Source organism: Phragmites australis, chromosome 2 (genome assembly GCF_958298935.1).
Source record: "Phragmites australis chromosome 2, lpPhrAust1.1, whole genome shotgun sequence".
In the NCBI taxonomy this organism is placed as follows: Eukaryota; Viridiplantae; Streptophyta; class Magnoliopsida; order Poales; family Poaceae; genus Phragmites; species Phragmites australis.
This window is the reverse complement of record NC_084922.1, coordinates 16,634,494-16,706,273: the sequence shown is the minus strand read 5'-3', so window position 1 is coordinate 16,706,273 and position 71,780 is coordinate 16,634,494. Positions and strand designations below refer to the sequence as shown.

General features: G+C 40.9%; 4 protein-coding genes across 6 annotated transcripts; all 4 read left to right on the top strand.

Moving 5' to 3' along the window:
• The first annotated feature begins 3,027 nt into the window (after positions 1-3,027).
• On the top strand, positions 3,028-5,682 carry LOC133901287 (dephospho-CoA kinase-like). 2 transcript variants are annotated; one of them, XM_062342597.1, is made up of 4 exons: positions 3,028-3,107; positions 3,226-3,353; positions 4,327-4,472; positions 5,044-5,682. In XM_062342597.1, exons 2-4 carry the CDS (start codon positions 3,246-3,248, stop codon positions 5,480-5,482), a joined length of 693 nt encoding a protein of 230 aa, XP_062198581.1. In that variant the 5' UTR covers positions 3,028-3,107; positions 3,226-3,245; the 3' UTR covers positions 5,483-5,682. The 2 variants fall into 2 exon arrangements, with proteins under 2 accessions (XP_062198581.1, XP_062198589.1); XM_062342605.1 differs by having other exon boundaries at positions 3,219-3,353.
• Positions 5,683-20,452: 14,770 nt separating this feature from the next.
• On the top strand, positions 20,453-27,047 carry LOC133901271 (respiratory burst oxidase homolog protein B-like). 2 transcript variants are annotated; one of them, XM_062342587.1, is made up of 14 exons: positions 20,453-20,710; positions 20,800-20,860; positions 22,530-23,108; positions 23,195-23,354; positions 23,586-23,634; positions 23,723-23,836; positions 23,911-24,342; positions 24,561-24,947; positions 25,028-25,120; positions 25,394-25,509; positions 25,604-25,706; positions 25,881-25,960; positions 26,037-26,548; positions 26,633-27,047. In XM_062342587.1, the coding sequence occupies exons 3-14, from the start codon at positions 22,568-22,570 to the stop codon at positions 26,740-26,742; spliced, it is 2,697 nt and encodes an 898-aa protein (XP_062198571.1). In that variant the 5' UTR covers positions 20,453-20,710; positions 20,800-20,860; positions 22,530-22,567; the 3' UTR covers positions 26,743-27,047. The 2 variants fall into 2 exon arrangements, with proteins under 2 accessions (XP_062198571.1, XP_062198564.1); XM_062342580.1 differs by having other exon boundaries at positions 20,454-20,710; positions 22,515-23,108.
• Positions 27,048-42,646: 15,599 nt separating this feature from the next.
• Positions 42,647-46,944, top strand: LOC133901264 (protein LOW PSII ACCUMULATION 1, chloroplastic). The gene is made up of 9 exons (XM_062342567.1): positions 42,647-42,998; positions 43,086-43,189; positions 43,499-43,634; positions 43,778-44,009; positions 45,147-45,304; positions 45,434-45,613; positions 45,728-45,828; positions 46,579-46,675; positions 46,865-46,944. The coding sequence occupies exons 1-9, from the start codon at positions 42,738-42,740 to the stop codon at positions 46,937-46,939; spliced, it is 1,344 nt and encodes a 447-aa protein (XP_062198551.1). The 5' UTR covers positions 42,647-42,737; the 3' UTR covers positions 46,940-46,944.
• Positions 46,945-56,987: 10,043 nt separating this feature from the next.
• On the top strand, positions 56,988-57,782 carry LOC133901256 (rapid alkalinization factor-like). Its single transcript, XM_062342556.1, has one exon. The coding sequence runs from the start codon at positions 57,179-57,181 to the stop codon at positions 57,506-57,508; it is 330 nt and encodes a 109-aa protein (XP_062198540.1). The 5' UTR covers positions 56,988-57,178; the 3' UTR covers positions 57,509-57,782.
• Positions 57,783-71,780: the final 13,998 nt, after the last annotated feature.

The window sequence follows — 71,780 nt, the reverse complement described above, 5'->3', positions numbered from 1 at the left end:
GTTTTTCGGAGGTCAGCTGTGCTGTGGCCGGAGACTCCGATGTAGGCCGGATTCTCCGGTACCTGGAAAGGCCGGAGACTCCGGTACCTGGAGTGGCCGGAGACTCCGGGAAGTCTCCGGGACTGTTTTCTGGGTTAAGTGCCGACCGGAGACTCCGGTGTAGGCCGGATACTCCGGTAAAAGTCCAGAAAAGAGCATAACGGCTAGTTCTGACACATTCTGTGACCGTTCTGACGCCGTATTTGGATTTAGGGCCGGATACTCCGGTGTTCACCGGATACTCCGGTCAGTTCTGACAAAATCAGTAACAGCTAGTTGTTTGGAGTGGGCTATTTATACCCCACTCACCCCATCCTTTGGGGCTGCTGCAAGGGCACGAAAAGAACATCCTCTAGAGCCAAAAGAACTCCTTCCTACTCCAATCTAGTGTGTGATTTGAGAAGAAAAGAGAGTTGGGTTGAGAGATTGGAAGATTGAGTGCAAGTGAGCTAAATCCATTCTTGAGCACTTGAGTTCTCGACAAGAAGTTCGATTGCGTTTGTTACTCTTAGAGGTGAAGCCTCCTAGCCGGCTAGGTGTCGCTGGTGAGCTCCCGTGCTTGTGGTGAGCCGCGGGAAAGTTTGTGAAGGGCTCGATTTTGCCTCCGCAAGGGAAGAAATCAAGAGTGGATCGAGGAAAGCGGTTGAAAGAGACCCGGCTCGTTGGAGTTTCCTCAGCGGAGACGTAGGATTCACGGTGGTGAATCCGAACTTCGGGAAACAAATCTTTGTGCCTCCTCTCTTGTTTCCTTACTTTTAAGTTCTTGCTCAAATCTTTGTGCATATTGCTCGATCTACTTGTTTGTGTGTATTTGAGTGTAGGTTCTCCGTGGATCTACTTTGAATCATCTCCAGGAACACACAGCATCACTTGGTTTGAGCTAGAACTCTCTACCCATCCTTTTTATTCAGTTTTGGGCTCACCGGAGAATCCGGAGTACAGAAACCGAAGAATCCGGAGTTCACCAGAGTTTCCGGACCTGTACAACCCGGAGACTCCTGTCTTCACCGGAGAACAGTAATTCCAGGCATATGAACAGTGTTTTCAGCCTTTTCAATTTAAGTTTTATTGCATCTCTCTTGCTAGATTAGAGTAATTTTTGTCTCTTTAGGATTGTAATTTTCACACTTATTTAGGGTGATTGTGCACTAGTTGAGCCTAGCATATTTAGGTTTTTCACTTGTGAAAAATCCGTTAATTTATATTCCGTTGCAAGTTTAGGCCAACGGTAGAAATGGTTGAATTTTTGTAAAAACGCCTATTCACCCCCCTCTAGGCGACATCATTGTCCTTTCAGACAGACCTAGAAAAAGTATTTCTTACAAAGCTACTTATACACGAAGTGACCACTCGAAACCTCTGTCGGTAGTCTAGCTTTAGACACGAAGTGACCACACGACTCAACTTTTACCATTAAATGATAACACCTCTGTCCTGGCGTAATCTGCAGACACAAAGTGACCGCACGACTAAACTTTAACCATGAAATGACAACACCTATGTTCTTGCGCAGGCTGTAGACAAGAAGTAACCACACAGGAGAGATTTAACCATAAATTAAATGACAACACATGTATCTTGACACATAGAATCTCTGCCCAACATCAATGCCACAACTTTTCCATTCTTCAAGAGAGAATCCAGTGCTCCAACCCCCCGCCAAGCCCATACACCCACTCCATGCACCTGCCCTCCGCCATCATAAATAACCCCACCTTCATGCATGGATACACCACTCATTTGTCAGTTCTCTCAACTGTAATGTCTTCTTCAGCTCCACCAAGCCCACCTAAGAAACATTAGGGGTTTTCAGCCCCTAGGGGGTCGGACCACCGGTATGCTTCTATGGCGACCGTTGTAGGCTTCGCGAGTCCCAAGACATTTCCTATACCTATGGCCTATGCTTCTTCATGTGTGTCAACTACCAATACGATAAGCCTCAACATGTAACGTATGAATACCCACCGGTATAGCGATAAAGATCAGCCACACCTTTCTCGATTTCACGCACTATTTTACTAATCTCTCATCTTGTTTTATTTGTTCAGTCTCCTCCACTTATTTGTGACTTCATTGAATAGCTCAACATTGAGCAAAATAAAGACCAGAAGCGGTAGGTCAACATGACCATACGGTGGAGGAGGGAAGCTTATGCATGCCGGGAGTACGAGCAACAGTAAGAGGAACTACGGCTGAAGCGGCAGAAAGAAGAGCGCATAAGGAAGGGAACGCAGGACAATACCGCAGTTCAGGCCCGCGAAGCTGAGCGGGCACGGAAGCGGGAGAGGGCCTGTCGTGCTAAGGCGGCAGGTCCCAAAACCCTGAGAAAGGCCAAATATTTTAGGTGCACTCAATAGAGAGCATTTAATGTAACCCGGCATGTTTTCACTCCCTAAGGCATTTATGATTAGGAGCGACGCACTGTTAGATAGGGCTTTATGCGTACCGTACATGCCACCATTTTTTATCATCGTGTCTTCGTGGTTAGGGTCCCATATAATGTTTTCTACCGTATGTCCCATGTAATATTTGTCGCCGTTTGTAACCTCATTGCCGTGTAATATGCTGCGAGTGCTTCACATTTATAATTTGTTTACAAAATTTGATTTTGCATCCTCCCAACAATACGTAAACTAGTCCAAAATATCGACAAAATTACAACGATCCATATTTTTCAAAATATCACTACTCTATTATGCCGTATTAGCTATTTTTTTATCATTTTAATCCAAAATTTACAACATATCAATTTTAAATATTTTTCACCGAACAAATATACATTATTTTTAATATTAACCAAAACAACCGTAAAATAAAAAAGGGCAATTGCAAATTTGCTACTGTTTTGAACCGTTATTGCAAACTTGTCATTAAAAAATTATAAAAATACCACCAAAACTATCATTCAAATGACATTCTTATAAAAAATAAAAAACCAGTGACAAATTTACAAATACCCCAAATAAAAAACAAACCATACCTGACCTACCCGCCTCCTCCCGTCCTCCTCCCAGCCGTCGCTGCCCGATCCAACGCCGCCGGGGCGCCTTCGACTCCGACACCTCCTGGTACTCGCGAGCTACCTCTTGCGCCCCCAATTTGCATCTTTTCCCCTCTCCTCCTAGTGTTTAGTTCTTGTGAAACTAAGAGATCGGCTCTGAGGGTGTACCCGATCTTAGTTTACAGCGACAAAGGGGGCCGGGGAGATGAGGCTGGTCGGCCTGACGGGTGGGATCGCGTCCGGGAAGAGCACCGTCTCCAACCTCTTCAAGGACGCCGGCGTCCCCGTCGTCGACGCCGACATCGTTGCTCGGGTAAGCGAAGCAGGCGGCCGTGACCTAGAGTTACCTGATGCTTCCTGTGCAAAGGCTACTTATACTACATCTACGTCTCAAATTTGGTACTGTTCTGTTTCTGGCCTGGGTCCAATGCTGTTAAATTTAGTACACTATGGCATCATGTAGTTGAAAAGCCTGGCCTTGTGTGGAGTACCAAGTGATTAGTTTTCGTATTCAATCCTGCGCCTTACTTGCTACTAATATCCCTCTCATAGTCTCATAACAAGCTTTAGGCTAGTCGTGGTTAATTATCAGTTTATCACTATTGGCTGCGCAGATAGCGCTTTAGGCCAAAATCATAGAGGGTACAGCCCAGACCTTTGCGGGGCTAAACATCTAGTTCGTGTAATTCCATCATTTAGCTCTTAGCTTTGTCCTTCTCTCTGCAATAGCGGCATTTCACACCTGTAACTGAACCTAAAATTTTGGCTCCTCAGTTATTAATACAATAAGCAGATCTCTTGCATGTTTGCATTTCTTGACGCTCATATGATTCTTTACACAAGTGCAGTCTTCACCTTAAACAAAGAAATTTTAGATTGCTACTGAACTGGTCTCCATGTAGGTGTTTATCATTTTCTTTTCTTCCCTTGGGAACCGGTTGCAACTGGATCTTGTGCAGAACATAACACTGCAACAGGCATTGGCAACATCTGCAACTCAGTTTTGTGAAAATGGTAGATTGTATAATCATATAGTTGTTCCTTCTGTTTTTGAATATTAGATAGTAGCTTCGATACAGACTTGAACAGAAAATCAGGGCCACCACAATACTAGTTGCTAACATACATGGCATAGAATCCTTAGATACATGACTTGCACTGCAAAGCATGAATATTAATAGTATAATCGGATTCTGAAATTTACCTGGATGCTGCAAGCCTGTGAGAAGTCACAACAATGTTTATTTTATAGGATTTGTCCTGATTATGGAGCCATGCATTTATAGGATGTAGTGCGGAAAGGCACCGGAGGTTGGAAGAAGATTGTGAAAGCTTTTGGGAATGACATTTTGCTGGAAAATGGAGAAATTGACAGAGCTCGCTTAGGACAAATTGTATTTTCTGACCCGTCAAAGCGCCAACTTCTAAATCGGTACAGCTTTCACTAAATTCAAGTATTTCATCATCTTCCAGTCTCCGTTTTCTTTATGAATGCAGTTTTACTTGTCAATTTTCTTATGTAATGATTACTACACACTAATCGCTAAAACGAAGCACAATGTCACCTATTTCTTGCATCATATATTCAACTATCGGGTTTTTTTTGTATAGTTAAAAAATGTCTTTTTTGGTTTAACGTTTCTATTCATACCAACAGTATGTGCTGAATTATTTTGAGCTTTGTTTGATATACTAATCATTAAATATGACACGACTTACATTAGCAATGGCAGAATGCTTGAGAAAATGAAAGTAACTTTAATTGACTGTCATACTGGTCTGCCCTCTTCCTTTTTCACATATATAGTTTCTCATGACTAGCGCTTGAGATCATAATGATTCCTTCTTACTGGCATTTGTTGGACGCTTATTCCGTTATAGTAGGCATAATTGTTGAGTTAGCTGAATCATTATTCTTCTTTTATCAGTAGTTGCCATTTAGTGGCAGCATTGCTAATACTAATAGTATACTGTATCCATTATAACTTATTGGTTACTTTCAGTCTTCTGGCGCCCCATATTTCTTCTGGCATATTATGGGAGATAGCAAAACTGTGGATGAAAGGATGCAAGGTTATCATCCTCGACATCCCGCTGTTGTTTGAGACAAAGATGGATAGATGGACAAGTCCAGTCATTGTCATATGGGTTAATCCAGAAACCCAGATTGAGAGGCTCATGTCAAGAGATGGGTGCTCTGGGGAACAAGCTCAGAATAGGATCAATGCGCAACTTGCACTGGAATGGAAGAAGTCAGAAGCGGACATAGTGATTGACAATTCTGGCTCACTGGATGAGACCAAAGAACAGTTCCAACAAGTGTTGAGGAAAGTCTTTGAGCCCTTGACATGGAAGGAACGCTTGAGATCTAGAGATGGCCTATTCTCTGTTGTCCTTTGTACAGCAGTGGGGGTATTACTTGCCCAGAAGAATCTGCTATGATCATTACAACGTTTAGGAAGTGAGAGATGGCAATGTCATTTTAGGAGAATAGAAGACCAGTATGGTGACGCTTGTCTGATGAGTGTGGAAATTGAAGGGCAGCTTTTGAAACTTTTGGTGATGAATGAATTTCGTAATATCTATGTATTGTCGGTACATACTACCACAATAATACAATGCACAAAGCATGTCTGAGTGTAGATAGCTATCCATCCATTTTAATTGCTTTGATTTGATAGTGCTTCAAGGTATGGAACTGCATTTAGATGCCACTCTGAGCATATTCCTTTTCTTTATTGTCGCTAGAGTATACCAAGTGACATTGTTGTGGAGAGTGAAATTTAGCATAGAGCGGGGAGAGTGAAATTTAGCATAGAGCGGCCTTTGTTGTGCGTTTTTGCAGCACTTTCTAGTTGCAGCTGTTCGTGCCACCTGGGCTGCTTCAGGATTGGATTAAATCCCATCTGAACCTTTAAGCAGAGAAGGTTAAAACTAGATTTATCAACTGATGTAACACGTAGATAAGTTTCTTAATGTTCTGTAGTAGTCCAATTTTTTTAGAGATATGACGGTCAGATCCATGGCATACTTTCCTGAACAAGAAAAGGTGGTTTTATGATGCCTGCGAGAAGCTACTGCCAGTCATCGTCGCAATCAGCGTTAGGGCGCGCAAGGCATGCTCTGGACAGGTTCAGACTTGTCCGGTGATCAACCGGTTACCGGCCGGCATTGCAGGCATGCATGTGACTGCTGTCGCGATGTCACCGTCACCGGCCGGACGCGAAAACCCTCCCCCCGTCGTGGCGGTCGGTGGCACGGCAGGCGGCCACAACCGCCGCCATACGGTGGTTCCTGAAAATCTAATCGTAAATCCCGGCGACATTCCGGCAAGATCTAGAAACATCCGGTGACATTTCCCGACCTCAGTCAGACTCGTCACATAATCTTGGTCCCCTACCCAAGCTGCTGGCATTATTGGAGCTCCGCCGCATATGCTGTGCACTATTGCATTGCTGTACTCTCCAGTTCCGTGTTTCGTTGGAAGCCCATGGATGTAAACAATGGCCGGCGTTCTTGACGACCAAAGGAGGCGGTGGCTAGCAGACAAGCAGTTCCGGTCGGTAATGGCGAATCATCCTGAGGATTTAAGCAGTTGCTGGCATCGGATGATTCCTCGAGCAGCGTCCTGCCCGTTCTTTACTTGTGTTTGATTGCATTGCATGTGTTCAGTGTTTCAGTCAAATTGGGGATACAACAGGACAGACGAATACTAGTACTGTAGTTGGCTACCAACAAACAAACATGTGCTGTGCCAACGCAAGATGAGATATCCAAACCAAAGACTTGTGCAGTCTGCCACGTACGTTACATGAGCAGTGATACGTCTACTGTCGTCGCAACAAACAAACGAACCAAACTCCACTAAATTTCGTCCGGCTGCGAAGTTTAGCAGGACTAAATTGTACTTATGCTAATTTAGGTGTAGGTTCCCAAAACAACCTTGCACATCTTTGTTTTTTTATATAATCTATCTATCATTTATATGCACTTTTTTTTTCTGGTAAGAAACTTAGGTACTTCCAGTTTGGCCAATATACCAGAGGTAAGTCTGCACTGCACAGCTGTTATCTCACTAGAATTGCTCACTCGTGACGATCCGTATGATGTCAGTGTAGCCCATCTAGGCGTACACCACATTCACAAGCTAGCGTGATTGCATAGAGTTGCCCTAAAAAAGCATGATTGCATAAAGGTCCAAAATTTACTTGCTTGACAAGTACACACAAACCAAACACTGAGACATAATATCCAAGCCTCCTTTTAATACTGAAAACGTGTTCAAGACTCTTTTTTAACCCGTTAAGTTTTAGCTAAATTGGCTGGTTGACGCGTGAAACATAATACGGTAGTATCCCAAATACTCCAATATATGCTGCGTAGTCTAAGACTTGGCTAATGCTTAACCTTTTATCTACAGCTTAACCATTTTTTCTGTGAATTGGCTGGTTTTTTTAGATAAATTAAGCTTTATTCAAGGTATAAGGTTCCGGCTCAGTGTTTCACAGTACAGATTTAAAGCGTAGAACTAATTTTATTGGGGGCGCTTCGACCCTTAATTCTACAAATGCACAAACACCATATACTGGAACTTCATGTGCGGACTCTTCTTACTGACGATGGTTTATCCGTGCTACTTCTACCTACGGGAAAACCTCTCTTTTTAATAAAAGCATACAGCCGATGTCTTGCAAAGGCTTGATGTCTGTTCAGGGCTACAATCATGTAAACTTTCTTTCTTCTAATTGAAAGGCAGCGCTCTGCCAATTTGTCAAAAAAAAAAAAAAAAAAAAAAAAAAAAACAGTCGAGGATGGGTGAAGCAGAGCATCCATGCTTTCAGTTTCAGGTCAGATAGGCCATGTGATTTTGCTGCTGAATTTTGTTTATATTTATATGCACGGATTGAGACGTACGAACGGTAACGCAAGTGCGTCCAAGAGTAGATCAAATCAAAGCTGATTCCTGTGCATTGGCAAGGTCTTTTTCACCACCTCGTGGATAGACCCCGCACCGACGTCACCTCCAGGCAGAAAATATGATATGTGAGGAAAAGAGTTGCTGACGGCAATTTTATTTGCTCTGGTCAGCATCATAAGGTGCATTTGAGCAGGCTGTGAGACGAAAATGCTAGTTCACTTGATGTCATTCTTATCATGAAGTTTTCTCTTACAAGCATCCTTCACTTGCAAGTTTATCCTAAGGATCTTCTGTGTATGACTTAATTTTTGCAAAATTTGGATTAAGATTTAGAATTGAAACTAAAATATGTCGTTGAAAGTTTCTCAGTCTGAATCAGCTGTTCTTGGTTGATATAATTTTTAAACCTGAATTTGAATGCTCTTTTTAGATGGAGGAAAGTCTGAATTTGAATGTTCTGTGAGGGTCATAATTAATTGCACATTCTTAGTCCAAAGTTGCCAAATTTGATTTGAAGTTTTCGATCAACCAATGTTTCTGGTCGAAACTTTTAATCAGATTTTATTGTTTTTGGCTGTGCAGTATGAAAAAATTTCTACACTACAAATCTATTTTTTATTTTTACAGTTGAGTGGATTGACGCGTGGATGGTTTAGTCAAAGATGATATCTTAAACTTCCCCTTAAATAGTAGTGGCTCCCTTTTTTAGTCCTTACAAGAAGACGGAATGGTTAGAGATTGAAGTTTAACAGGCTTGTCATAGACCTTCAACTCATTGGTCCACGGATCAGTTCTCCCTTTTTTTTTCCTTTTAGCAGGTGGTCCATGATTAACTTGTTAATCTATGATTAAGTTTTTTGCAAAGGACCCATGATTAAGTTAATCGAACAAAAAAATGTGCAATAAGCTTTTCCACAATTTTTTATTTGCTAACCTCCCTAATATTGTCAAGCAATAATTAGGCTAACTAGGTGGGTTGCTAGCCACAAAATCTAGGTTAAGCTAACCCAACTAGTTTAACGTACGTTGGCTAGTCTTTAGCCAAATGTGGGAAACCAGAACCTCGGCAAAAATAGAAAAAACTGGTATGCTAGGCTGGACACAAATCATATATACAAGCTCATTCTCTGCTTGAAACATAGGGATTCACATTATATGAGTTTTGCGTGGCCTACATTTCATAGGATTTGTTGTGGAAGACATTTGGCCTGAACTACGCCATACAATAGATTTTAAATGACTTCTCTTGTATAATGTTTTGTCTGCACCACTCTTTGAAGTGCCAAGCTGGAATTTCGTGTTGTGCATTAAAACTGTAGCGAGTAGCACTTGTCTAGTTGTCAGCCATACAAGATCGTTGTTTCACAAATCCAACCAAAATTGCTCGTCCAGTCGTCGTTGTCTCTCCGCCCCGGCCCTAAGGGATGCACTTGGCGTGTGTGTATGTGCAAATCGTGGTCGTACAGTAAAATGAATGATATGTAAATTAGCGAGCTGGAAATGAAATTTACTGGGAACAAAGGAGGTAATACATTAAAATGGATCGGATGGTACATACATTACACCATCTCTAACTATATTTCTTTTATTTTCTGATTTCTCTTTACGTTCTCGTTTCTTTTATTTTCTTTTGTCTTTAACAGCTTCTTTTCGAAAGGGATTCGTGAAGTAAAAAAAGAGAGAATATCATCCTGAAGGAAAAGGCCTTAAGAATCTTTTTTAACAAAAACCGTAAATAGAAACGGTTATAACGTTGAAGGAAAAAAAAACCTTCGCGAAGAGATTCTGGTTCGTGAAGGATGAGCATAGACCACCGCATCAAAAAAAGATTCTCTTTGGCTTTTGGATGCCGTCCACGTAACATTAACCGAAAGAAAAAGTTTCAGAGGATAGTCACAAGGTAGATTTGTTATTATCAAGAGGACGCATAACAACCAAGATATGGTAAAAAAACATTTACCACACCATACATATCCTCTTCTTATGTATGAAGCCTGCGACTAGTAATTGGGTGTTCCTTAATAGCGAGAATTTTTGGGTGTTCCTAGCTCCACCATCGTGGTGTGTTGAGCAATACTAATTTTTGAGGATTTCCACAAATCTGTTGGAGTTCAGGGCCTTCACACTTGTACTAGATTCCACATCCGTTTCAAGCCTGATACATTTGGACCAAACTTTAGTCATCTGTCTTTATCTCTACCAACCAATCTTAAATTGTATAAACATAGTGAATGGAGCAGCTCCATTGGTTAGCATCTTTGTGGTGAAACTTGCCCACTCTAGTTTAAGTCTTAGACTTGATATAGGTGTTTGTATTTTATTAGAATTAAATTATAAAAAAAATAGGACATGCACATGGGGTGCATATCACGTTATGAGAAGTTATGTTTGTATTTTATTAAAATTAAATTCTAAAAAAAATAGGACATGCACATGGGGTGCATTCAGTTGTCAAAATATGTATCACGTTATGAGAAATTATGCATTAAATAGACGTATACTATGACACACTCACATAGATATATATGTGAGTGAATGTGGTGCTTGCGCATGCGTCCGACTTGTACTTAAAAAGAACACTATAAACATATAGCTGCAGATTTCATCAACATTGTTTTGGCTCAATCATGTCAAGATATGAATAACGCAAATAAAGCAGCAATCATCCTTAGCATAGAGGTTTCCAAGCATCGCATGTGGTGTATCATCACGAACCAATTACTCTAGAAACTTTAAACCTTCTGTGAGACCAGCTACATACTAAACTATGACTAGTGGTGCGATTACAAGCCTACAGCACCAACCAAAAGGATACAAGAAGGTTGTTGTTATTTTAACACGCACGCAACTGCATGCACATGGAGGCGGCTTTCAAAGCTTAGAGTTGTACTTTTCTCAGTCTGTAGCTCCACTAATTGTCTAGTGGAAAATAAGGAAGATATAATATGCAAGTGTCCACAAAGAAATTATTATATGAATGTGAAGAGCTGTTCATGCAATGGCTCTGTGTATTTGTATTTTTTCGATAAAAGAAATTTTTATTGAACTCAAACAATTACATCAAATTGATACAATCGCACTGAGAATACTTCCGGCCTCTGCATAAACAAGATGCACACTGCCAAAAAAGAAAGAGAAAACATTGAAAAGAGTACCAAAGGTGAAAAACGGAAGATGCTAAGGTGCTTTAATCTTCCGACTAGGTCGTCACCCATAAACCTAGGTGAAACACTCTCTGACCACCCTCTTCAAATGCTGACACGTCATTGTAACCGTATCCCGAGAATCTGATTTCTGTAAAATAGCCCTGGTACGAAGCGAGTGAGTACAAAAGTAGATAACCTACAAAAGACATGAAATATTTCTTTTATCAAACACCAAATCATTTCTGCATAACTAAAGCGGCCAACAAGTAGCAGCTACCCCTAATAGGACTTTCGGTTTCAAGTCCCTCCTAATGCCCCGTAACCAAGTACCAAATATATGTGTTACACTACGAGGCCGCAAGAGTCCTAAAGCCACTTGTATGATAGACCACACGACGTGGCATTCAAAGAAAAGATGTTTAATTGTCTCTTCTTGTTGATAAAAACAACCGTTCGTACTCCCTACCAATTGTGTTTAACTAGATTATCTTTTGTTAGAACTACACCTTGGCGTAAGTACCGAAGGAAGATTCTGATTTTGATAGGAACCTTTAGTTTCCAAAGTCGCTTATTAAGATTGGGAACATCACTATACACTAAAGCAAGATAGTGAAATTTCACCGAGAACTGCCCATTCAGGATTAAGTTCTAGCAGAACTCATCTTGCTCCTGAATAAGCACAATATTAGTGATTCGAGGAAGTAAAGCATTCCATGCTATTAATTTTGGCCAAAATAAGGTCCCTTCTAAAATAAACATTTGGAGGGAATATTTGGATGACTTCTGCTACAGTATTATATTTGTTCCTTACTATATTGTAAAGGCATGGATATTATTCTTGTACAGGTGAAATTCCCAACCATTGGTCTCCGAAGCGTAGAAAATCTCGCTTCACCTTCATAAGGTTGGCCCAGAAATATGAATCCCCAGTTTTTCACTGGATCTGTGATAAGGGTTTAGAATCCAGGTACTTATTGAGAATTAGCTATTGCCACATTCCATCGGACATAAGCAACTTAAAAAGCCATTTGCTGAGTAAGGCAATATTCTTAGTATCTAGATCCTAAATCCCTAGGCCCCCTTGATCTCTGGGTTGGCATAAAATATTCCATTTAGTAAGGTGGTATTTTTTTTCTTTTGAAGTCACTTTGCCAGTAGAACCTAGAGCAAAAATAATCAAGTTTTTTAAGCACTCTTATTGGAATAGCAAAGAAAGACATCATGTACATGGGCAGACTGGTAAGCACTGAATTTATCAGTGTCAGTCGCCCACCAGTTAAAATGTGTTTTTCTTTTCAACTACTGAGTCTCTTCTCCAACCATTCTATGATCCCTTTTCAATCAGCATTCCTCAGTTTCCTATAATCAATAGGAATGCCTAAATATCACAAATGGAATTCACCAGTACCACAGCAGAAAAGTTTGGTGTACTGCTCGATTATGGATTGGGTGTCACCAAAGCAAAACAATTCACTCTTATAAAAATTGATCTTAACACCCGATAGTTTCTCAAAAGCACAAAAAAATAGCTTCATATTTCAAGCATTTTCAAAGTCATGATCCATAAAGAGTATCGTGTCATCGGCATATTGAGAATAGAAATGCCATCATCTATAAGATGAGACACCACCCCATAAATTTGTCTATCTGCTTTGGCCCTTTTGATGAGAATGGCTAGCATGTCAGCTACAATATTGAACAAAATTAGGGAAAGTGGTTGCCTTGTCAGAGGCCTTTTTTTGTTTGAAAAAGAAGGTCTAACGTCATCATTCACTTTAATCGCTACACTACCTCCCGAAACAAAAGTCTTAATCAAGAAATCCACTTGGTTGAGAAACCTTTCATTCGTAAAGTCTACAGAAGGAAAGGCCATTTGACCTTGTCATACGCCTTCTCAAAATCCACTTTAAAAATTACTCCACTCATTTTCTTTCTGTGTAATTCATGTATTGTTTCATGTAAGATGACGACTTCCTTTATGATATTTCATTCTCACATGAACACAGTTTTAGTTGGACTGACCCCTTGATCCGCAACGAAATTAATCCGGTTTGTGGCTACCTTAGTGAAACTCTTGAAGCTGACATTCAGCAAATAAATAGGTTTATATTGTTGAATCCGATTTGCTTATTTTATTTTTGGCAGAACTGTTATCACTCTAAAATTTACTGAACAATGATAGATCACCCACATATAATTCGTGGAATAAATTCGTCAAGTCAAACTTGATGATATCCCAGAATCTCTGGTAAAATTATGTCAGAAATCCATCCAAGCCGGGAGTTAATTGTGTTCCATATTGAACATAGCATCCCGAACTTCCTTCCCCAAGAAAGGTACCTTAAGGAATTCATTCTCTGCCTCTGGGACCTGACTGATGTCATCATTTCTTGACTCATCCAGTGAGAAGAATTGTCCTCTGGCAGCAACAAGGTCTTATAATAATTGGTAATAAAGGCCTTTAAAGCGCTATCGCCTTCAATTTTGCCTTCTTCTTGCTCTTGGTAAAATATCTGTTTCTTTCCATGTTTGCCATTGGCAACCATCTGGAAGTACTTGGTATTATTATCACTTAGCAAGACGTCTGTCACCTTCACACATTGGTACATCTTGAGTTCTTCTTCACGAAGAAGTTAGGCCAGCTAATCTCTAGATTAAGCCAACTGCTCCCTCTCAATGTCGGTCAGGTCACGTACCTCAGCTACAATTCCAAATCATCTACAATGGACTGAAGGTTAGATTTTTCTTATTTGTAAGTACCACTAGTATGGACCACCCAACCCTGTAGATGTCTGCGCAAGACACTCATCATGTTATTCCATCGTTGGGCATGATTACACCCTTCTACCAGCTTATTCCAGATTTTCATCACACAGTCATGAATATCATCCCTAGTGAACCAGCCAAGTTCTAATTTGAACTGTCTCTGGTTCCCTGGGAAAGTCGTTGTTCCAATGTTAAGCAACAAGCGCGTGTGGTCCTAAACACCTCTATCCAAAGCGTGTACAAAGACCAATGGATATTTAGACTCTCATTCCGTAGTCATAAGAACTCTATCTAACTTTCATAAGTTGGATTCGGAAGAGAGTTTGCCCAAGTATATTGTCGAATCGTTAAAACAATTTCTTTAATATCAAAGCTATCAATGACAGCATTGAACAAAAAAGGCCAACGATTATTATATCTATTGTTATTCTTCTCACTACTATTCCTCAAGAAAACAAAATCCCCGCCAATCAAGGTTGGGAGTTGCTTCTACTGGCAAGTACGCACTAACTCCGCTAGGAAGCTAAATTTGAAGTCGTCCTGCGCCGATCTGTAGATTACCATAAGGATCCATTTAAATTTATCTATCTTGTTGCTTAGATGGAATTTGACAAAAAAAAAATCCCCTTCCGCAATCAGAGACAAATCTAGAGCGGATGCATTAATCCCGAGGAGTATGCTTCCAGACCTGCCGCGAGGGGGGGGGGGGATAATGCCAAACAAAATCAGCGTCTCCTAAAAGGCAAGCCTAATTCGATCTTGACATATTGCTCTTCCCAATCTCTAATAAAGCCAAAAATCAAGATTATGCTCCCTAATACCATCAGCGACATACCAAAATTTAGCCAAGTCGGATAGGCCTCTACTATTCCAGAATATGCCTTTCATTGGGAAATATTTTTATTGTATTTCTTGGTGCTCTTTGGAGCCTTTCACCTTTTTGTCTTAGAGGATGATTTAGATTTTCTAGCAGTAGCCATAAGGTCACAAATTTTTATACCTAGCTCTACATCATCCCAATCAACGTCTAACACTTCCTTAACCAAGTGATCGAGCAGGACACCGTCAGGTTCGGTGTCCTCATCATCACTTCCATCAAAGGGATTTAACACTTTTGTGGAGTCATTATTTGGCAATTTGCTCGTTGATTTGGAATTAGGGACCACCTTCATCCTGTCAATTTCTACATATTTCAGAGCATTGATAGAAAGAATTATCTCGTTGCTACAACTACCCAAAGAAATACCTAATTTGCTCAAATTTGAAGTAAATCTATCATTATGTAAAGAAGCAGTAGAAAAGGCAAAAGAAGAATGTGGCAAACCTAAATTAGCATCATGAGAGCGGGTAGCCAAGTATGCTGACTTGGAGAGATTAGTCACCCTCCTATCCTTCACTGGAGAATCTAGATTACGGGTAGCAGCTCGCTTCATGGCCTTGGCCATGGAATCTTTGTCCGCCACAACAATGTCGTCCGGTGAGAAGACTGCATTGCAGTGGCCACTTTGGCGTAGACCAGCACACACTACCTTGGTCATCTGAACTGGAGTAGGTACCAAGCGAGCGACCTCATTAGACGGTGCATTAGCCCTAGGCACGAGTTGTGTCGAAGTAGCCTAGTGCCCTTGGAGGATGACAACCAACGCTAGGAGTGGTGACGTAGCCACTAGAGACATCGCGACCACCTTAGATGGCACATCTCCCTGAGCCTGCATTGCTAACCGAGCTAGTGCAGTCCGCTGGTGAGAGAAAAGTCAGAGAAGACTCGCGCCCAAGGCAGCTAGCGGTCACTGGCAGCTCTACCGAGGACACATTTGGAGTTTCCGCCATAGAAAGCAGCTGGATACCCTAGAAGAGCATAACGCAGGCCTGTCGACGGAACCGATGTAGTCACCAAGGGCGTCACATCGACCAGGGTAGAAGGAGCCACCAGGGACGACACAACCATGGTAGACGCTGCATCACCCTAAGTAAGCGTCGCCACCTAAGCCTTAGCCGCCATCTGGGATGTCACATCAGCCTCGGATGTGAGCAGAGTCGATGTAGCCTCGCACCCATGGCATATAACAATCGGCGCACACAAGGACAACTTAGGCACTCGAGATGAAGTGGCTGCAATTGGAGACTCCAAGAGAGCAAATGTAGCAAAAGCCTGCATGGCTGGTGCGCTGTTTGACAGAGTTGAACGATGCCAGTGTCTTGGATTGAACGTTGTGACAACTATGTGACTTGGTAGCTGCAGAAGTGATGAAAGGCACGGTACAGACCATCCCTCATGTTCCATCTGTCGAGAGCACATCTTTGTGGTTTTGTCCACCTGCATAGGTACTGAGTTATGTGTTGTTTCATCAGAGGTAGTAGATTTATTTTTCTTTAATTTTTTGGACTGCTCGCCCGACCCATTAGTGTGGTCCTCATTTTCATTGAGCAAGTCGTCATTATCATCATTAAAATCCCGACTCACAGATGGATCAATTGAACCATCGTCAACGACGAAACTCGAATCTTCCGAAGCAAAGGAGACTTTGAAACACTATGTCCGTTTTTACCGGCAGCAGTTTAGCATCCATCAAGACAACCTGCATACAAATAATACCTCGCCGCCGAAAGCATTTCATATCGATCTCCTGAGGACACTGTGGATTTGTATGCATATTGAATTATTCACACATTGGATACGAGATATCAAATTCTCCTTATCTTTTTTTCTCGATAAAGAAACATATGATGTTCAGGACTCAAGTAGCTAGGGTCCGAATAACAATATGAAACTTAATAGACATAAGGCGGTTAAAATAAAGGGAATATTAACCAACTTGGCCCTACTCAAGAAGGTGCAATAGAACCATTCACCATACTTTTCTTAATCCGCAGCGTAAGTTAGGGCTACTGTTAATTGGATCGTTGGAGGCATATAACAATGCTTTCATGTCTCTAATGTGGGACACGAGTATATCCTCGACTAAAAATATATATGCATTAAAAAAATTGTTCGTTTTTAATCCCCAAAGAATCCAGGTATTAATCAGGCTTAGATATTTTAAGAGTACCGCCAACTCAAGTGTTGTGTGTAACTCGCAAATTAAAATGTCACAAGTACAATTTTTTGGGTAAAAATTCAAAATTAGACAACATATATGAACGTATTTGTCGAAATAGACAATATGTAGTCGTATTTATTAATTTAGCATCCGTATTCGGCGCACGGTGTATCGAAAATAGATTTTCGGTACACCGTGTACCGAAAAAGCTATTTTCGGCACACGATGTGCCGAATACGGCACTGTTGCCCGTATTCGGCACACAGTGTGCTAAAGATGAACTGTATTCGGCACACGGTGTGTCGAATAGGGCAACAGTGCCGTTCGGCACATCGTGTACCGAAAAACACTTTTTCGGTACACGGTCATGTCGTGTCTGCTTTTCCGCTACACGGTCATGTTGGTACCGAAAAAGTATTCTTCGGCACACGGTGTGTCAAATACGGCACTGTTGCCAGTATTCTGCACACCGTATGCCGAATACAGTCCATTTTCTGTACATGATGTGTCGCAACGGGCAATAGTGCTGTATTCTGCATACCGTGTGCTGAAAATAGCTTTTTCGGTACACGGTGTACTGAAAATCCATTTTTGGTACACTGTACACCGATTATGGATGCTAAATTAATAAATACGACTATATGTTATCTATTTTAGCAAATACGTTCATATATATTGTCTAATTTTGAATTGTTGCCCAATTTTTTTGCACTACCTGGCCGTACTTGTGGCATTTTCACAACTCAACCCCATTAAAAAAGTTCTGTTGTTCTTTTCCTAAGAGAGAGACTTTTGCTGTGTGTTGACATGGTGGCCTTGTTGCTACATATATATTCATAATGTGGTCAATTCCAAATTCAATACGGATATCTCTCAGTTTGGTCCTATACACGGGATCTCGCTTTCAGCATGTACGGTGCAATGGTGGTTGTTACCGACAATTAGTAAGGTCATCCTAAGGTATACCTTCGCGGGACAAGAATTTCTTTATGAAATAATTTTTTTCTTCCTCAGCGTTTTAACGATTTTTATAATAGTTTTCATTACAAAGAAATTTTTAAAGCTATTTTTTAGGACAGGATTTTCTCTTTTTTTTCCTTCATAAATTCCTTCGAAAGGAAGTTGCTGAAAATGAGAGAAAATAAAGGAAACGAGAACGAGAAAGAAAATCAGAAAGAGAATGAAATAAAGAGAATATGGTTGATGATATTCTAAGCTCATGCTTCCCGAAATCATAAAAGAGTATGTGGTGACTTCAAATTTAGTAGCTGCAGACATTATATATATATGTGTGTTATATAATAGAAATGGGCCATGTTTTTGACATGTAAGGCAATAATGCTTTCACTTTCAATGTGAGCGCTCAGTATATACTCTCTATTTTCACACACAAAAATAGTGCATTTTGTCAAAACAAGAATTAACATTTATATGATCTATAACATGATAAACCTAACCCTAGGTAATCTCAATCACAGCATCAATCAATATACATGTATCTTAGCATATCTATGTAACCAAACCAAGCCCCCATAAAACCACCTTTACACTTCCCAAAAACATCAAGTCAACATGCTAGCCCATGTTCAATGGCGCAATCGCGGCCAACATTTTAGTGTGGCCATTGGGGAGTTGCAATCTGATTGAGGCTGGTCTAACTAAAAGGATTGTTGGCCCTGAACTGTGCTAACCTATAGCAGCTGTTCATATGTGCAGCCATTGCGAATATCTTCCACTAATATGTAGGACCATTAAAGTTCATGAAATCGATTGAGCAGAGTCTTGATGTTTCCTGCCTTTCCCCACCATGCTTGTTGCCCCGGAGCCACTTATCCTTTACAATTATACCATTTTTCAGCTTCACAAAACGAAAAAAATCATGCACGGTTACTTATAACTGGAAACCTCGTATAAAATATCGAGAGTGAATTGTACAAAACACCATGTTTTGAAACTATATTGTCACCTTGCACCAACTTTAAGCCTTTGTTGCACCTTACATCAGGTTTTACTCCACAAATTCTCACTTTACACAACCTTTTAGTACAGGGTGGAGTGGCCTTGGGCCCACATGTAAGCCACACAGACGATTTGAGTGTGGCACAGGGGTTGCCACCAGTGTAGCTGACATGGCAAGGAGATTTGGACCATTATCATGAAAAAAGGCAGCGACATAGACACACATTTTAATAAAAAAGATTGAGAGACCATAGCACATCAAATGAGGCATTTGATAAAAAATGTGAACCGACATAATCATATAGCATAACTTCATTTCACATTTTGTAATGGAACTTAAAACCATCATCATTATATCAAATTGTTCCGATATTCAAGTGCCTCATTTGATATTATGGTTTCTCAACTTTTTTATCTCAAAATGCCAAACTACCTGTGTGACTGAAATGTGGGCCCAAGGCCACTCTATTCTATTCAGTGCTAAAAGGTAATGCAAAGTGAGAATTCTTATGTCAAAACCTGGTGCAGGGTGCAATATGTGCTTAAACTTGGTGCAATATGACAATCTTACTCAAAACATGGTGTTTTATGCAATTTACTCAAATATCAAACATATTACTTTACAATCAAATAATTATTCAAGATATATTCATTTTTTGCCAAAAATATTTCTTAAAAAATCATCAACAAGTATATATGCTTGATTTTCTAAATGTCACCAATTTATAATATACTTCGTTAATTATGTGTCACGCGTTTTTAGTTATCTGTACTTCCTAGGAATCCCCTTTACATATGTGTGAGTGTGCAACAGTGGGAAAACGCTATTGGGCTTGACAATTATATTTTTGGAGCAAAAATGTGCTCCACAATTCTGGATATGTATGCTACATGATGCACATACATGTGCTGCATACAATTTGTTTGGAAAAGGAAGGACAACCAAAATAATAGGAAATTTGTTTTTTGGGATATATGATTGATCTACATATGAATTTAGAATAGAAGATTTGTGTTACTAATTTTCTATGAGAAATGCACGTCACTTGTTTTCTATAGCATGTAGATAAAATGTAAGTGAATATTCCTTGATTGGAGCTCTTGAGTAGAACATGTGACTTACAAATACTTTGTGTAGCATAAAAAATAAAATATTTACTCAAATGATGAGTTTGTTGGCTCTATAATGCCATGGCACTGGGCCCAGCCTTGTTTCATCTGAAATTATTACACAAAAGTTCGATCTTGGACATTTTTATTTTATTGTAGAAGCTAATTTATAATGCATTGAAAGAGAGGAGTTTAACCTTCTTAAACACATCCTATACTTCAATGCATGTGCATATCTAACAGCCCTAACATCACTCTGTTTTGAAGAGCCTCTTCAATTCTGAAAGCGCTGCAGAAAACAGCTAACTCATACTCTAATGTTTATTCAATTTTTTGCCCTAGTGCATTTATAAAGAATAAGAATATATATATATGCAAATCCTAGTTTTTCGTGAAATGATTTCCAATTGAAACGACAGACAACCCCAACCCCAAACTCCGAGCAGCAGCAATATCAACCACCGCCACCAATGCCACCAAAAGCACATGCGTTTAGCAGGTAACAGTCAGAGGGCCCGGAGACATACATCTTTGCTACAAACGGACGGAAACAGTGCCACTCTGCATCACCACTCGTTCCTTGTTGTTGTTTTCTGAGGGAATATTTAATTTTTCGTTGCATTGAGGAGGGAGGGGAGTGTTACTACTTACTAGAACCAGCCAGCCCACCTGCATTCGTTCGAGCTTGGTGCTGTGCACTTGCGTTTCATCGTACGCCCCGTGCTGTGCGGTAGTACCTTCACTTCTTGCCCATTTCTTTCCTGAAATCTTTAGCTGTTTGCTGAAGACTGAATTCTTGGGTTTTTCTTCGTTCTTCAGGTGAAATTCAAGAAATGCTCGGAGTTCTGATCGGCAGTCGAAATCTCTGAAAGCGTTTAAGGTAGAGTCCTTTTCCCCTCTTTTCCATGATCTCAGTTTCCCAAATTTCTTTTTTTTCCTTGTGTTCTTGATTTTCTTCTCTCTCTCCAGTTGGTCTCTGTTTTTTGTCGCTCTTCAGTAGCTGCTACTTCACTCCTAAACGTTTCCCCTTTTCTTTTTCCAACTAAGTTTTGCTATTTCTGGCACCAAGAAACGGATGAATATTCGGCTGAGAAGGTTGGTGTGTTCGTTTACGGATTCGCTTGAGAGCTGCGGCCTCTAGATCTGAGTGGGAGGAGGCATTTTGGTGTGAGTGGTGTGAAACTATATCACTCGAGGGCAGTTTCTTCCAGCTTGGGAGCATTTCCCTGATTTCTTGTTTACTTTTGGAAAAAGTTTTTAATTTCTCCCTATTTGTACCTTGCTGACGCCATTGAAGTTGTAAATCCGTTGGTGCTATCTCCATCACCCTCTAGTGAAGTAACATCATGTTCCCCTCTTTTTTCTCCGCGATTTTCCGTTGGATCTGATTGAAGGATATATCAGCCTTTCTTCTCTTTTGATTTCCCCTTCTGGTTGCCAATATTTTTGGAAATTTCCTGTACTCGGTCTGCAAATAGTTTTAATTTGGTTGAACAATTTGTTTGTAGCTAATGAACTTTACCATGAAATTTTACTCAGCAGGATGTGTAACCTCTCCTTTTGTTTATTTACTCAAAACTAATGATACTTTGATACAATTATTGTAAAAATAGAGATGTACGTAATAGTTTCACAAAACTACATATTTAGTGCTAATTTTATCGCAAAACTAAAGATACTTTGGTAAAATTATCGTAAAAGTACAGTTTTAAGCAACAATTTCATAAAACTACTGATTTAGTGCTGATTTTATGGCAAAACTACTTTGGTAAAATTATCGCAAAAGTACAGATTTAAGCAACAATTTCATAAAACTATTGATTTATTGCCGATTTTATCGTAAAACTACAGATTTTAGAGGAGCTATTTTTCAGCTCCATTACCATGACAATCGGGCTCTGCTTCAGTCTTACAGCAGCTATCAGCTCATGAAACGGTTCGTTCAAGAGTTCATATAACTACAAGCGGGACCTATTCGTCAGGTTAACAGGTCTGCAATAGAATATATAATTTTATGATAAAATCGGCGCTAAATTTATAGTTTTGTGAAACTGTTGCTGAAATCTGTAATTTTGCGATTTACGATAATTTTATCAAAGTATTTGTAGTTTCATGAGCTCATGTACAGTCTGTTTCATGAGCTGACAGCTGCTATGAGACTGCAAACGGGCCTGGTTGGCTGGAATACCTCTAGAATCTGTAGTTTTGCGATAAAATCGGCGCTAAATCTGTAGTTTTGTGAAATTATTGCTTAAATCTGTAGTTTTGCGATAATTTTACCAAAGTATTTGTAGTTTTGCGGTAAAATTAGCACTAAATCTGGAGATTTTTTAAACTATTGCTTAAATATGTAGTTTTGCGATAATTTTGTTAAAGTATCTGTAGTTTTGTGAAATTTACTCTTTTGCTTGACTGATTATGGATAGAACAGGGAATGGACATTATGTGCTTCCAAGAAATTTATTTTCATTGAGCTAGTTGTCGGAAGTACAAGCATTCTTTGCACTAACTACAAGTTTCCTCTTAAATCTAAGTTATCCTTTGACCAGAAAATAAGGAGAAATTGGCCTGAGAGGTGGAGAAGAATATGGCAGGCACTGAAGCCAACACAGACCTGAGCGGTTCAAGGATATCACAAAATGACACTGCAACATTAATCCCACACAGTGGCAATTTGGGAGATTCAAGCCAGAGGGGCGCAAAGATTACCAGGTTCAAAGATGATGATGAGGTTGTGGAGATCACCCTTGATGTACAGCGTGATTCAGTGGCTATCGAAGATGTCAGGACAGTGGATGACGGTGGCTCGGCGCAAAGTGGTGGGTTTGACAGCCTCTCACTAGTGTCGCCTTCCTCATCAAGGAGCAGCAAGCTCGCATCAAAACTAAGGCAGGTGACAAATGGGCTAAAGATGAAGAACTCACGCAATGAGGTGCCACAGACACAATTGCGGAAGAACATGAGGAAGAGATTGGACAGAAGCAAGAGTGGTGCTGCCGTGGCGCTCAAAGGCCTGCAGTTCGTGACTGCGAAAGTTGGTCATGATGGCTGGGCTGCAGTGGAGAAACGTTTCAATCATCTACAGGTTGATGGTGTGCTGCTCCGTTCAAGATTTGGGAAATGCATTGGTAATTTTAGCAGTTGGAGTGAAATTATATTATCCATACAGGTATTTGAAAGAATGATTATTCAAGCATTGCTTTGGATTGTGCAGGGATGGAAGGGTCTGATGAGTTTGCAGTACAAGTGTTCGATTCATTAGCAAGGAAGAGAGGGATAGTGAAGGAAGTACTGACTAAGGATGAGCTGAAAGATTTCTGGGAGCAACTGAGTGATCAGGGTTTTGACAACCGTCTCCGGACATTCTTTGACATGTTAGTAATTTTGATGAATATCTTACCAGTTTTGGCATGATTTCCTTCTTTATACATGTAATAATTTTTGTGATGAGTTTGCCAAATCCATTCCACATCAAAATACTTGACTGTACTAGTAAATAATCTTGAAAAACAATCAAGCAAAACTATTGTAACAATCTTACTTGTAGCCATTGTGTATTCAACTATTTCGTATGTCAGTTAGCATGTGTTATTTTCTCTGTTCAGGGTTGACAAGAATGCTGACGGAAGGATCACAGCAGAGGAGGTTAAGGAGGTCCGTGAGAGGACTCGAGAGTTGAAAATCTGATGTCTTCATTTTGTGCATTGTTAGGTATTAAGCAAATTCTGACATGCTTTTGCAGATTATTGCCCTTAGTGCATCAGCAAACAAACTTTCCAAGCTCAAGGAACGAGCTGATGAGTACACAGCACTTATTATGGAAGAACTTGACCCCAACAACCTGGGATACATCGAGGTTTGATCAATATTACCCTGAAAAATAACAATTGTAGCACAATCCATGTATTAACCATATTAAACAATTAACAGCTCGAGGATCTGGAGGCACTTTTGCTGCAGTCACCATCTCAAGCTGCTACAAGATCAACAACACATAGCTCAAAACTTAGCAAAGCTCTTAGCATGAAGCTAGCATCAACCAAGGACATGAGTCCACTTCACCACTACTGGCAAGAGTTCTTGTACTTCCTTGAGGAGAACTGGAAGCGCATTTGGGTTATGACTCTCTGGCTCTCAATCTGCATTGGCCTCTTCATTTGGAAGTTCATCCAATACCGGAATCGAGCTGTATTTCACATCATGGGTTATTGTGTGACCACTGCAAAAGGTGCTGCAGAGACCCTCAAATTCAATATGGCCCTGGTTCTTCTTCCTGTTTGCCGAAATACAATCACTTGGATTCGGTCAAAGACAAAGATCGGAGCTTTTGTACCCTTCAACGACAACATAAACTTTCATAAGGTAAAGCTATTTGGACTCGACTAGAATGTAACACAACGATGATTTTTTCCATGTTGTGAGATTATCCAGTTTGAATGTAGTCCTTCTATCAAAAAGGACCAACGAGAATGAACTGTTAACCTGCCCGTCTGATAGATAATTCTGCGATAAGCGTATACTATGAGTTACATGTAACAAAGATAGAAGTTACATTGTATAATATGTGTGCTATTATGCAGGTAATAGCAGCAGGTGTTGCAGTTGGCGTTGCTTTGCATGCAGGTTCTCACCTGACATGTGATTTTCCTCGCCTGCTCCATGCAAGTGATGCAGCCTATGAGCCAATGAAACCTTTCTTTGGGCACAAAAGGCCACCAAATTACTGGTGGTTTGTAAAGGGAACTGAAGGGTGGACCGGTGTGGTCATGGTAGTACTCATGGCAATAGCTTTTGTACTAGCCCAACCATGGTTTCGACGTAACAGGCTCAAGGATTCTAATCCCCTCAAGAAAATGACTGGCTTCAATGCCTTTTGGTTTACTCACCACTTATTTGTTATTGTGTATGCACTGCTCATTGTCCATGGAACCTGTTTATATCTAAGCAGGAAATGGTACAAGAAATCGGTAAACATCTGTATCCCAATGGCAACAGAACGCCTAATTTCTGAAAGCTAATACTTACTGAGTATTTCTATCATTGGCAGACTTGGATGTACCTGGCTGTTCCTGTGCTCTTGTATGTAAGTGAGCGCATTCTTCGGCTATTTAGGAGCCATGATGCAGTTAGGATTCAGAAGGTACCTACAATTAAACCATTTCTACCCTTTGGTTCTGCCTTGTTTGTCTTTTTACTTGCGTATGATGAGAACTAAGCATAGTTCAGTTGGGAGGTGTGAGTGTACACCACTACCACCCAAGTTAGCTCTTCAACTGGAATTTGGGTGTATTTTTTTTCATAATTCAAAGATACCTATTTCTTCTGTGGCATTTTCATTTTTCTGGGTGAGAAGTCATTTATTAAGTGTGGGGTTTTTTCCATTTTACCTTTTAACTTTATGCCCTCTTTACAGGTTGCGGTATATCCGGGGAATGTTTTGGCTCTCTATATGTCCAAGCCACCTGGTTTCAAATATCGGAGTGGGCAGTATATCTTCATAAACTGTCGTGCCGTGTCTCCATATGAATGGTACACACATTACACCCTTTCTCATGGAAAAATTTGTATTTCAGCTATATGATCAGTAGATGACTAAAAGTGGCATAATATGATTCTGTTGCAGGCACCCATTTTCTATTACATCAGCACCAGGAGACAATTATCTAAGTGTCCACATTCGCACAAGGGGTGATTGGACTTCACGGCTTAGGACTGTCTTCTCTGAGGTAAATTAGCCCTTAGCTTTCGACTTTTCTATTGGCTCAATAAGCTCGTACTGGAACAAGACTTCAGAACTCCTAGACGATTGTGAACAGTGACTTGTGAAGTTTGTTATTTGTGATATCTGATTGTCATTGCTTTAATTCATGGAATTGACAATTACCATAAATGTGAACCAGGCATGCCGGCCACCAACTGATGGAGAAAGTGGACTCCTTAGAGCTGACCTTTCCAAGGGTATTACTGAGAACAATGCAAGGTGTAATTTCTTTTTTCCAAAATGTAATACAATACAATTTACATTTCTTACATTCATGAATTTCAATATGCTCTAGGTTCCCAAAACTTTTGATTGATGGACCATATGGTGCTCCAGCGCAAGATTATCGGGAATATGATGTGCTACTGCTCATTGGACTAGGCATTGGAGCCACTCCGTTGATTAGCATTGTGAAGGATGTGCTTAATCACATTCAGCAGGGAGGATCTGTTGCAGGCACGGAGCCTGAGGGCAGTGGCTTGGCAAAGAAGAGACCATTCATGACAAAGAGGGTCTACTTCTACTGGGTCACGAGAGAAGAGGGATCCTTTGAATGGTTCCGAGGGGTCATGAACGAGGTGGCTGAGAAGGACAAGGATGGTGTGATTGAGCTCCACAACCACTGCTCGAGTGTCTATGAGGAAGGGGATGCACGTTCTGCCCTCATTGTCATGCTCCAAGAGCTACAACATGCAAAGAAGGGGGTTGATATCTTGTCTGGAACTAGCGTCAAGACACACTTTGCACGGCCTAACTGGCGAAGCGTCTTCAAACATGTTGCAGTAAACCATGAGAACCAGCGCGTCGGTACGTCATCTTCATGTCTTGTCAAATGAAATATCAGGAATGTCAATTGACTTCATCACCTACTAACACTTGATTTCTGTTCAGGAGTTTTCTACTGTGGCGAGCCTGTCCTGGTGCCGCAGCTACGGCAGTTGTCAGCAGATTTCTCCCACAAGACAAATACGAAGTTTGAGTTTCACAAGGAGAACTTCTAATGGCGTAACTCGAAGCATCTGAGTATGGTCTCCTAGTGATTCAGGATGTGATACATAAGGGCTGTAATATATATAGGGTAGAGAAATAAAATGATGGGAGTTATTTTGTTGTAGATGTCAAAAGTCTGCCATGTTCTTTTTTTGCAAGAGTGTTCTGTCCATCCCTGTTTACTGCTACTGGAAGGAGCTATGGAGTGAATACTTTCTGTTGTAGCCTAAGTAGTAAAGTATCTCTGTATTTTAAAGTTGCGAACAAGTATGCTTTGAACAACTTTGAGATGTGAGCCTTGAGGGTGTTCCTGAAATTTTTCTCTTGCACATAGAGTGCTCTTCTGTCTTCACGTTTGTCCAGAACTTGAAGTGCATCATTACTTTCCTTGAGAATTTTGTTTATGAAGGAGGTGGATTTGCTCCATTTCTTTAAGTTCCTTCTGAGCAACTTCATATTAGCCACTAGTCTGGTGGTGAGGTCAGTAGCTTTAATGTTGGCACTCCAAGTGCATTGCACCACCTCAAGGAACTTGGGCTCGTCCACCCACAATTTCTCAAATCTGAAAATTTTAGCCTTGGGTATGCTGGTTCCAATTTGCACATAGAAAGGGATATGATCATAGTCAGGATTTGGCATAAGCAATAGAAGGATGTTGGGGAAACTTGTAGTCCAATAAATCGAGGTGAGGCACCACAACTGTTCCATTAGAGAGTACTCTTGCATGTTATTCCAGGTGTAGCTTCTGCCTTTAAGAGGAATTTCCAGGAGACCAAGCTGGCTAATGAGATCGTTGAACAACATCATATCATTGAGGTTACCTCTAGGCTTGTTTCTGTCACAAGGGCTTTTGTACAGATTGAAATCCCCCAGCATCATCTAGTTCTCCTCATCCTGGATGTCAAGGTTATAAAACCAATTGATGAAAGGATCCTTGGGCTCATCATGACATGGCCCGTAAATGGAAGTTAGCTTCTAGATGGTGCATCAAGCTTAGAGGTGAACGTAATGGTGATTTCGAAGCTAGAGATGCTCCCAACCTGCCTAAAAAACTAGGCCCCAACCTAAGCAACAAGGATGCCACCCGGAAGCCCCATCGGAGGAGAAAGACAAATTTATTAAATCTTTTAGGAGCCAACTTTCTGATGAAGGAGTTGTCGAAGAAATTTCTTTTTTATTTCTTGAAGGCAAAGGATGGACCAGGCAAATTCCCCCACCTTAGCCCTAATTTCTCTCCTTTTATCCTCTTTGTTGACGTCTTTGATATTCTAGCTGAGCACATTCCAACTTCTGCTATGATTACTCATCGGCCATAGTGTGGTTGGAAGAAACCCTAATCCAGTCAAAGAAGGTGGAGATGTACGTGTTCATCTCTAGAAAGGCCATGACCATTATTCAGCCAATGTTTAGTAAACCAAACTTGGTGTAAGAAAGAAACATGGCGATGAATGAGGTTTCCTTTGGCGAAGCAGAAGCATAGCAAAAATTGATTCCACAGCGCATAGCTGATAGGTGCCAGTAGGAAGCCTCACCTCTTCATGTCGGATTTTGAATAGTGATGCAAATAACACTAATAGGGGTGGAAAAACTAGGAGAAAGAAAATGGCTAAACATCAGAGACACGAACCTAGTGGACCAGAACCCTAGTTTCTCTAGGAAACTGCAAATCTTGCGAGGAAAAGAGGAAGGCCAAAACAAACGAATGCATCACGTGGACTAGTATGAAGAAGAAGAAGCTAAACAACACATCTCCGGAAAACGGGAAATAGAAAGTAAGTAGTCAAGGAGACAAGTTACATCACCACAACTCAACACAGAGGTTGTCCAAAGGTTAACACAAACTATCATATTTGAGAATAGACCACTACAGAAGTCCACCCACCCCAAAAGATTATTATGGTAAAAGTTCATTTGGAACTATGTTAGAAGAGAAATTGTTGCTAACTTGGGGTTCAAGTTCCACCAAGCCACATGTTAGCAGCACGTCAATCGACACCTCCTCAGGAGCATTACCGCAGTCCTCCATCGCTCTCAACTGGATAGCGTCAACAGAAATTTCGGGGAAGGGGTTAGGAAAAAAAACTATCAAGATCAGCGAGGGAGGGGAATTTTGAAGGGGCAAGGAATGAGTTACGAGAGACTGGAATACCATCATGTAAGGTTGGTGCTGCCAGGGGGTTAGGAACCTTCTGACTATGCTTCTTCATGCAAGTAGAAGCCGAGGTGACGTCTCCCATAGAACCTTGGAGCTTGGCCTCCAGCCTACTGCTTCTGCGCATGTTATCCTGGAGTAGAGAAGGTGAATCATGACCACTCGTTGGCTTAGCAGGCAGTCTGCGAGACTTGAAGGACATGTTTTGGGTGGGGGCAATGTACTTGATCACCTTCTTCCTTATGTAGGTTTTTTTGATTGGCATGCTAGCCTTGGACTCATACTTATCTTTAGGCTGGGCCTCATGGTCTAGAACTTGAATGTCTAGGGGCATACCAGAAGAGGACTGAACCATTGTGATATTCATGGAAGTGAGCACCACCTGACTAGGATCATGCATTCTGATAGCAACTTCCCTTTTGCCATCCCGAAGGGAGAGGTCTATCGTAAATTGCAAAGAGCAATTTTTAGGTTGGTGCCACCAGGCAAAAAGCAAAGCTTGTGGAAAGGTGGAGGCGAGAACATGCACCAACTCTTCTGACAAGAATGGCTCGATCTAGCTAGGTTGCACATCCAACTGATTAGCATTGACAAGTTGGAGATCTTCCTGGTGCTAGGTAAGCACCAGCATGTTCTGTGTGAAGCGAAGGTGCCAGTCTTGGTCATTGCCAGAAGAGGAACTAGTAGCAGCAGAGCTGCTGTTCGAAAAGATAAAGTTCATTTTGTGGGTGAAGCGGGTGCTGAGGGACTCGCTGAGGAACTAGCATACCAGGTGGCCAGGTAGGCCAGGTGTTTTGCTGCTGCTGGAGCTCTACCGTCGCATTATCCCAAACAGGGTCCAGTTGGGGTTGTTGTAGTTGCTGTTGAAGCTGGTCTTCCACAAATTCTGGTTCGTTCGGAATAATTGGAGGTTGAAAAAGGTGCGGGTTACTGTCTGATGACTAAGCTACGAGGAATTGATTCAGCACTGTCGAACAAACACTTGATGAGAATGTAAGCCTTGCTTCTGGCACTGAAATGCCAATAAACTAGCTTTCCAAATGACGCACACGCTTGATCTAGATAAGCAAGGTTATGTAGTCCAACGGAAAACTTAGAAGCATAAACCACCTAATCTCGAGTAGGGGGATTCCTATAATTGATAGTCTGGTCATGCTATATGAATCTAATGGTGTTACCATTGATGATGTGAGGGTGGCCATTGAACAACCTGTCCCTTTGGAAGACATCTCTAAGCTGGAGCAGGGTAATCCCGTGGGGGTGGGTGATGCGCGTTTGACCGATCTTCCGAAAGGTAGTATGATAAGTAGATTGGTGGAGCTTCGACGTTGATGATCCAAAGGCTCCGAACAGAACAGATCGAGAACCCTCACAACTACTACACCACTACTCCGTGGTTATCAACCGTGGGCATCACCAAGAAGGCTTTTCCTGCAAGCGAATCGAGAACACAAGCAAGAATAGGTAGATGCAATCTAAATATTGCTACTTACCAATGACGTACTTGAGTTGTGGTTCAACAAACCGATAAATGTTGAAACTGTCTAAAATAGAATAATCTAAGCTAAACCAGAGCCTAAACTATGATGGCTACTGTGTATATGTAGAAGAACGTGAGGAGGTCAATCTAGGGTCGTGCAACCATGGAAAGAGGCGTGCACAACCTGGACTCCGACTCCGACACAATTACAAGACTCGACAAGGTCCAAAACGGTGGCATGATACCTTATTTCTTTTGAGTCTGACTAAACTATAAGGAATATTTGATTGAGCTCTTATCCATTGGAAAGGGCTCATCGTAAGCTTTCCAGAATGTCCAAGATTGTCTAAAACGGATTTCGTATAAGAGAATTATGCCCGTTTTACTGATGTGCTGTCCTGCGACTCGACCACGACCACGACTAGAGGCAAGGAGTGACGTCCGGGTAAGGTTGTGGTGCTTCTCCCACGTTCCTAAGCAATAAAACATTATAAGAATGTAGTAGTAATCCATCCAAGGAAGCATGAACAACGAGAAACGAGTTCACCTGATGGTCTAATTGTTATGCACATGCTCTTGTAGTTGGACCTTGTATGATTTGAGATTTATTGCCAGTATTGATCGTGTCTGAAGGAGCTATGGGCTCATCATCCTCCCTCTTTTGAATTGGAGTTGTCATCGACTCAAGCTCATCTTCTTTTCCCAAATATGGCTTCAAATCTGAAATGTTAAACGCGGGACTAACCCCAAAATCTGCAGGTAGGTCCAATTTGTATGCATTGTTATTGATTTTCTGAATTATCTTAAATGTTCTATCAGCTCCAGTTATCAACTTTGACTTTCTTAGTTCTGGAAACCTATCCTTCCTCAAATGCAACCAAACTAAATCATCCGATTCAAATTTTATTTCCTTCCTACCTGTACTTCCAGTAATCTTATACTTTTCAGTCATGCTCTCTATATTCTTTTTAGTTGTTTCATGCAACTTAAGAATAAATTCAGCATGTTTCTTAGCATCTAAATTAAGTCTTTCAAAAGTAGGCAAAAGTAGTAAATCAATAGGAGCACAAGGTAAATCCATACACTACCTGGAATGGACTTACTTTGGTGGTGGAGTGTACCGACCTGTTATAAGAAAATTCAATATGTGGTAAACACTCTTCCTACATCCTCAAATTTTTATTTAGAACTGCCCACAACATGGTCGATAATGTGCGATTGACGACCTCTGTTTGGCTATCAGTTTGAGGATGGCATGTATTAGAAACAGTAGCTTCGTCCCTAATTTATTCCAAAGTGATCTCCAAAAGTGACTCAAAAACTTTACATCATGGTTTGAGACAATAGTATTGGGTACTCCATGTAGTCGAATGATTTCTCTGAAACATAAATCAGCTATGTTTGTAGCATCATCGCTCTTGTGATAAGGTATAAAATGTGCTATTTTAGAGAATCACAAATATGCTATCCCTTCCCCTCATTGTCCTAGGTAGTCCTAAAACAAAATCCATAGAAATATCCTCCCATGGTGCACTAGAAACAGGAAGAAGTATATAAAAACCATGTGAATTTAAGCGAGACTTAGCTTTGTTGCAAGTGGTACAACGTAAAATATAGCGCTCGACGTCACGTCTCATCTTTGGCCAAAAGATGTGGGTGTCCAGCACATCTTCAGTCTTCTTTGCTCCAAAATATGCCATCAATCCTCCTTCATGCGCCTCCTGCAATAAAAAAGACGAACGGAGCTAGCTGGAATGTATAGCTTGTTAGCACGATAGAGCAATCTGTCATTCAGCACATATTTATTCCATGTTTTTCCTTCTTTATAATGTTCAAGCACTTCTTTAAAGTCTAAATCAATAGCATACAAGTCCTTAATGGTCTCTAAACCAAAAATCTTATGATCAAGTTGAGATAACATGGTATAACACCTAGAAAGTGCATCAACGATCACATTGTCCTTTCCTTTCTTATGTTTTATGACATATGGAAACGACTCAATAAATTTTACCCATTTAGCATATTGTTTATTCAGTTTAGTATGGCTTCTAATATGTTTCAGCGATTCATGATCAGAATATATAACAAATTCTTTAGGCCATAGATAATATTGCCAAGTTTTAAGCACACGAACTAAAGCATGCAATTCGTTATCATAAGTGGAATAATTTAAACTTGGCCCACTTAATTTCTTGCTGAAATAAGCAACAGATTTACCTTCTTGAATTAGCACACCTCCAATTCCAATCACACTAGCATCACATTCTAGTTCAAAGGTCTTACTAAAATCAGAGAGTTGGAGTAAAGGAGTATGGGTAAGTTTCTCTTTCAACAACTTGAATGCTTTTTTGTGTAGGTCCCAATTTAAAAACTACTCCTTTCTTTGTGAACTCGTTTAATGGAGCAGTAATGGTACTAAAATCCCGCGCAAATCGTCGATAGAAACCCGCAAGACCATAAAAACTTCTCACTTGAGTAACAATCTCAGGGGTTGGCCAGCTCTTTATGGCTTCAACTTTTGCTTCATCCAATTCTATTCCCTGTGGAGTAACAACATAGCCAAGAAAAGAAACTTGATCCGTGCAAAAGATACACTTTTTGTGGTTATCAAACAAACATGCATCTCTCAAAGCACTAAAAACAGCACGTAAGTGATCAAAGTGTAGTTCATATGACTTGCTATAAATCAAGATGTCATCAAAGTAAACCACCACAAATCTCCCAATGAAAGCATGTAAAACTTCGTTCATTAATTGCATGAAAGTACTAGGTGCATTAGTTAATCCAAAAGGCATTACTAACCACTCATACAAAACAAACTTAGTTTTGAATGCAGTCTTCCATTCATCTCTGAGTTTCATTCTAATCTGGTGGTATCCACTTCGTAAGTCAATTTTAGTGAAAATTATAGAACCATTCAACTCATCAAGCATATCATCTAACCTAGCGATAGGGTGACGATATCTTATTGTAATATTATTGATGGTTCTACAATCAACACACATACGCCAACTACCGTTTTTCTTAGGAACCAAAAGAACGGGAATAGCACAAGGGCTAAGACTTTCTCGTACATACCCGCGGTCCAAAAGGTCTTGGACTTGTCGCCGAATTTCCTTAGTCTATTTTGGGTTGGTCCTATATGCAGCACGGTTTGGCAAAGTTGCTCCCAAAATCAAATCAATTTGATGTTCAGTCCCTCGAATAGGTGGTAATCCCAGGGATACTTTAGCTAAAAATACATCCACAAACTCCTAAAAAAGGTTAACAACAGCAGAAGGCAAAGAGCTAGATATAATCTCGAGTGAAACTAAAGTATCTTTGCATATCAAAGCATAGCATGGAAGCTCATTAGCATAAATTTCAGCAAGATCAGATTTAGTAGCGAGCATAACACACCGTTTTAGTCTAATTCCATCGGACTTAGAAGTTGTTGTTGCTTTATTTTTTTTGGGTGAAAAACCTTTTCCGCTACTTGCTGATTTTCAGGTTCATTCTCAGACTATTTTCTCTTATTTTCAACTATCTCTTGTTCACATTTCACAATTTCAGCAGGGGTTAAAGTTAGAAAAGTTATTTTCTTTCCTTTATGCATAAGGGTGTACTTATTACTTCTACCATGATGTGTTGCATCAGTATCAAACTCCGATGGTCATCCTAACAAAAGAGAGCATGCTTGCATGGGAACTATATCAAAATCAGTACAATCATGGTATGAACCAATAGAAAAATGCACCCTAACTATTTGCATTACCTTCAACTTGTCACTGTTGTTGAACCATTGAATATGATACGGGTGATAATGGTTTCTTATCGGAAAGGCAAGCTTCTTGATCATATCTAAACTTACCAAGTTGTTGCAGCTTCCTCCATCAATAATGACTGGAACATGATAATCCTTAAAATAATGACTCGAACACGATAATCCTTGACTATGAAAAACATCCGAGACAAATTGTGGTGTTGTAACTCTTCTGCTTGCTCCATTTGAGTGCTTAACACTCGCTGCACAATGAGGGTCCGATAATCCTCCGTGGCAGTGGCATCGAACACTTCCTCATGGTCGACCATCCTCATCACCTGCATGGTTAGCTGCAAGAGCATATTCATCCTCAACATCACTAGCACTTACATATCCACCGTCTTCTATTACAATGTACGCTCGCTAACTTGGGTAATCCCTCATGACGTGGCTCATTCCCTTGTATCGGTGGCATACAATCCCGGTCGATTAGCTTGTAGAAGCAACCGAAGAAGAGCTTTTGGCTAGACCATGCACACTTATGGATTTGCTTACCTCGGGAGCATGCGACAGTGTCGAAGGTGCTACTCAATGTGCCCTACTCGAGAAGAGGGCAACTGACCGTGTAGCTGAACGTTGGGCTATTTTGACTTGTCCTGATATTGATTTTGAAGTCATCGCGCTTTCAAAATTGCTCATTGGCCTCTGTTGTCGTTCCTGCAATTCTTTTTCTGCTAGACATGCAAGTTGGAATAATCTAGAAACACTATTGTATTCTTTGTAATCAACTATGTCCTGAATTTCATGCCTTAACCCTCCATAAAAGCATGCCATTACAGTCTCTTCATCCTCAATAATATCACAATGTATCATACTAATTTGTAGCTCCGGATAATATTCTTCTACGGATCTATCATCTTGGTTTAAGCGCTGCAATTTCTTACACAAATCACGTTTAAAAGAGGGTGAAACAAATATGTTACGCATAGCAACATTTAAAGCATTCCAAGTAGTAGGAGCTAATCCATCAATACATGCCCTATTCCACCAGATGATTGCAAAAATTTTAAATTCACTAGTTGCTTACCTAACTCTATGCACTTCAGGAACTAAATGAGCATTAAACTTCTGTTCTACTGTCATCTCCCAATCTAAGTACCTTTCAGCATCATAAGCACCCTCAAAAGATGTTATAGTAAACTTAATCTTAGCAAATGGATCATCATTAAATGCGTGGGTTATGTTGCTACAAATTATTACCTCTCATACATTGACGGTTGAAGTTCAATTGGTTCCTTTGTCGTTCATCAAAGGCGTCTGTTGGAGCAAGAGTTCGTCTTGCCCCAGCAAATACGGCAAGAGTTTCTTCTAAGGAGGGGACTCAAGCTTGAAGACGAAGTTTGAGAGGAAGGAACACCACGAGGATATTGATGATAGGAAAATTGATCGATCTGGGGGGAGAAACATAGGTTTGCTGTGATTCGTGCTCTGTGTCTGTCTTTTTCTCTGTTCCTTTCCCGGACGACCACGACCCCCTATTTATAGGGCTGTGTGTAGCTTGGGGTACAAGTTATCATAATGTACGAATATCTGGGACCTGACCGAATTACTAGGCCTCATCCCGGATAACTACTTTCTATCTTATTGGGGATGTAAATATCCACCTTGGTAACTACTGTGGTGCCTGCCCCCTCCAGTGCGGCGAGCCGGTGGCCAATTGCGGCCCGCGTCACACTGTCAGGGGTGTTAGGATAGCCTCCATTATGCCAAGGTGTCGGAGTGGTGCCCATCAGCCTAGGTCTTTAATTCCAGACACTTCTTGACAGGCAAAGCATGATCGACGCTTCTTCTTTTGATAGATCTTCTCAGGGAATGCTGAAACACCCTGTTGTCCTCGGGAAGGTGGACTGATCATCCCGAGGCAGGGGGCCTCGGGAGGCATGGATCCGGGATGTGAATGCTTCGGGAAGCGGGGCTCTGGAAGACTGGGGCTTCGGGGAGACCGAGCCTTCGGGAGGCTGAGGCTTCGGGGGACCGAGACTTCAGGACGCTGAGCCAGTTAAGCCAAGGGAAGGCTTTGTAGGTACGAAGAGGTACCGTAAAGGGACTTGACGACCTCAGAGGTCGAGCCTTTAGCTGGGGATTCGTAGATCAAGGCTCCGAGGGGACTTGGATGGTACTCTTCAACCATTATCCTCAGGCTGGCTTAGTTCCCCCCCCCCCAACAGCATCACGTTCTTGTCTCAAAATTTTATCATCCGTGATGGACTCCTCTTGTTCATAGGCTGCACCATGAGGATCCACCCGACCATTGTTCGGTGGTGGATTAACCAATCGATCAAAGCATGCATTGAACATTGCAATGCTTTCATTGAGTCGTTGTAATGAGGTATTAGTTCCCGCAAGCTTCTTGCCAATGTCATCCTTAATAGTTTGTCGATGATCATCCAACAACAATGTGAGGTCTTCCCTCAAAACACACTCTTTCGCATCCGATGTTTCTCCTGCCATGGTTAGTCGAAGATACAAAACAATGAAAGATAAATTATCCCTATCGACTACTAGGTGGTGCAGGTGGAATCACACACTCCCAAGCATCTTACCACGCTCTTGCAAGTGTTCTTACCAATCACCGCAGTTAGCACAACCGGTGGCTGGTTCGTGATACCTTATTGGGTGCGAGTGAGGTAATTGCAAGGGGAGAAACCGTTCTGATCAAGAGAAGGTGTAGCTTGGACAGGCAATATTTAGTAGCAAGGAATAACAATAATTAAAATCAGATTAGCAAAGCTGAATAAAAGTCCACAGTACTCGTGACAGTTGTTGGCCCGAAAACATTACTAGAACTAGCTCAAGCAAACTGAAAACTATAACAGACACAAGAACAATAGCCTCAGAAGGAGAGGGAAGAAACATCCACCATGGATTGTCGTCGCCCCCTCACTCAGCGTGTTCGCCATTACATCAAGACCTATGCTTCGACGCAGCGCTCTGCACTGGAGAGGAATGAGGATGGTGGTGATCTCGACCGGATCATTGACCAAGCCACCATTGAGTTCTTCAACAGTGGAGCCCCCGAGTCGTCACCGGTGAAGGAGGCACGGTCGCCTTCTCTATTGACAACCGTCAAATCGCCTTTGCGCCAGGCAGAAGACCACTCGACATCACCGACGCCGGTCATTAGCTCCAGCAAGACCTTCGCCTCGGCCACTTTTCCTGGCCCTTATGCTGGTCGGTGGCCGATCTGTGGGGTGATCAGCTGCCGCTCGAGTGAGGAGTATAGAAGGTTCCTCTACTCGTTCAGGGGCGAATGAGGGTCCATACGCTTCCAAACTTTCGGAGGTGGTGGATCTTCACTATTTGCCAGAGTTAGGCGGATCCTTTCTGTAATCTACCTTATGAATAAAACTTTCAAAGTTGGTCGATGTTCCATGAATGCTCGAGTATCTCATAGTTCGGAGTAGATAGCTGTACTGACCCAGGTCAGGTGACTTCGATTACTATGTAAGATCCTTCCCACTTAGGTGATAACTTGTGGCGCTGGGCCTGTTTTTGTACCTTTCGCAGGACGAGGTCCCCAACAACGAATTACCTGGGCTGAATTCTTTGGCTTTGATATCTACGCAATGCCTACTGATATTTAGCCACTCGAATAGATGCTCGATCTCGGTACTCCTCGAGTAAATTTATGTCATCCACTCGTAAGTGCTCCTACCCTTCTTCTGAGTAACTTTCCACTCAAGGTGATCTGAACTGCAACTCGGTCGGGAGCATCGCTTCCACTCCATAAACCAAGAAGAACGGAGTTTCACTGGTGGCCCTATTAGTCGACGTACGAACGGCCCATAGTACCGAGGGAAGCTCTTTTACCCAGCATTTCAAGTAGGCTTTTAGCCTGTCGAAGACCCGAGTTTTGATACTGAAAGTGCATCTAGGCCCCCTAAGTGGGTTTTGGCTTATTGATGACAAAACGATTAAGGATCTAATATATTTATCTAAGTCATGAACATGTCTTAGTCTCAGTTGAGAAGACTTATGACGTTTGACACCCCTCGAAAAGAAAAGAGAAGCAATGAGGAGTACTCAATAGGATTTAAATTTTTCTATCTTTGAAATTGAGTCTAGGGTAGCCGTTCTATTAAGAGGGTTGCATTTGATTGCTGATATAGTGTCCCAATGCTCAAGATAACCTTTAGAACCAATAAGTTGAGAGACACACTCACCCACGGACACTGGTAAGTTAGACATAAGATTACTGGGCTCGGAGTCTCCGGTGTTCACCGGATACTCCGGTCCTCAGTATTTAGGCCGGAGTCTCCGAGATAGACTCTGCCAGAAGGGCTCGGTTCCAAATTTCTATTTGCCCGGAGTCTCCGGTGTTCACCGGATACTCCGGTGTCGGTGAGTTTTTAGGCCGGAGTCTCCGAGGGAGACTCCGCCAGAGGTCGCTCGGTTAAGCATTTATTTTTGTTGGAAAAAGATCGGAGTCTCCGAGGGAGACTCCGGCAAGGGTGGCTCGATTAGTATTTAGTCTTTTATTAAAAAAGACCGGAGTCTCCGGTGTTCACCGGATACTCCGGTACCTGGAGAAGCCGGAGAGTTTGGCAAGTCTCCGAACTTTGTCTGAGTGGTAGCCCTGTCAGGACCGGAGACTCCGGTGTTCATCGGAGACTCCGACAACTTAACAGAACCGTAACGGCTAGTTCTGACACAGTTCTGTGACCGTTCTAACGCCGTTTTGGATTTTAGACCGGAGACTCCGGTGTTCAATGGATACTCCTGGTTATGTGTGTCAGAACAGTAACGGCTAGTTTTTGAGAGTGAGCTATATATAGTTCCACACCCCCAAGCATTAATTGCTTGCTGTTGCTGCTGAGCTCCACACTCATAAAGCTTTCCAAGAACATTCAAAGTCCCTCAAAACATCTCTAGTGCTTAGTTTTGCGCAAATTTAGTGAGATTGTGTTTGGAGTGAAGATAAGACACTTGAGCATTGAGTTCTTCATCAAGCATTCGTTGTGATCATTTCTCTTAGAGCCTTGTGCTCCTAGACGGCAAGACGTCACCCGTAGAGCACCAATCTTTGTGGAGTGTCACGAGAAGTTTGTAATCGACATCATTTTGAGTAAGGAAATTCTAGCTTGATCTTTGTGGTCGCTAGAAGATGATAGGGTTGGAAAAGACCCGGCTCTTTGTGAGCTCCTCAACGGAGATGTAGGTACTTCTTTGTGAGTTGGCCGAACTCCGGGATAATCCCTTGTGCCTTCATTTGTGCAATTTATTTAATTGTGTAGCTTTGAGATTTTTTGATTCAATTAGTCTTAGTGATCATCTTGCTAGTGTCTATTGCTGTTTAAAGCTTTGTATTGTTAAGTAGATTTAGTATCACCTTTTAGACTATAGCTGTTCTTGTTAATTCTTAGTTGTTCTCGAGTTCTTGTATAGACCGAAGACTCCGGACTAGACCGGATACTCCGGATAGACCGGAGTATCCGACCTTCACCGGAGTATTCGGCATCTGTTTAATCCGCTGTTTAGTTTTAATTTTCAGAAAAGCCTATTCACCCTCCCCCCCCCCCCACTCTAGGCACTTTTAAGTACATTCAGATACCCTGCAAGACTATACCATTAGCATGCTCAACTTGACCATTACTTTGAGGGTGATCTACTGAGGCGAAACAAGTTTTGATACCGAATTCTTCGCAAAGCGCAATAAAGGTTCCGCTTCTGAACTGGCTACCGTTATCCATAATTATTCGATGCGGAATGCCGAATCGAGTAATTATGCTCCTCATGAACTTCTTGGCCGCTTCTGCAATTATTTTTCCTACGGGTTCGACCTCTATCCACTTGGTGAACGTGTCGATAGCCACGAATAGTAACTTGTAACCACCTTGCGCCCTTGGGAATGGTCCCATGATATCCAAGCCCCAGATGGAGAAAGACCAAGAAAGAGGGATTGTTTGCAAAGCTTGGGCTAGTCGAGTGGTCTGCCTTCCAAAAAATTGGTAGCTCTCGCACTTTTTGACCATCTCAGAAGCATCCTAGAGGGCAGTCGACCAATAGAATCCTTGGCAAAAAAAAAAATTTCAACCAAGGTGCGAGAAGACGCATGATTACGACACGTGCCTCCATGGATATCGAGCAATATTTTATTTCCCTCTTCCTGAGTGATGCACTTCGTCAAGATTCCGTTACTCCCCTTTCAGTAGAGCTTGTCATTTACCAAAACGTAGAACTTGGATTTACGAGCAATTTTCTCTATAGGCGCATCATCATCAGAGATGTCTTGACCCTCGAGATAGGCTTGGTACATTGTCATCCAAGTCGGGTTGCGTTTGAGTAGTGCAGCATCCGTGTCTGCGGGTTCTGCCTTGCTGACCTAGCCAAACTGCTGGTCAGGTTGGACAGCATCCGTTTGCCGAACTGTCAGGACAGATGGTTTAAGGAGTTTCTCAACGAAGACTCCTATGGGTACCGGTGCCCGAGAAGAAGCGAGTCTAGCAAGTTCGTCCGCACCAGAGTTATCACTCCTTCTGATATGCGTCACTTCTAGCCCTTCAAACTTTTGTTCGAGCTTTCATGCCTCGAGTAAGTAAGCTATCATATTGTCGTCCAAGCACTGGTACTCCTTTTGAACTTGTTTACAACTAGCTGTGAGTTCCCTTTCACAAGAAGTCATTTAATCCCAAGTGATGTAGCTATGCGGAACCCGATTACCAGTCCTTCATATTCTGCAACATTATTAGAAGCTTTAAAGTCTAATTAAACAACGTACCTGAGTTCACCAAACGTTGGAGATTTGAGTACAATGCCAGCCCCGAGCCCTGAAGCGTGAGCGATCCATCAAAGAAGAGCATCCAGTGATCTTCAACTATATTTGGCCTTGTTTCTTCAACGCTTGTCCATTCAGCGATGAAATCTGCTAACACTCCGGATTTCATTCTTGTGCATGGTGCGTAGCTTTCATCGAACTCATTTAGTTCTACCACCCATTGCATGATTCGTCCAGTAGCTTTCCGATTGTGTATTACATCCTTTAGTGGATACGTCGTTATGATGGTGATCCTGTGCGCTTAGAATTAGTGCCGTAATTTTCGGGAAGACATCAATACAGCATATATCAGCTTCTGTACTTGCGGATATCGTAGCTTAGCATCGTGTAGAACCTCGCTCACATAATAAACAGGTTTATGGACCTTGGCCTTTTTCTCGAGACATTCCCGTTCGATCGCCAGTATCGTGCTTACAACTTGTGGGGTAGCTGCAATATACAAAAAGAGCTCCTCTTTCTCGTTAGGCGGTGTAAGAACTAATGGAGAAGATAAGTACTTTTTTAAGTCCTGGAAGACGCACTCCGCTTCTTCTGTCCATTCGAATCAGTCTTGTTTCTTCAACAACTTGAAGAAAGACATTCCTCGCTCGCCCATCCTGAAAATGAATCAACTAAGAGTAGCAATGCAACCTGTCAGTTTCTGAACCTCCTTCAGTGTTCGAGGTGACCGCATTTGGTCGAGAGTCTCAATTTTGCACGGATTGGCCTTAATACCGCGACTTGATACTAAGAAGCCGAGAAGCTTGCTGGACGGCACACCAAACGTGCACTTTTCGGGGTTAAGCATCATGCGATACTTCTTGCTGCGAGAAGAAGTTGTAGTCGTCCGGCTGCAAAACCTCAGCCTCATCGATGGCCAGAATGTACTCTTTGTGCGCGTTGAGAGGGTTCCCAGCCAAGGACACAAAAGTCCTGGCAAGATGATTAGGGCTGCCATCCTCCACCACCATTTTTGGTGGAATGAAGCATAATGGGTCGATCGTGAAGTTGGCCATGGTGGGAAGCGAGCGCAAGGCAATCTGGGCAAGGTGAGCGAGGCTTTTTGAAGGAACAATGGCAGTGGAAGAGCGAGAGATTGTGGAAGGTGGAGGGTTACCGGATAACTCGAGATGACCGGTTGCACTTGGGGTTTTTTCCAAGACCAGAAGGCAAGAGGGGTCTATAATTAAACAAAGTGATGATGGTGGTTTCTAAGCACGTTAGTTATAGATAAAAAGTGCAGCTAGTCAATGATAATGATTTGACACACTTGTTTCGGATGATACTTGCAAATGTCATTTGACGTGATTACAACAAGAGATGTTATGATATAACGTCACAGAGACTAAGGCAACAATGGTCTGGGACATTAACTAGTTGCATATATTATTTTATATCTAGCACGTAGTAGATGAGCTATGAGCTACTAGAGCTTGTTTGGTTTATGATCCCAGTCAATCAAGTCAAATTTTGGCCGTACCAAAAGACATTTGGCCTCCATTTGATTTGATGCCCTTGACACCAAATAAACATAGTTGCCGATGATACATTTCTATACTTGCTATTCTTCAAAATCCATGTCTTTAAATTTATGTGTTCTCCATCCTATGTTTTTACACATACATTTCCCTCTCCCTCCAATTTAATCTTGGCCCTCTTTTTGTGTCGAACGATCTCCCCTTTCTCCAACATTTTTGTGAAAAAGAAAACATTTTGCGCGCGCAGTTGGGAGTCTTGGAGAAAGAAAAGGGAGGGAAGAAAACTTCCGTCAGGATAAGGGGACAAACGACCGCCTCACCCTTCCATTCTCTCTCCGCAATGGCGGCTGCCGTAGCCGCGGCTCTCCGGCCCCACCCTTCTCTTCTCTCCGGTGGCGGCGCAGTCCTCAGCCCTACCCTCCAAACGCTTCCCTTAGTTTCCCCCGCCTCCTTACACAGCAATCATCGCCACCGCCGCGTGCTCCGCTCCAACGCCTCATCGTCTCCGTCGCCCCCGCCGTCGCCGGAGAAGGAGGCGGAGCCGGTGCCGACGGCGGAGTCGTGCGTGAACCTTGGCCTCGAGCTCTTCTCCAAGGGCAGGGTAGGCGCTTGTCATTTCATTGGAGAACCATCTGTTTTAAACCATTTTCTGCATTCTCCGTGGTGATATTATTTGCACATATTGCAGGTGAGGGATGCTCTTGAACAATTTGAGAATGCCCTAGAGCTGGATCCAAAACCTATCGAAGCCCAAGCAGCGTTGTATAACAAGGCATGCTGCCATGCGTATAGGTAAAGACACTTTCTTGAGCCACTCTACTTGGAGTTTGCATTATGCATGCGCCAGGCCTATTTAGGCTTGTCATCGCACTTTCAAATGTGAGTCAATGATGTCAAGTGCTGTTCCGCACCACATTATTGTATCAAGACGGTAAATGCTGAAACCTATTGTTAAACAAAACTACAAGAACCAGAAATCAACATCTTCAGAAATTCTGGGTAGAATATATATATGCCTGGTTTCGATTCTCTTGCCAGCATTAAAACAGTTAAGGTTTTATTTTTTGTTCCTCATTTAATTTCTGCATCTGTTTGGACCAGAGAAGAAAACAAAAAAGCCGCAGAATGCTTAAGGATAGCTTTGCGAGACTACAATCTCAAATTTGGTACTGTACTTAATGATCCAGACTTGGCGCCGTTCAGGGCATCACCAGAATTTAAGGAACTTCAAGAAGAGGTTTGTGGCTTTGAGCTTTACTGCCTTACTACATGCTGACTAAGAAAGTAATCTGCAGATCTTTGTTGAAGACCTGAAGTCTGATTCAATGAACAGTTCCATTTCAGTAATATGATTGTGTATATCTTCTAACTTCGTTTCAGGCTTTGCGTGGTGGAGAAGATATTGGTTCTGGGTTCCGAAGGGACCTGAAACTCATTAGTGAAGTGCAAGCACCATTTCGTGGTGTCCGAAGATTCTTTTATGTGGCTTTAACAGCGGCAGCTGGAATTTCAACATTCTTTACCATTCCCCGACTTATACTAGCAGTTCAAGGAGGAGATGGTGCTCCTGATCTCCTGGAAACTGCTGGGAACGCTGCCATCAATATTGGAGGTAAATTGGCATGCCCTAAGAGATAGATCCTTCATAGAGTTTACCAGCTGGTCGCATAGCATTTTTTGTTCCACCATGACATGGCAACAGTGTTTTCTGTTGCATAGTATAAGACAAGGAAAAGAAGCTGTCATATATGATTTTATTTCTTGTACTATTAAGCGGTGTTATTTCAGTTAAGATAGTTGCAGTTTTTGAGTTGTACATTCTTTTCTTCACCGAGTTACAATAGTTTGTGCATCCATTTCTTCGTTGCCAAAAAAGTGCATTAATACCCATCCTCTAAAATATATCGATTAACCAGTATGTTTAAGCATTTTACTTATATGTTAAGGCTTCGTGATTGCTAAACAAATGATTGTCTTTTCTCAGAGACCTCTGACAGAGTCTTAAATAACTCTCTCTGTGAGATGCATCAACATCAATTTCTACTACTAAATATATGTAGCCATAAATTTAGTACTATTACATTGATCCTCACCAGCTATTACAAAAGTTTCTTATTTTAAACAAAGATTAAATTTCACAAAACTACAAATAAGTTGGCAAAGCTATCACAAACTAGATATTTAAGTTGTTTGACAAAATTACAGATTTAGTGTATCAGTGTCTCACGATACTACATATTTGAGAAGTCGTATGGCAAAACTACAGATTTAGTATGTCAATGCAACACAAAACTACAGATTTTAGCTACTCTGTCACCCAATGTGATGTCTCACCACCTAGCTAAAATATGTAGTTTTGTGATACATGCTTGCAGTTTTGTTATACATGAACACTTCAAATCTGTAGTTTTGTGATACATGGACACACTAAATCTGCAGTTTTGTGATACAACTTATTTAATATGTAGTTTTGCAATAGTACTTCCAAGCGGAATTTACCTGTAAGGAAAACTTACTGCTCCAGTCCTAGCCGGCTAATGAATCGTAGGAAACTTACTGCTCCTGTCCTAGCGGGCTAATGAATTGTTCAGGTTACCATCTCGTAGAAGTTCATAATGATTCATAGATTCAGTGATATTTTGGCTCTTTGCCATGTATTAGCCAGTTATTTTCTGAATGTTTGTGTTATCTCTCTTTCATTCTTTCATTAAAATAAAAATAATCAAACTTTCAAATCAGTACACTGCAGGTATCGTTGTGCTGGTGGCTTTGTATTTGTGGGAAAACAAGAAAGAAGAGAAGCAGATCACACAAATTTCTCGTAATGAAACCCTTTCAAGGTTACCTGTGCGCTTGTCGACCAATCGCATTATTGAGCTTGTTCAACTGCGGGACATTACTAGGCCTGTTAGTATAATTTTCTTTGCACCTTTAATGTCCAATATCTAAGTTTAAATATTTACTGCAATTCTTCTTTTTTCCTCATTTACTTCCAAAATTTTCATTCATTGACTTGTTGTTTGATATGTATTCTAGGTTATATTGGCAGGTTCAAAAGCATCTGTTACTCGAGGAATGCAAAGAGCTGAGAGGTACCGGACTGAACTGCTCAAACGAGGCGTTCTTCTAATTCCTGTTATCTTTGGTGCTTCTCAGAATGCCCAAACTAAACCAAGAGGTTTTGGTAACAGAAGATCTGCTGCATCAGTTCCTTCAGTTGGGGTTTGCTAAATACCAAAAAGCTCACCTGCTTTCTATTTTGTATCTTTCGTACCGAAAGATTGTCAACTTTATCTCTTTTTTAGTTCAATGCAACTTTGCTTTTGACAGGGTGACTTTGAAAAGCGTACTGAATCTATCACGGCAAAATCACGGTTGAAAGCTGAGGTTCGATTTAAGGCTGATATTGTCTCTCCTGAACAATGGGAAAGGTGTCTTCCCTTTCCTTTCCTGCATATGCATACTTCTAAAACTACTGTGTTTCAGAATAATTTTTATTCCTACATAGCACAACAACATAAACAGGTACATAGATGGCATAGCAAGACAGGGAAAAAACAACTTGAAGAACTATTGCACAAATATATAAGCTTATGATCCACCCTGCAAGTAAAATATTTCTGATCTGCTCCTAAACAGTGTACACCAGTAGTATTGAAAACCATATTGCCCACTTATGCTAAAGAAATTAGCTACTTTGTGCCAATTCATCGTTACAATGGACATACCTGGCTGTTAAACCAGAAAAATAGCAAACTTGTACTGTTCCTTGATTATTTTTTCTCTCCCATAGGCCGTACCGCGGCGCAGTTGCAGAACAAGCCTGCCCATATGTGCCGAGATGGTTTCTAGCCCTCCAGCTGCATGTACATATTGCTGGGGCTTAAAGTAACTAGAAATAACCTGTCTCAAGATTGAAGAGCTTGACACTGTTAAAAAATACAATAGTAATCTAAATTTCAAGATACCCGCTAGCTTCACTCCCTTTTTACAATAGTTATCTAAATTTTTCTTGGGAAGGCTTGGGCAATACTTAAGTGTTGTCCTATTCCTTTTATGTTATTGTTATCATGTTATAGATGCTCAAACTCAATAACAAACTGTCCTAAAATGTTAGTTCCATCAGTTTGTTATGTCAGAGGTTTTATTGGGTCATTGACATTTACTTATTCATGGTTCAGTTGGATACGTGACCAGCAAGAGTCTGAAGGTGTCACTCCTGGTGAAGATGTCTACATAATTCTCCGTCTGGATGGCCGTGTCAGAAGATCTGGAATTGTAATTATTCTCTGTTCTCTGGGTTTCATTTTAGTACAAGGAAATCTATTACTTCATGATGCAATAATTGTATAGCATAAAATGCCATAATTTAAACAGACCAAGCGTGTCCAAATGACACTGAATCTAATTTACCAAGTGATAAACTCTAATAATAACTGACCATGTACATGCGATTTTTTCTTATAGGGTATGCCAAACTGGAACGACATTTTGCAGGAATTGCCACGACTTGAAGATCTAATGAGCAAACTTGAACGATGAAAAAGGTGTGTATGACTGAAATTTGACTATTACTCTGTTCTCCATTTCATTCTACATGCCCTTATCTATGAAGACTGGACCGGTGTCATTTCTTGAGAAGATAGTGAACATCCTGCTCTGTTGCTTGTAGCTTCTTGAAGTTCTTTCTTCATTAGCAATCACCAAGATGGAGGATTTATCTTTCTAACAAATGGCATTATGTGCCATAGATGACATAAGAACTAAAAAAATATTACAGAAGACGATATCGACAAATCTAAGAATTTTAGCAGAGGCATTATGAAATATGAAGCTGTGTACTGCTACGATGAATAGATCACAGAACGCTAGAATACAAGTCAAAATTTTACAGTGGAAGCACTGTGGTTGACACGGCAGTTTCAGCCCTAGCTTTTGATTAGTCTATGTAGATCATCAAAATCATATTCATCTGCAGATGATTTATAATGACACAACCTTTGGATTCCTTTAGACATGATCAAGGTTGTACGGCTGTGGCCGTTAAAAACTATTGCTTTCAGAACATGAGTATTTGTGGATCAGCAAACCCTTCCAGCCTTCTTAACTTTGAAATTGACTCCTAATGTAACATCCACATCAGCTCTAAAGCGACATCCATCATATCAAACTCTATTAAAATTAAACCACCAAATCTTAAATACTTGAGAGATGCTTTGGTTAGACATCTTTTTAATTGAGGTGCTGAAAGTATGGGAAACCATATACATTTTTTTTTCTTTCCCTCATCAAGACAAACAATTATTACTAGATAAACTGAAATATGGTAAATAGTTCAAAAGTGAGTTTGCTAAGGGTAGCTTTACCTCTACTATTTTGTGTGAACTTCAGTGCAGATTATAGTTTTTTTTTTACCTTGTAATGGGAAATTTAGGTTCTTTAAATTACTGTTTGACCCATTCTATTTTGAAAAAGAACAAACATTTTCTCTCCAAATTGTATAATTTACCACTTCGTTTTCACGTCCATAGATTTGTGTGCTTCTGCATCCGTTGTGCTTGTGTACGTTGGTGCATGCATGTGTGCCTGAGCCTGTGTGGTCCGTTGCCCTTCGTATAGAGGAAGCCGGCTAATAAGATCACATTTTCATGCTGCAAATTCTCGAACAGAAATAGAACAATCGAAAAGGTTGCATAAGAACACCCCATGCTTACAGATGCAGGTTGGTTTGGTGTTCATCATCCTGATATTTCTCGCTTGTTGGAATTTTTTTGAATAACAGAAAAAGGACGGAAGTAGCTCTGCCTATTCATTCATTCGAGTAGAGAGAAAGAAGAGGAAGGACTTCAATTAGTACAAGGTCGAAGATGCCCCTGCTCACATTTTGGCCAGCAACCAGCCTGAACGGTGCATACGAATACTGATCACTGTGCAAAACCTACAAGAGTAGGGAAAGGATTGCGGCAGTGTATGTCTACACTACTGGGACGCAGGCCTTCTTTGAGCTATGCCCTCGGATTTGGTGCGCAACCTGAACGGCATCCTCTGCTTGATTTTGGAAGAGGAATCCGTCTATTCATTTCCTTCCATATTTTCCAGCGTGCATGCCCGTCCCACCGAAGTCCAAACTTGTGTCTTTCGAAACCGAGCGATTGTACAGTAGGCGTCTGATCCCAAACTTGTGTTGCAAACATGCGATCCCAGCAACGGTGGACCGGAGATGCAGTATCCTGCAAGCAGAGTTGACACTGGGGTCATTATTGTTGTGCATCAGAAGTTCAGAACCTTTATCTCTGCTCAGCGTTGGCTTTCCGTAGACTTGAAGTTTTGGTCGTCGCTGGGACGGTACTATTCTCGAGTCCGAAGCAATGAGCAAGCAGACGAGATAGAAGTCCCGGGCCAAGCCAGGCCCGTAATTTGACTGGGCAAAAGAAAAATGCAGAGCTCTGAACTTGACTACAGGTTTGGAGCAGTTTGGGTGAAGGACATACATAATGGAGCTGGAGCACAGCTGGGCAAGATAGCTACCGAAGCCAAACGACGTTTACGTTTTTTTTTTTTCTTGACTTGTATCCGATTTTTTACGCCAACTCCCGCCGGCGGGTTCCTGCTATATCCCTAACTCCCGACCCTTCACTTGAGTCAGTGGATAGAATCCTCGATCCTCCCTGTCGCACTCGCACCAACCTTTTCATGCCTCCATTTATTATCAAACTTGCACTAGCACGAAACTGATTGGTAACGCTGTCATCCATCCATGCAATTAAACAACGCCGTTATACTGATCGGTTCCATTTATTATTATTATTATTATTATTATTATTATTATTATATATCCCACCCTACCAGCGCACGCCATGTATCCCGCGACGGCCCTGTCCCACACGTCCCACCCCTGCAACCGCACCATGTGGCGCCACCCACCCCATGCTCGCCGCCCTTGCCGTCGGGCTAGCCCCGCCCCCTCTGCCCTCCTCTGTCACACTGCCCCTACCACAGCGCTCTCGGCCCCAGCCATAGCATCGTGACCCTAGCCCCCACCACCGCATCCTTAGCCCTCAACTGCTCGCCTTCGCTAAGCTACTAAATAATTTAGAACTACTTACAACTACTGAATAAAAACTATTAATACTACTGGCACTACTGATAATTACTAACATTACTGATACAAATTACTGAATAATTTTATTATAACTTAAAATTACTGAATAACTACTGACACTACTAAACAAACTACTGCTACTACTGACTATTATTGACAACTACTAACACTACTGACACAACTACTAAACAATTTTACTATAAATTAGAATTATTAAATACTATATTATTGATGACTACTGAAACTACTGAACATTGAACATTTTTTCTATGACTTGAAACTACTAAACAACTACTGACATAACTACTGAATAGACTACTGAAGAATTACTGGATAACAACTACCGAAAAAATACTGAATGAAAACTATTGAACGGGAGGACACAGAATGAGCAGCACGTGGGGTGCGTGCGCGGTTGGGAGGCCACGTGGCAGGCACGTGCTAGCATGGGTGGGCGCACACTCCTGCTAGGCAGTTGGGGCGGGACATGTGGTGGAGTCGAGCACGAGTGAGGGTTGGGCTAGGCTATGTTAGGCCGAGGAGTTATTCTACACCTGTGTGTACCACAGTCAAATGGCTAGTTTAGTTTTAAAAAAATAAGCTAGAGCTTAAATTGCATTGGTTATTTGAAGGTGTCTTCCTTTACATATATAGGGGTCGTTTGAATCATGGTCTAAGTATACCAGAGTAAATTTTGGGTATGCTAAAACCTGGATAATACCAAAATATAGACAAAATAGATGTTTTGATTATGGCCATGCTAAGCCTAAACCGGAGCCAGCATTGTGCTCGTCCGTGGAAGGCCTTGGAGCTGTTGTTTACAAACCCCCGCCCATGCTCGTGCCCGACCCCACCACATGTCCCGCCAAGCAGGTGCGTACGGCGTTACGATAGATCCCGCCTTTCCTACACATCGTGATCGAAGTACAGGCGCCAACCAGCCCAATGTCTCAGTTTCGAAAACCAAGGTTTTTATTTTGTGGTTGGCAATTGGAGATACTTGTCTGAGTTGTACTAGGATTATTCCCATGAGCAAAACACACACGCACGTACAAACGCAAAAACGGGGGCACAGCACATTATCGGTTCACGTACGCAAGACCCTTTCGTCTCTTCCACAAGGGATGATTAGTCGCCAGTCGTCACGTAATGCAGGCACGCATTTCATAGCCGCACCAATTGGGAAATAAAATATTCTCATGAGAGAGAGAGAGAGAGAACAAGGGTGCAGAAAGCAATGGAGCAGGCGGACCGAGTCCGTAGGTAGCATGCATTACTAGCTCACGAGATCGGATTGGACGAATTGACTTTGCCTCGCAAGTCGTCGACGCTTCCATGCATGCATGCCAGCTATACTACCTGGCCGTATCAGTGACTAGTAACCGTTACTGCTGTGAAACGCCGTGCGCGCAGAACCAATTTGACCAAACACTCCAACCATATTCGTTTTATTTAGTTCATTTCTCAATTTCTTTCTTTATTTTCATTACTATTATTTTCTCTCATCTACATCAGCTTCTCTTCGAAGGGATTTATGAAGAGAAATAAGAGAGAAACCCGTCCTGAAAGAAATGACCTTGGGAATCCTTTCGTGACGATAATCGTGAAGAAAATCATTGGAGCACTGAAGAGAATTCCTTAGAGATAGTCTAATTTTTCAAATCTCAGTTGCTCTAACAATGCTTAAAGGCAGTAGCGGATTCAGGAATTAGCAGTTGGGTATTTCCAAACCAAATAAATTGTCCAATCTAAAGTTATCAAAAATTCACAGTGGCATAAATTAAAAGTACAAATTGTTCAGACTAAAGATATTCCATACTTCCATGTAATAAAGAGAAATTACAAAATATTTAAAGAAAATTACAATGTAACTTTAACTTTGCGTTCCTTCATGGCTTGGTACAGGTAGATGGGGTTGCTATCTTTAACTTTGCAAAAAAAAAAATCACGCTCAATAAATATGACCAAACAATCATTCAAGTATTGATCCCCAATCCTATTTCGCAACTTATTCTTCACATAATTCATCAAGAAAAATATTCTTTCCATACTAGCAGTTGCTACAGGAAGTATTAGCACAAATTTGAAAAGCTTGTACACAATATCATGTTTGATATGCTTCCTTGTTTCAATAAGCATAATAGAAAGCTCAACAAGATTTTTCATTTTTCTAAACATTTCATCTCTATGCATATCAATAATAAATAATTGAAGTTGAAAAGGAAGATGGTTCATCTCTGATCTTGAGAAATTATTAGGATAAAATTGAGCGAGCTTAACCAAATTGGCTTTATCATAAGCCACATATGAATCGGCATGGTTGAATGATGTCATGCAAAGAAGCAAATCTGTGTTTAACTTATCAAACTTGTCATTAAACTCTCAAAGTTGCATATCAATGATACTTAAGAATATGTCAACATGAAAATGATGCATATTCTTGACTTAAAGAACCTCTTCTCTCTTCCAACCGATTTGTAGAAGCAGTCCATATTAACAATTTTGATGCCATACTTGATAAAAAAGAATTAACATCTTTAAGAAAATCATCCCATCCACTATCTTCCTGTAGTTGTTGCAATTGAATCTTTGTCAAAAATATAAGATCTAATGCATTAACAATATCTTGATCCCTCTTCTGCAAAGCATGACTTAAGTCATCTGTGTACCCAAATACGGTTTGCATCAAGTGTGCCATGAATACAAACTCAAATGACTCAAAATGTTGTCAACATTGTTTGTGCTTGTGAACACTCTGTGCCTTGAGAGTGATCTTTGCCGACCCTTATAAGAACACTCTAGATTGAAGGATACAAAGAGATAACATGCATAACAGTTTTATAGTGAGATTCTCAACGAGTATCTCCTGATCTACTTAAACCCATCTCTTGATTCTGACATTTTCCAGTTTCAGTGTCACCCAAATCTAATTCTTGTATAAGTCTTTAAGCTTGTTCTACTCGAAGTATTTGTGTCTTCTTACAAGAATTCCCAATAAGAGTCAACAAAAATCTAAGTTGCTCAAAAAACCAAACACAATCTGAGTTTTCCTTAGCAACAACCACAAGAGTTAACTAAAGTTGATGTGCAAAGCAATGCACATAATAAGCAGAAGGACATTCATCCATAATTAGTTTCTTTAGACTATTAGCATGACCCTTCATGTTACTAGCCCCAATATAGCCTTGCCCACGTACTATAGACAAGCTCAATGAATGATCCATAAACAATGACTGAATTGCAAATTTAAGTGTCAAAGAAGTAGTGTTATCAACATGGACAGCACCGAGAAACCTCTCAACTACCTTCCATTTTTGTCAATATAGTGCAAACAAAGAGCCAACTATTCTTTTTGGTACACATCACTAGATTCATCGACAAGTATTGCTAAATAGTCACCACCAAGGTCTTCCATGATAAACTTAGTAGTTTCTTTGGCACAACTATTGATGATATCTCTTTGTATTTGTGGGGCAATTAGTTTACAGTTCTTTGGAGCATTCGTCAAAACTACTTTGCCAACTTCTTCAAAATTTTCTGCTAGCCAATGTAGTAGTTCAAGGAATTTTCCTTTATTAAGTGAATTTTCACTTTCGTCATGTCAACAACAAGCCAAACCTTGATGCAAAAGAAACTTCAAGCATTAAAGTGAATAGGTCAAACATGACATATATAGAACCTTCTCTTGTTTGTTGACAAGCCAAACCTTGACGCAAAAAAAACTTCAAGCATTTAAGTGAATAGGTCAAACATGACATATATAGAACCTTCTCTTGTTTGGTGGTGGAAGCGAAGTCTCAACAATTGACGCTTTAGGTGTAAGGAAGAAATTATATTTCTCTTGAGCTACATTATGATAACTAGTCATATCACCACAATGTTTTGCAACCCTCTTTCTCATGTGCCAATTTCTAAATCCTCCTTTTACAAAAGCATCTCCACCAAAGCAAATAGTTTTATGTTTGAACAAATAGCAAAAAAAATAGAATATAACATCTAGTTCCACACTATATTCAAGCCAACTAAAGTCATCAAACCAAGTAGCAATGAAGCGTCAAGGTTTAGCTCCAATTTTCCTTATAGGAAAATCATGGCCTCGTGGTTGACATGTCCCCAATGCAATATATCTACTTATCACTGAGTTCCGTTCATTGACAGCATAGCCTTTGATGGGAATCCTCTTTCTGGGATCATGAGAAAGAAAGTTAAGATCATAAATAGCTTCATCATTTGATTCATACTCTAATTCATCACCATCTCTGATAGGGGACAAAGGGGAAGGTTCTGAAGGATCTATCACATATGTGCTTGCTATCTCAGGTTCATTGCTACCTATCTCTGGTTCGATTGGTTCAGGGACTTCTCTTGCTATCTCTGGCTGAACAAAAGGAATACTTTGATCCGGAGCTTGACTCTCAATAGCAATCAGCTGTTGCATTGATGTGGAATCTACCTTCCATGTCTTTGCAGCTCTTTCCCACAAAGATTTCAAATCAACTGATTTCTTCTTCATTTCTCAATTCAAACCTCTGTTACAATCTACATGAAAATTGAAAACAAATACACCTTAGAACTAAATAATAGTACTATTTGTGCAAGAAAATTAGGAACTGGGGGAAGAGGAATTAGGGATTCTCTCATTCTCAGATTATCACCTGTTCTGCTCGGGCAGTTTGGCGCGTGTGGGGATGTCACATGGGAGGAGTGGAGTGCATTGACGCGATGGGCGTAGCGATGCACTTAGAGTTGTAGACGTGATGAAGAGCTTCAGGCCGGAGGTGGAGGTTCTACTGCGTGTACAAGATCTCAAGAAATGGGCTCCAATTCCTTCAAGTCAGCCGATCAAATTTCCTGTGCAAGGGTGACAACCAGCAAGCAGATCTCACTGTCGTCGAGTTCGATTGCCCACTCTCGCCCGCTAGCGTCCGAATCCCAAATTCCCAATTGGCACCTGGTGTAGCATATACCCTAGGTAGTTAGCTAGAGAGTGGCAGTAGCTGATCTAGCAATGGGAGATGAATGAGAAGGATGTGGAAGCCGACCATAGAAGCTGCTAGCTTGTGGTGGGTATTTACACGGCCGCATAAATGATCAGCGTGGGCCTGTTGGTTGGTTTGCTGGGCGTGGGTAGTAGGGCAGGTAAGAGTTGTTGGGCACTTGGGCTAAGGACTTAAGAAACAAGGATATGGCCCAACTAGAACTATACACATGTATATACTTGATTTTTTTTGCCTAAAGAGTTGGGTATTCCTAGGAATACCAGCCATCGTACTAGATTTGTCGGTGCTTAACGGAGAACCAAGCTTTGGCTTGGGTGGTAGTGGAGATGCTTTTATCTTGTGTCTACCAGGAATCAAACTTAAGGTTTGATTATTGTTTGTCTAATCAAGACAAAAAAAAAATTGTCTGCGGTAAGAGACGTACTTATCGACAATGAGGTACATGTAGTGATTTTGTTAGTTTGTAAGTTCGTCATCTTCAATCTTCAATAGACGCTATGAGAGTATGTGCGTGTGGTGAAGTGAATGTGTTCATACATCTGCGTGTTATACTGGAGTTTCTTAAAAAAAAAACTTAACTATCTAGTCCAAAAATTGCTTAAGGATACTAACCTCTCTGGTCACAACGTTTCCTAGGCAATGGATCTATCTTCAGTGGAAGAGAACATGCCCATCCATAGAAAAATTCCTATTTTTAGGAGTAAATTTCACAAACCACGTGTTTTATGAGTATGTAGTTACAAATATCTTAGTTTCTTAGTTGTTGGCATGGAGCCAGCGACAGATTCAGGGGGCGTGACGCTTGAGCCTCCTACTCCTGAGCATACTTGAGAGCTCTTTAAATTCCCATATAAATTTTAGTATAAAAGTGGAAGAAAAAGAGAAAAAGGAGAAAAAAAGAAGAGAAAAAAGATGAGCTAAATGAGGAAGAAGAAGAGGTTGAGCCTTGGCTTTCGCCACTGCATGTACTACAAATGAGGTGAATTGCAACTACCATTCTTATCACGTTAACCACGTAGGATTGGTCAAGTAGTACATGTATTTTTTAAACTTTCATCAATTAGAACTGTGTAACCATGTGAGTGATCCAAGGCAGGGATGCAGGAGTGGAATTCGACGAAGGTTCCACTAGAGTTTGCAGGGCCACGGCCCTAACGGCATTTCCATCATGAGAAACTACCACCACGATGAAGCGTTTCTTCTCTCGGGTTTGTTTTTGGATAGTTTTTTTTTCCCATAGGCTACGTGCATCTTGGTCATATATTGATTGGAAGTAACCTCTTATACGGTTGTATATATTTTTATGATAATAAGAGTTAATAAAGTTTTATTTATCGAAAAGAAAATCACTATGTCGTTGACACTCCATTCAAAGGCAAAGCCCATTGCTGCCCTCACGCAATACACGAAGAGGTTAGTAGGTGCAACGCCCATCGCGCTCGCGCTGCATCGAAACCAAATAAATGCGTGCATGTATGCGTGATTTGGCAATGAGAGGGATGGATGGAATGTGAGGACAACGATTCATGATATACACCAGCATTAACTGCGTTTAGATGCAATTCAAAACCTTAGCACTTTTGATTTAAAACCTCCCATTCAAATTTGGCACAAATTATGCTAAGAGTAAGAACAACGTATAATATTGAAGTGGGTAGTAAGAGTGGAATCCACATATGTGAGTATTAGTTGTTGCAAATTTCATAATACTTATTACTTGGATAGACTATAAGGTAGGTCCATTGAGGCAATAAAATTGCCTCATCTAACCGCCCACCCCTGATTTCTCTCCCCATTCGGACGCCGCTCGCTCCCTCCCTCTCGCTTGCATCACGTCACTCCCTCCTGCTCACTAGTGTTTAGACGTTAGTTGGTGGTAGTGGTGGCGGCAACCGTCGTGCCTTAGAGAGAGGAGGGAGAGAGAAAATCCTTATTTATTGGAGTAAATTTAAAAAATCTATAACTATTTTAACATATGTTGTAAAAAACTACAATTTCTGGTTTATATTTTAAAAATCTATAACTATTTTGATACATGTTGCAAATAAACTATAACTTTCTCACTGTGAGCTCACATATCATCCTCTATAGCATTTAATATGAGAATTAATCGTGAATCCACTTGTTACCAGAGGATGACAGATAGATTTTAAAATAAATACTAAAAATTATAGTTTTTATAACATATCTTAAAATAATTATAGGTTTTTATAATTTACTCAATTTATTATTTACTACCCTAGAACAAGCTTGTTGCCGGTAGTAAAGAGTTTTCGTACTATCGAGTTCCACGGTGGCTACTACGAGGTAGTAAGATACTGTAATATTGATTGCTTAGTACACCACTATTCGCATCGGCCGGCCGGTGTTGGGTGGACCAAACCGGTCGGGCGCGCCCTGTAACTGAAACACAACACGCTGCCTGCCTGCCTGCACCGAACCGGTAGGCCGCCCCCGGTGCTGCTCAGCCCGCGCGCATTTCCACATTTCCTTCCACACCTCCGCTCCTCCCCCTTTCCCTTGCTTCTCTCTCCTCTATAAACCCAACCAGAGGAGGGAGAGAGAGACGCACAGCATTCCTTGCCGCTGCGCAGAGCATAGCACCAGACCCCACCACCACAAAAGCATAGCAGAGCAGAGCCCTCGCCTCCCTCCGAATCCGTCCCCATCTCCGCTGCCATGGCAAGAACACTCCTCCTCGTGCCCGTCCTCCTCCTGGCGCTGGCGGCTATCGCGGCGGCGGGAGGTGTTGCGGTGGGGGAGGTGTCGGCGTTGGGGTGGGAGCTCGGGGTGGTGGGCGCGGCGGAGGACGAGGAGTTCGGGCTCGGCGACGGCGACTCCGTGGCGCGTCGGGTGCTGCAGGGCAGCGGCTACATCAGCTACGGCGCGCTGCGGCGGGACAACGTGCCGTGCTCCGTGCGGGGCGCGTCCTACTACAACTGCCGCCCCGGCGCGCAGGCCAACCCCTACTCCCGCGGCTGCTCCGCCATCACGCGCTGCCGCGGCTGATCTTAGCTCACCGGCGCAGCGCGGCGGCCTGCGACCAGGAAGAGGAGGTTCATCTCGTTAATCCCACGCGTTGAAAACGAAAAAGAAATTGTTGATCTGCCCTTTTAATTATTAGTACTACTTGTTCTTGTCGATTCCGTTTCAGCCGAAATGATTGGTGGTGGTTGGGTAGGCGCCCACGACATTTGGTTTGAGTCAGATTGGTCTCTCTGGTCCTGTAAATTCAACGATTTGATTTCTGAGCAAGTGGTGTATGAACTGATGATTCCATGGATTTGTGATTGCGATTGTAGCCAGCGGATCGCGCCACGGCATCTTGATTTTGACTTCTTTGTTTTTCAACTTCTCCTTGATGTTCTCCAGTTTGAGTGCCTAGCTAGATAATTTGCGGGTGTGCCGGGCGGCTGCCGGCCATCAGCCATGGATTTGCGCCTTGGAGGAAGCCAAGTCTACTTGAGTTTTGGTCTCGAGGCATATAGAAACGGCAAAAAAAAAAAAAAACTACTACTATATGCTAATAAGAATGGTTCTTGGGCCGAGTTCTTTCTTTCCCCTTCGAAATAGAAATCTCGTTTGTGGGTCTTCATTGTTTTGTTGGAGACTAAGATGAACTTTCAAGGATGTTGCAAACAATCCTTTGGATTATAAGGTTTTCATGAAAAATCCGTTTTTTCTTTCTTAAAAATTCTTCCGACAGTATTTTGCCCTTGGTTTATCCTTCGATCTGCAAAGCACTGCATTATGAACCATTCAACTTGCAAACCTACCTGTACCAAAGCAATAGTGCTAAATAGTACTCGTTTGCTGTGCTACCCTGTCGAAGCTTCTTTTGCTGGACTTGTTGATATAACCGACTTCGGTGAGCATCAAATTGTGCCTTTTCTTTTTACGGAGTACTGTATATACATAAATCGAGGTCGTTTATAGAGTAATTTGTACTAGTGCTCATGCACAGACGATAAATGATTGTTTATATTTATATATATAGCAATCTTCCACCATACGACATGCGAGTAATTGAGAATATCAGGACGGGATTGGGATTGTGGTCGCTCTTTGATCCTCTCGTCTCCTGCTGCTATTGATTTATCGGTTCATTCATACCAACCAATCCACAGCAGCTGGCCAGCATGATTAGCAGTGTTTCCGGTGAAATGGTCAGCAAATGATGGTGCCGTTAATTTCGGAATCAACTTTTTCCTTTCGTTGCGAGTCAGACATCATGAAATAGAATGCTGTACTAGGAGAGCAGAGCAGTGAGGCTATTGGCCAACAGGGAACAAAGCACAGTAAAAGAAGGAGGGGAATGGAAATATCACCGACACTGCGTCCATTGGACCCTACTACTACTGCTCTGATGTCAGAAATAAATCTGTCCGGAAATCACCATTTGATGCATCCTTTATTTACTAGTTTGGATTTAGGGCTATGCATGGGGGTGGTTGGGAACTACAGTACCACTGCGCTTTTGTGGCGCTTCATTGCCGTTTTGTTTGGTCCACCGTCGCTTTCGTGCCCGCTCATCCACCACTAGCACTAGCAGTAGTACGCTTTAGCAGCTTTGCTTTGTTCCCCTGTGGAATAAGACTTTTCATCATTTTATGGGGTGTTAGTTGCTGGCTTTATGCATGGGCATTTCTGTCAGCTGTGTGCTCAACGATGTAGACACTTTCATCAGTTTCAAGACTATGATCCACTACGCCATATATAGGAGAAGAAGATTATATGAGATTTTTTGCTGAAAGACCTTTACAAGATTCTGATCTATATTATTTTTTATTGATCTAACAGTTGTCATATGCAACTAAGAGGAAGGAGGAGAACACGTAACATGTACAAGAAAAAATCTTTTTGTGAAATCGGATCTTATAGAATTTTCTTGTGAGATCAGATCTTATAGAATTTTTTTTCATATATAAGGCCCAAATTAGGTCATGTCACACAACACATCATGTGCTGAGCAAAGTTGAAAATAACTAAGAGTTCCTAGCTAGGGGGTGCGTGTTTTGGTTTGTTCGGCTCATTCAAGTTCCATACTTCCATTCAATCACCGAAACCAGATTTTCTTTTTATGTTCTTTCACCAAAATAGCCAGAGCTATACAAGAAATAAAGCCTAAGAGCTTTTTGATCGCATGATTCTTAAAACGTAGGGGAAAAAAACGTAGTATTGGAGTACCTAGTCACTTGGAATCATACGGGAATTCATAATATATGAAAGTCTAAAAAGTAAACCATGGTGTTGGAAAACCATGATAAACCTAAGACGAGAAGAAAAGTATGATGTTGCACCTCATGTTTAGTTTCCTCCAAAATTCCTTAGGAATAGCCCATTCTATAGTACACATCCGATCTTGTTCGACCGATTTGGGTCCACTATAAAAGGCCAAGAAGGGCATATAGTACACATCCGATCTTGTTTTCAACTCACTTGTTCAAAACTCTGGCACGCGGTTGGCTATGGCAACGGTAGACGGTGGCGCAGCTACGCAAGTCGAGACTGGCGCAAACCAGCGGCGGTGTCGCAGCCACAGTCGCAGCGCGCAGCCCACGAAGCCGCGCTGGCCAGTGTGACCTCGTCGCCGCTGTGGACGGTGGCTGGACTTGGCTTGGTGTCTCGCTACGCTGACGCTGGGGTGCTGCTCGGTGGGCTTGGGTTCACTAAGGGTGATGGGTGCACATAACCAGTTGGACCTTTGGACCGGATTGCACTATAAAAATCTATTTCTAAAGTAAGTAGTAATTCGTTTTCACATGTGTTTAACGAATCCGTCTGTGATCGAAGATCTGTAGAAATAAATAATTTTCACAGATAAAAAAAGACTGTCTGTGAAAATCTATTACCACAGGCGGTTCACTTAAGAAACCGTCTGTAAAAATATATTTTCACAGATGATTCCTTAAGCGGACCGTCTGTGAAAAATTTATTTCTATAGATGGTTTCTTAAGCGAACTCCTGTGATAATCGGTCCCCGAATCAATATTTTTTACCCAAAAAAAACCAAAAAAAAATAAAATTGGACTGACCAGGCACCCCCCGTGTTTTTTTCGCGTGAAATACACGCGCTACGCTGTTTTTGACACTCAAACTCGAAACCTCTCAGCTCGCGCGAACCCTCCTCACCATCGCACCACAGAACTACTACTGACCATATTAGCATATGTAATTCTTTTGATATCTTCTATCCAAAACTTTAAATTATTATCTGGACATTTCAATGACTTCAAATGAAAAACATTTTAACTACAAAGTTGTAGATCTCGTCGAGGGCTACAATTTTCATATAAAGTTTGTACTCATTCAACTTCGTATGAAAAAATTATAAATTTTTAAAATAAACTATCATCTATTTTCATAGGTGGTTTACCTAATTAACCGCATGTAAAAATGAACATCAATTATTACAGGCGGTTCATATAAGGAACCGCCTGTAGAAATAGGTGACAGTTTATTTTAAAAAATTCATAACTTTTTCATACAAAGTCGGATGAGGACAAAATCTATATGAAAATTGTAGCCCTCGATGAGATCCACAACATTGTAGTTGAAATTTTTTTCATTTGAAATCATTTAGATGCCTAAATAATTATTTTAAACTAAAAACAATTATTTGGACCACTAAATGATTTCAAATAAAAAAATTAACAACTACAATGTTGCAGGTCACGTCGAGGGCTATAATTTTCATATAGATTTTTCCTCATCCGATTTCGTATAAAAAAGTTATAAATTTTTTAAGATAAAAATATCACCTATTTTCATAGGCGATTCACCTAATTAACCGCATGTAAAAATGAACATCAATTATTACAGTCGGTTCACATAAGAAACCGCTTGTAGAAATAGTGACAACTTATTTTAAAAAATTCATAATTTTTTCATACAAAGTCGGATTATGACAAAATCTATATAAAAATTGTAGCCCTCGATGAGATCTACAACTTTGTAGTTGAAAATGTTTTCATTTGAAGTCATTTAGATGCCTAAATAATAATTTAAAACTTAAAACGATTATTTAGACCTCTAAATGACTTCAAATAAAAAAAATATCCACTACAATTTTAGATCTCGTCGAGGGTTTTTTAATGGATGGTTATTTTTACAGGCGGTTCACATAAAGAATCGTATGTGAAAATAGTCATTACACGTCTGTGACAGTCCATAATCGCAAGAGGCCCTCGTCAACTATTCAACCAGTTTTTCAAATGAACCGTCTGTGAAAATGTATTTTAGATGTTTCAAAAAATAGTTTTTTAAGTAGTGTTGGTTAAATGGCACGAGTTGGATTAGGTGCAGAGGTTAGACCAACTCCAGCAGTACTGTAGCAACACTGTTTATAGAGGCTAACAGTGGGTCTGGAGAGAGAAAAAGAGGAGTAGAAAGTAGGAAATGGGGTAGCTGCTGGAGATGAAAAAATAAGGGATGCTGTAATAGTGATAGAATATGTTGTAATAGTATTTTTGAGGATGAAAATTTAAGGTAGCTACTGGAGATGGCCTTAACACCTACTTCCCATAATTCCTATTGGTAGCGCTCCTAAAAAAAGCTTCCGGCAGCACGCTTTAAGAGTCATGCAAGAAACAAGCTAACGCATGGGATTTGTGCGGGGCGGGGGGGGGGGGGAGAGAGTAGGGCTGGTTTGGACACGTGGCGACCCATGTTCGTCCGAATGGGATGGGTGGGTGAGTTTAAATGGATTTCACCTCTTTAAACTCAATCTTCTCTCAAACTATAAATCCATTTTTGGATCAATTTGAACAACCATATTATTTAGAATTAATGCGATAAAATATGATCTAATATAAATATTTATTTCCTTTTTATGAATTTTTTAAAACTCAACACTTTGAGTGTATTGCTTTAACATTTTGAATGTACCAGTTCAAGAAACTGGATGTAGTAGTTTAACATTTTGTTGTGTGAAAATATTGAACCTATTTTTCCAAAATATCGAGCTAGGTTTCAAAAAATGTTAAACCAAGTCTTTTAAAATATTGAAAGGTACCAAATTGTAAACTTAATACATGATGATTAGGTGCTTGTATTTGAAGAAAAAACTAAGAAAAATAAAAGAAAAAAACAAACATGGATTGCAAGTTGGGTGACCTCTCCGGCTCTATGGGCAGACTTGAGCCTATTTTGCACAGTTGGTGGGCTGCGCTACTAGAAACCTACAAATAGGGAGTCCTCGAGTTTTTTTAATATATTTTTTCAATTAAAAGTTGAAATAAATAGATTACTCGTGAAAAAAATTATAAAATTAGATGCCTATCGCTCTCTCATAGGGCGGTTAGACCCTTACCATCCTCTGAGAGTGATAAGTAGTCCTACAGACTCTTATCGCCTTTCATGGGGCGGGTAGCTTACCGTAAGCCCAGTATATAAACAGTAACCCACGGTGAACAGTACTTCGAAGTTCGATTTCCCCTCATACCTTCTCTATTCAAAACAGTGATGTTCTGTTGCTCCAAAAAATCTAAACTTTTTTGTACGTGTTACATAATCCATGTGAAACCTATTTTAATTGAATTCATCCAAAAATCCTGTGTAAAATTTAAACTAAAATTCTCCAAAAAATGCTGCTTTTATAACTTCTAGCAATTGTTAGGGCCTCAAATAAATTTCTAAAAAACTGGTAAAATTCACTAATATTCTTCTTATGTGATGTAATAATTTATAAAATTATTTTTAGCAGTAGGTTTATATATGTTTGAATTCAAATTAAGTTAAAAGAAGAATATCACATGAAATTATAAAAATACATATAAATGGTGCATTACAAAGGAATCAACTTTTTTACCACATAATATAGGGTCAAAAATAATTTTAGAAATTATCACATCACATAAGAAGAATATTAGTGAATTTTACCAGATTTTTAGAAATTTATTTAAGGCCCTAACAATTGCTAGAAGTTATAAAAGTAGTCATTTTTTGAAGAATTTTAGTTTAAATTCTACACTATATTTTTGGGCGAGTTTAATTAAAATGGGTTGCATATGAATTATGGAACACATACAAAAAGTTTTAGAATTTTTGGAGCAACAAAACATTACTGTTTTGAATAGAGAATATAGGAGGGGAAATTGAACTTTGGAGTACTGTTCACCACGGGGTTACTATTCATGGACTGGGATTACCGCGGGCTGTAAGCCTACCCGCCCATGAAAGGGCGGTAAGAGTCTCTGAAACTGTTTATCACCCTCTCAGCGAGCGTAAGGGCCTAACCTCCCTCTCATGAGGCGGTAGACGTCTAATTTTGCTATTTTTTTCACAAAAATTTATTTATTTAAATTTTTAATAAAAAATATAATAATAAAAAAAGCTCGGGAGTCCCCTACTCCTCCTATCTAACAGTCTGTTGCAAAAAAGAAAAGGACGGCGACATTTGATCAGCTTAAAATTAATATTCGTATTTTCAAACTTCAAGCACATTTATTGTTTGAAAACCATTTTGAACCAAAAGGAACAAAATAATATTCATATTGAATGTATCCTATTTATGTTTTGCCCCTTATAAAAATTTAGCAATCAAATATAATATTTTTACTAGTTAAATATATTGTTTCACCAAATGACTTGTAAAATATTGGATATGTCTTTGTAAATTATTAAATTATGTTTCACACATTATTGCATGAAGTCATTTGTATTGTTGAGCATGTATTAGAGGAAAAAAATTATGAATAGACCACAATGAATTATTATAGAAATGAAAAAAGGATAAGAGAGAATAAAATAGTCAAAAAAGAAAAAGAAAAAACAAGACATTGGGCTTCCCTGGGGCACATGGCCCGTGTGCTCCCACGATAACCGGCACATATGAGGTCATTGGATTGCGTGTAATGAAGTCTTTGGCCATTTCATCTTCTGGTTGATAATGATAGTGGCATAGCCAGGATTTCATAGTTGGGTGTACCCATTCGACGCTCTAAAATTTTATAATGCCACAAATTCAAAATACAAGTATAAAATTTGACAAAAGTATAATACAAATATATTAATAAGGTCTCATAACATCATAAATTCAACAGATAAGTTCAAAAATTTGAAAATATTATAAGAAATAGTTTAAATATGAAATAAAGTCCTACATATATAGAAGATCACAATACTACTCTAGCACTCTACTTTATGCTTTCTCATGGCCATGAAAGTCTCGATTATATCATCCTTACTTACCTTGGAGAAAATATCTCGCGCAATAAATGATATCAATCTTTCAATGGCTTATCACCCATGCTATTTATGAACTTATTCTTCATTAGACTCAATGTGGAAAATACTCTTTTAACACTTGCTGACGCCACTGGTAGGATTAATACCAATTCAAGAAGCAAGTACATCATATTATAAAGAACATGCCTATTTATTTCAACAAGCCTAATCGAGAGCTTGCCAAGATTGTTTAGCTATTTGAATCTATGATCTTTTCTCATATCATCAATAAAGTTATCAAGTTGGAATTCAAGTCTTATCAAATATTCGTTTGAAATGTCCTTAGAATAAAACTTGGCAAGTTTAAGTATTTTGTGTGCATCATAAGAAGTAAAAGAACCGAAGGGGTTCAAGGCCAACATGCAAACAAGCAATTCCATATTTACCTCATCAAACTGATTGACATGCGCTTGCTGAATTTTATCAATGACATCAAGATATACTTCTTTTCTAAAGTGGTAATCAATTGTTTGTTCTAGGTAAAACTGTGAGGATCTTCCATAAGGCACATATTTACCATCCAATGTAGAAACTTGGATGCCATCTTTAATGCAAAATGATGTAACCTTTCCTTGAAGAAATTCTTCCCACCCAACACCTCATTTGTTGCATTCTTTCCATCACCAAACTCATAAGTGACTTGCAATAATAATATCTTGATCTCTCTTTTGCAAAGATAGAGACAACTTATTGTGTATCCAAGAATGACAAATATTAAGTGCACATTGAAAACAAAGTCAAATGACTAAAAAACTCCAAACATAGCATGTATGCTCGTCAATCCTCTCTTTGTATGGGATCTTTTCCAAGAGTTATGACTACTTTGCAGATTGTGGAATACATATTAATAATGTGCAAAAAAGTTTTGTAATAAGAACCCCACTGAGTGTCACCAGGTTTGGCTAACCCCATCTATTGATTTAAGCCACTCCCACTATTTACTTCACCCAATTCAAATGCTATCATCAGTTTTTGAGCTCTTACATCTCGAAACATATCATGACGCTTACAAGAAACTCCCACAATTTTCAGCACGCGAGAAACTTGAGAAAAAAAAACCACACACAGTCCTCATTTCCCTTGGCAATAGCAAAGAATCAATTGGAGCTGATGTGCAAAACAATGGATGTAATAAACAAAAGGAGACTCTTTCATAATCAATGTTTTTAGCCAATTAATCGCCTCTTTCATTTTATTAGCCCCATCACATCCTTGGACATACCCTTTCAAATTTATCAACATAACACAAACAAAGGGCTAGTTGTTCTTTATATGATACATCACTAGACTCATCAACTAGAATTGCATTATGGTCATCACCAAGTTATTCGATTGTCAGCGACAGATCCACCGCAGGAGGGAGGGGGGCTCAAGCCCCCTATTCCCATGGGAACACTTGAGAGCCCCCCTACAATTTTTGGACACGGATGAGGAAGAAGAAGAGAAGAAGAGGAGGAGAAAGAGAAAGAAGAAAAGAAAAAAGAGGAGGGGAAGAAGGAATAAGAGATTGAGCCACCCCTAAATGCTTGCTTTGGATCCGCCAGAGTCGATTGTGTGTCTTGTAGTTTTCTCAGAACAACATTGAATAATTTTCTTTTGTATGTCAGGGGAAGTCAATATGCAATTTCCTAGAGCATTCTTCAGAACTACCTTGATAACTTCTTCATTACTTGCAATAAGCCATTTCAAAAGTTCAAAAAAATTCCCTCTATTACTAGGTTCTTCACTTTCATCATGTCCACGGCATACCAATCCTTGATTCAAAAGAAACCTCAAACATCTGAGTGAATGCGCCAACGTAGCCTTGTCAAGACATAGATTCTCTTTTGACACATTGACAATAACATTATCAATTGATGTACCCAGGGTTCATAATTTCAACCAAAATTCACTAAATTTTAGCAAATTTTGGTCTTATTGCCCCCCTAAAAAATCTGTTTTGGATGAAATTTGATCAACTTTGAATGAATTTGGAATTTTCAATAAAAAATCACCCAAAATTCAGTTTTCTTTAAAAGAAGTTTAGACCAATTTTTTTTAAATCCATCAATTTTTTGGCCGTATCGGTCATACTGCATGGTCCCAATTTCTTTTTGTAAAACAAAATCCTAAACCCTGGATGTACCTGCTTGCACAAACAACTTATATTTCTCTTGAGCTTTTTTTAGCACCTATTATACCCCATATGTTTGTCAAGTGCATCACCGCTTGTAGGATCGAATACGCGCAAAATACTCAATCAGAGGGGGTGAATGATTGCGGAAGCTAAATTTTCAACATTTAAATCACCCTACTAAAATATTCAATTTATTCGCGAAATTCAATTCAGGATAGATAACTATCACATCTCTAAAAGCGATACCTAGAAAGATGCAATTGTTGGATTTCCCTCATTTTTTCTATAGAAACTAGACAATCATACAAAACTATCCTAACAAGAATTAGACCAATTGGATCTCTTGATTTAAAGATATAAAATTCGCAAGCTGATTGTGAAGAAAATAGATCAAGCATAAATAACGCAAGAATTACTAACATTTGACCAACCAAATTTCTCGCAGAGTTACCTTGATGCTAGATGATGATTTTGGATAGATCAAGCCAATGCAAATCACAACCAACCAGAAAATCCATCGAAAATACTATGAAAGGATGAAAACAATGAACACAGAGAGAAACTTACTAAAACTTAATCATCATTGTATAGATAAGTTCACAAGATACGTAGCAAAGCATTTCTAAAAGGATTCACTCGAAATCCCTAATTTTTCTATCTATTTTGCTAACCTCAAAATATATCGGTTCTGTTCTAAAACTCTTGGCCAGCGCACTGTTTCCTCTCCTGTCGGTTCCTATTTATCTACCGGCAAACCGACACAGTAGAAACTGGGCCGTCCGCAGCCCACGCACTCCACGGAAGCTACCAGCCAGCCAGGCCGGCAACCTGGGCCGTGGTCATCTCCCGCTACTCACACGGCCTGCCATGCAACTCCACGTGAGCGTGACTGAGCCACACGCCCAGCACACCTGCCAAGCTACTGTGCACCACAGGCCCATGCATAAGCCATGCAGCAGCCATGGATTTTTTTATATATATTTCAAATATTTCAAGATTACATATCCGTTTGGAAAATAATGTGGTATACTCTAGTGTCGCTCGTTCAACGGGCAGAATAAGGTCTGAACGGACGAGACTTTGTGGGCTCTGGCTGCCAGCGAATTTAAGAACTGGAGAGAGGAAGGTCTCGTCCGTTCAGCGGGTGAGAACTTGATCTCCCCCGTTGAATGAGCGAGACTTTCGTGGTTGCGACGCCACGTGGGCCAACTCAAAAGGTCTCGCCCGTTTAGCAGTGAGATCTTTTGAGTATTTAGGCCGGTGCGGCCAGCCCTGTTGACGCGAGCATCTCATTTCATTCCCATTTAGCCAAGAGAAAAGAGGAGAGTGAGGAGAGGAGAGGGGAGGGGAGCGGAGGAGAGGTAGATTTATGCGTGAAGTCCTGCTAGAAAAAAGAGGTAAATGGATAAGGGTATATCCAGACCAATGCATAAAAGTGTCGGACACTTGTATGTTTGATTGATGCGAGGTTTCAAAATAGAATCCGTGGTTCAAGAGATGACTATTAGCATTGTGGGAAACTGTTTCAGAGAAGGTGTGTACTGGGAGGTGTTCCCGCTCTAGGAAGATGAAGTGTGAAAGAGGTACCTGCAGGATGTTGGAGGTTGGCCTCCTATGTTGCTTGTGTAATGGAAGAATAAGGAGACACTATGATGAAGATGTCGATTTGGATGGTGCACATTCATCGGATTATTCGACTGAACTGACCGGTGAGGCAGACGAGGGGGAACAAATTCCTTCTCTAATTGAACAGATGGAGTAGAATGATCTTTAGACTGATGGAACTCCTGAGTATGACATCTCAGATGATGAGGATGATACTCCAGTTCCCACAGACTGGAACAATCCAAACTTCAACAACTTGATAGTGAATGAGGGGAATTAAGTGGCCTAGGAATATACATAGAATGAGGTGACCCAAGGTGCTAGGTATCCTAGCAGTCAGGCCATGAAGGATGTTGCGACTCAATGGGCGACCTCGTTTCGATGACAATTTTATATTGTTAAGTCAAGCAAGAAAGAATATGATGTGAAGTGCGCAAATGAGGGTTGCATATGGTGGGTGCATGGCCTCAAGGGGAAGTGGGATGACTATTGAGAGGTATCGATTGTGGTCGACCACACTTGCATGATGGACGAATTTGAGCCCAGCTATAGGAATATCACCTCAGCCTTTATCGCCAATGTGATGTACGCCCAAATTGTGAACAACATGAACTACGAACCAGAGTTCATAATCAGGCAAATTGAGGAGGAGTGCAAGTACACTATCAGCTATAACAAAGTAAGGAGGGCGAAGAGGAAGGCAATTGAGATGAGGTTCAGGACCTACGAAGTGTCAATATGACAATATGTCACATTTGCTACAGATCATTGCTCGAAGGAACCCATGGATGTATTACAATATTGATAAGTACACATTACTATCCAAACCTGGTAAGTACATCATGAAGCGATGTTTCTTCGCAATAGGGGCATGTATCAAAGCTTTCAAGCATTGTCGGTTTATCCTGTGCATCAACGGCATTTTCCTTACTTGCAAGTTCACGGGAAAGATCCTGACTGCTATTGGGGTTAATGTGAACAATCAAGTTCTACCGTTGGTCTTTGCATTTGTAGAGAGTGAGAACAACATTAGTGGGTATTGGTTATTGTACTGTGTGATGATGGTAATTGTTGGTGCTCGGCCTAACGTGTGTATTATACATGACCAACATGCAGAGATGCTCAAGGCAATGTGGAGTTGCAAAATGGAATGGACTATGACTTGCTTGAACCTATGTGGCTAGATCTGCAGAGTAGGTGGTGCATGACATATTTAGGTGCAAAGTTCTTTCGCCAATTTAAGAACAAGAACCTCATGAACATGTTCAAGAGGCTGTGTGTTCAGAACTAGCAGCGGAAGTTTGATGCTCTTTGGAAGACATTGGATGAGCTGACGAAGAAGCAAACATAGGAGCATTCATGAGACTCGTGACGGTACCGGATGGCGTACCAATACCTCTTAATTCCCTGCCAAATGAAAATGAAGTTTGCTGGCATCACACGGAGGAGTGAGTCATCTACCAGGTCATTTAGCGAGTGGATTGAGAATGAGCTCAAGGAGAAGTGGGCTCTTCTCTACGACACAAATGGGGCTAGGTGTGGCATTATGACTACAAATTTAGTAGAGGTTTACAACTGGGTGATGAAAGGTGTGAGGGGGTTGCCACTGGTGGGGATTGTAGAGTTCATACTTCAAGGGACATGCAACTATTTAAGGGACTGCTATGCAGTAGCACACACGACGCTGAATAATGCTAGTATGATTTATGGGATGAAGATGACTAAGTATATGGAAGATAAGGTGGAGAAGGCAAAGATGTGCCGGGTGAAGATTATGGAAACTGCACAACACAAATACAAAATTCTATGCAGAGACAAAGGAAGGAGAGGGGGCAAGCGTGAGAGAGTTATCCACGAGTGCATCATCTTTGATGATAGGTGTATTTGCACCTGCTACAAGCCGATGCTATTGCATAAGCCATGCTCCCATGTGATTGCCACGTGTGCTGTGATGGGGATGAGGACTCGGAGGTACATCTCTGACTACTTCAAGAAGGAAGCTATGTTCGACACCTGGAACCATGAGGTCTATGGTTTCAGGATTTATGGTTCTTTCACGAAGGAACCTGGACTCGATGCTGTGTTCATTCCTGATCCCGATAAGATGAAGCAGAAGAAGGGGCAGCACAAGACTATGAGGCTTTGTAATGACATGGATGAAGCAAAAACTGGACGTCACGTGAAATGGTGCAGCAAGTGCAACTGCACAGGCCACATACAAGAAATACACCATTGGTGTCCCAAATGTGGACCCCGCAGAAGCAGGTCCTTCCGGGTCTGCTGTGGATGGGAGACGTCCTCATAGTCGTAGATCGTTGGCTTCGTTGGTTCATTGAGATTGATTTATGTTGTAATTTGTGGTGTGATGGATATGCATGTGCACACCATTGTACTTTACTGTGTTAGTACCGAGATGGTCACAATGTGCGAGATTGTAACATGTTATGTTATGATTTGTTCACATATTTGTGTACGATTTGAATAATCTATTATATCATGTTATATGTTCAACGCTTACTTGTTTACTTTCCACAAATAAAGATCAGTCTAGACCCATTTAGACCGGGTCTATACCGATCGACACGCCTTACTCCTTATTTGTTTTGCATATAAAAATGTAAATAACTTGTGAACATGCATGTATGGTGTAGCTGGAGCTACTCGACCCCCATATCGATGTCAGGCACCTTTCGTACCACGTCACGGTGCAGGTTGAGGACTTCCCGATACTTTGATCTCGTGTGCTAGATGAGCTCATGAGGATTGATGAGCGCTGGATCTCGAGGTTTATTAATTTTGAATTTATGGTTTCATATGGATTTAGACACGATATTGGTCGCTAACTGTAGTATGTTTGCAGGTTACGTGCTACTAGCCTACTTCTGCTATGTTGGCTTGTGGAGGTGGATGTGTTGGTGGGGCCTTTGGAGGTGGCGATGTGGTTCGGCTATGTTAGGGCCCTCTTCGTGGCCCTTGTCGACAGGTGGCATCCCGAGATGCACATGTTCGACCTCTCGTGTGGTGAGATGGCGCCCACGCTCGAGGACGTCTCGCTCCTAGTGGGTCTGTCTTGCGCGGGTAACACTATTGGGGCTAAGGACATGGGTGTGGGCTGGCGGGATGAGATGCTGGGCCTCTTCTCCATCGTTGAACGGAGGGACAACTGTCGGAGGGTGAACTCCTCAAGCGGGGATCCGGAAGGACCCCCTTTGAGATTCGGCGAGGGGATGATTCTGAATCCGCTTCATAGGTGAAATAAATGGTAGTAAATGAGATGCAGGTGGAGGTGGAATGATTGGATGCAGGAAGGAGTAAATGCTCAGGGGATTTTAA

Excerpts from the sequence above, each read along its gene's own strand:
- LOC133901287 (XM_062342597.1), top strand. The coding sequence starts at position 3,246 with ATGAGGCTGGTCGGCCTGACGGGTGGGATCGCGTCCGGGAAGAGCACC. Across the intron at positions 3,354-4,326 it reads ACGCCGACATCGTTGCTCGG|GATGTAGTGCGGAAAGGCAC; the intron begins GTAAGCGAAGCA and ends ATGCATTTATAG. Across the intron at positions 4,473-5,043 it reads AAGCGCCAACTTCTAAATCG|TCTTCTGGCGCCCCATATTT; the intron begins GTACAGCTTTCA and ends GGTTACTTTCAG.
- LOC133901264 (XM_062342567.1), top strand. The coding sequence starts at position 42,738 with ATGGCGGCTGCCGTAGCCGCGGCTCTCCGGCCCCACCCTTCTCTTCTC. Across the intron at positions 43,190-43,498 it reads GCATGCTGCCATGCGTATAG|AGAAGAAAACAAAAAAGCCG; the intron begins GTAAAGACACTT and ends TGTTTGGACCAG. Across the intron at positions 44,010-45,146 it reads CGCTGCCATCAATATTGGAG|GTATCGTTGTGCTGGTGGCT; the intron begins GTAAATTGGCAT and ends AGTACACTGCAG.
- LOC133901271 (XM_062342587.1), top strand. The coding sequence starts at position 22,568 with ATGGCAGGCACTGAAGCCAACACAGACCTGAGCGGTTCAAGGATATCA. Across the intron at positions 24,948-25,027 it reads GGAAATGGTACAAGAAATCG|ACTTGGATGTACCTGGCTGT; the intron begins GTAAACATCTGT and ends TATCATTGGCAG. Across the intron at positions 25,510-25,603 it reads GCCGTGTCTCCATATGAATG|GCACCCATTTTCTATTACAT; the intron begins GTACACACATTA and ends ATTCTGTTGCAG.
- LOC133901256 (XM_062342556.1), top strand. The coding sequence starts at position 57,179 with ATGGCAAGAACACTCCTCCTCGTGCCCGTCCTCCTCCTGGCGCTGGCG.